Source organism: Geotrypetes seraphini, chromosome 2, assembly GCF_902459505.1.
Source record: "Geotrypetes seraphini chromosome 2, aGeoSer1.1, whole genome shotgun sequence".
In the NCBI taxonomy this organism is placed as follows: Eukaryota; Metazoa; Chordata; class Amphibia; order Gymnophiona; family Dermophiidae; genus Geotrypetes; species Geotrypetes seraphini.
The window spans coordinates 164,377,560-164,449,648 of record NC_047085.1 but is presented as its reverse complement, the minus strand read 5'-3'; the positions used below and the strand labels follow the sequence as shown (position 1 = coordinate 164,449,648).

The 72,089-nt window shown below is 42.9% G+C and overlaps 1 protein-coding gene across 3 annotated transcripts; it reads left to right on the top strand.

The window, feature by feature from the left end:
• The first annotated feature begins 21,959 nt into the window (after nt 1-21,959).
• DSEL (dermatan sulfate epimerase like) lies at nt 21,960-53,967 on the top strand. Of its 3 annotated transcripts, none has more exons than XM_033934229.1 (2): nt 21,960-22,083; nt 49,153-53,967. In XM_033934229.1, the coding sequence occupies exon 2, from the start codon at nt 50,119-50,121 to the stop codon at nt 53,767-53,769; it is 3,651 nt and encodes a 1,216-aa protein (XP_033790120.1). In that variant the 5' UTR covers nt 21,960-22,083; nt 49,153-50,118; the 3' UTR covers nt 53,770-53,967. The 3 variants fall into 3 exon arrangements, with proteins under 3 accessions (XP_033790120.1, XP_033790119.1, XP_033790121.1); XM_033934228.1 differs by having other exon boundaries at nt 21,972-22,286; XM_033934230.1 differs by lacking the exon at nt 21,960-22,083 and adding an exon at nt 25,156-25,563.
• The last annotated feature ends 18,122 nt before the right edge of the window (nt 53,968-72,089 follow it).

The following is a 72,089-nucleotide window of genomic DNA, read 5'->3' as shown; positions in this document are numbered from 1 at the left end:
TTAAGGCTATTGTTTAATTTGGACAATAAAATTATCTTAAAACACTGGAAGGATGTGTCGAGGGTTGAATATATAACCATGGCTCATAATTTACGACTACCTGGGGATTTTTACTTTATTGTACAGCTATATCCCAATTCACTGTGGGCTCCTTTTGCTAAGATGAGCTAGCGGTTTTAGCGCACGCTTAGCACGTGCTACAATGCCATGCACGCTAAACGCTAACACCTCCATAGAGCTTGCGTTAGCATTTTTCGTTTAGCGTGTGGTTTGCACACGCTAATCTTTTGCGTGTGCTAAAAAAGCTAGCGCACCTTAGTAAAGGAGCCTTGTATCACAGATTGTAGGTTTGGGAACATTTACCAGGGTTTCTTCCAGATCACTGAAACCAAATTTCTTCCTCACAAGGGCTTGAATTAAGGACCTTTAGTATAGTGGCACACAACACTTACACCTAAATCATCAAGTTGGACTTCTATAATAAACTATTCTGATAACATTGACATGTTATATGACTCTTGCTTCAAAACTTCGCCAATCCTTCTTTCCTCAGCCTGTTTTTCCATAAACCCTCAATTTCTGTCTTGTTTTTAATTATATTAGTATTATTTTAAATAGACTATGTCTTCTTTTTCTACTTTATGTTCACAGAGTCAGTGAATCAAAGACTCAAGCCTCTGCTTTATGTTCTCTATTTTATATTCACAAAGAGTCAGTGAATCAAAGACTCAAGCCTCTGCTCTTATTGGTCTACCAAAGTTAATTAACCCTAGTCTACCAAAATGAGGGGCAGAGTAGTGTGAGAGCATGGTTTAATTAGAGCTCTTTCTTCTAAACCCATCCATTTGGTGAGACAGCTCAATAAAATATCGCTTCAAAAAATAAGTGTCCTTTTCCCCAGGTTGAATAGGTCAGTTTCTCATAAATGGAAAGCAAGGGTTAACTAACAACAGATGAAACTCTTCCACTTATGACATCAGGGCTACTCCTGTGCCAATAGCTGGAAGATTGCAGGATGAGTTTCCCAGCTGTGCGCTGTTCATAAACAGCTAAATAAGTTACAATCTCTGGAATAGTTTAAAAGCAGACTTACTGTAAATATGACAACGTTTTCAAAACCGCCATGCCTACAGCTGGATGCAGTAAAAGATATGAATCAACATTTTTATTTTTCACTAACGTGCATTGCACTGTTCTATCAAGAGCATAAGAGGAGATATATGCGTATTGGAACTGCGAAGATATAAGTCCAAAACTCTGACACAATTCAAATACTGATGCTTGAACAACTGGAAAGCATTTTATCATTACATGATAGTACACTAATATGCACATGGAAGGGCATATCAAAAGAAATGTCTAAGTCCAATTTGGACATAGGGTGCTGGTTGCCTGAAGTCAGCAGTGGCAAAATGCCCATTCTCTAAAAGTATATCCAAAAAATATATATTTTTAAAAATCATCTATATGTACATCCAGGCATTTGATCGTCCAGACCTCCACTATATCTATCTCTATACCACATTCTCGACCAAAAATGTATCCAAGCCTGAAACGTCGGAACAAGACCTTTTGGACGTGGGAGGGGCCAGCATTATGATGGACTGGCCACCCAGACATGGCAACAGAGCATTGGGGCACCTTACAGGGCACTGCTGTGAACTTCACAAAAAGGGTGCCACATAAACATCTCACCAGAACTCCCTTAGAGGTCATGGTGAGCCCCCCAAAACCCACTATACCCACCTGTCTTCAACCCCAATAACCCTTATGACAACAGGTGCCACCTCTATGGCAGTACATTAGGGTTTTAGGATTTTTTGGGTGGACTCACATTTTCCACCAAGAATGTAGTGGTTAGAGTAGCCCACCCCCCTGGCTACTTAAGCCACCTCTGTGCAGCTCTACTAGGCTTTCCTATGCCAGGTGCTGATATTCTAGAGGCAGGTACTCGTATGTACATTTTTATTCTGAAACGTGTGGGGGTGTACTTTGTCAGTGAACATGGGTGGGGTGGGGGTGGGTTCTTTACTTTGTCACTGCAGTGGTTATCTGGTCACTTTGGATACCTTTTAGGCACTTAAACGTGTCTTTACATTGTCTAAGTCACATCGTATAAGTTCCGTCTAGGCAGTCTCATCAAACATATGATTATCCCTGCAGGATGCTAGCCCACATCCCGCCCTAACCACTCCTCCAAAAATGCCCCTTTCATCTCTGGGTGTACAGTCGGATTCAGAGGACTAAAAAAGTCCCTGGATATGTCTATAAAGCCGTTTTGATTATCGACACTTGGACACCCTGTCTTGGGCAGGTTTTTAGACATATTTAACTTTCAATTTTGAGCCCCATACTGTACAGCAGGGGTGTCCAACCTGTGGCCCGAGGGCCGCATGTAGCCCCGTAAAGTATTTTGTGCGGCCCCGGTCAAGGGCGAAACAGTGTTTTCCTCTACTCCCCCCGGGTATTTACCGTCTTGCCGGCTCCCTATTCTGTCTTGCTGCAGCGTTTGTGCAGCCCCAGAAACATTTTTTTTGGCCAATGCGGCCCAGGGAAGCCAATAGGTTGGACACCCCTGCTGTACAGTAATATGAAAGTTCCTCCCCACCCCACCCACCCATGATTTCCCCCTATTCTTGTATGTTACACTGACTATAGTGAACCTGAGTAAACATATAATACAGTTTTTAAATTACTTCTTCAATTAGTAAAGGAACAAAGTTATCCAACATCTATTTCATCCATGTGAAAAAGAAACTGGCCCCTCAGTTGAGCACAGCCAGGCTTGACTGCAGTCAACCCTGTTGTAAAGGAGAATGACTGCTCATCTGAAGCAGTGTAATTGGATTTTGCAGCAACACTGATCTAAAAACACACAAAAAAACAAATCTACAAAATTAAAGTTTTGGGTTAGCCTTGTCAAAGTTCTGACTTGAAACCACCAGAGATGCTGTAGCAGGGACTGAAATGAGCAATTTATGCGCAGAAACCTAGAAATCTGTCTGAATTAAAGTTCTGCAAAGAAGAGTGAAATAAGTCTCCTCAACAGTAGTGTGAAAGACTGATATAATTGCTGCCATTATTGCTTCTAAAGATGGTATAGTTAGTTATTAAGTTTAAGGGCCAGTTACTTTTTTTCACATGGGTGATATGTAGGGTTAACAAAAAAATAATAATACAGTGCTTCCCTGGTCATTTGCGGTCGGCGATTCGCAATCCCAGTCATTCGCGGCATTTTACGACCGCGAATGACCGGGCAGGAGAGGACAGCCGGAGAAGCAGGGGAGAGCAGCCGGAGCGCCGGCGAGTGCAGGAAATCACTCGCGGTATTCTCCAACCGCCTCTTCCTGCACTAAAGTCAGGCCTCACCAATCAGGAGCTGTGTATCAAGCAGCTCACTAAGCAGGAAGAGAGGCTCCGGCGCCTGTGTCAGCTGACTTATACCGTCGCGTTGTGCGTATCTGCCGGGAATCCTGCCTTCCTCGTCTCTGTGCCCCTGGACAAGCAGCAGCAGCTCTTTGTGCTTTTAACTTCGGCATACAGCTGCTGCTAACAGTAGTTTAGCCCAGTTTCATCAGGCAGCCTAGGGGCCTTTGCTAGGCTGGCCCACATTGCATTATCAAAGCGGGCCGGCCTAGCAAAGGCCCCCGAGGCTGCCTGATGAAACCGGGCTAAACTACTGCTAGTGGCAGCTGTGTGCCAAAGTTAAAAGCACACAGTGAGCTGCCGCTAGCAATGAAGGAGAGGTATTGCTGGACAGGGAAGGTAGAAGGGGTACTGCTGGACAGGGGGGGCGGTAAAAGGAAGGGAGAAGAGGTGCTGCTGGACCTGGGAGAAAAGAAGGGAAAGGAAAGGTGCTACACACTGGAGGGGAGGGTGAGATGGTGCAAAAGGAGAGAGCATGTTGGATGGGGGGGAAGGAGGGATGCCACTCGAGGGAAGAGGCAAGGACAGAGAGAGAAAGCATGCAGGAGGGAGAAAGTGTTGGACTCATGGAGAAAGTGAGATGGATGGGGAGGGCAGAAAGGAGAGAAGAAGAAATGTTACACTCTGAGGAAGGGGGAGAGAGCAGAGAGTGAAAAGTTGGACTCATGGAGGGAGAGAGAGAGAGAGAGAGAGATGTTGGTTGGGGGAAGGAAGGAGGACCAAAGGAGAAGCATGAGGACCATAGGAGAAGCATGAGAGAAAAAAATGTTGGACTGGTAGAAAGGAGGGATAAATGTTGGACTGAGATGGGGGCCAGAAAGGAGGAAGGGAAAGAGAAATGCTATACTGGGGGTGGGGGGGATATGACTAAAGGAAGTGAGAGTTATCAGATCAGGGAATAGAAGGGAAGGAGGGGAGCCTGGTAGCTATAGAAATAATAATAGTGGTAGTAAACAGAGATGCCAGACTGGGAAGGGGAGAAAGGAAGGACAGAGATGTCAGACCATGAAAATAGGGAGGGAAGGAGAGAGAGGGAGTAAATTTTGAGAAGAAAGCAGAAAAATTGAAAAACTGAATGTTAAGCTAATACCAAAGATGGATGCAAGGCAGAAAGTGAAGATGGAGAAAAAAACAGTCAATGGATAAAAAGGCCCTGGAAACATAGTTAAAAGCACAGAAAAATTAAGTCACCAGACAACAAAGGTAGGGAAAATGATTTTATATATAGTGACTGAAATGTGTCAGTTTTGAGAATTTATATCTGCTGTGTATATTGTGTGAATATGAAAAATGAATGGAAAAAAATTACATTACAATTAGTAAAAGAGGTGGGATCTGGGGAAGAGCTTAGGTGGGTCTAGGGTGGAATTTGGGAGGTCTGTGGTTGGGGGTACTCAGTTGCTATTTGCTAGACTTCCCTGCTGGCACGCCCTCCTGGCATTTCAGGGCATGTGGAGGGCCTCTGCGCATGCGTGGATGTCAATATGATGATTTCACAAATACGCATGATGTCATCACGGTGATGTCTGCGCACTTCTGGGTGCCTTGAGCCACTACCTTTAGTGTGCCCCAGCTCGAAAAAGTTTGAGAGACACTGCATTAGGGAAAGGATACATCCCTGCTGAGTCAGGGGGCTGAGACTCAAGCAGAGAGGAATACTTCTTCCCCCAGACTGGAATCATTCAGTAGAGGTCCCTAAGAAAAGTGGTCCAAAGAAAATGGACTCCCACTAGAGAACCCTTCCCTAGTTGTGGGTTGAGAAGAACCCTATAGGGATTCTTAGGAGACTTATAGAGAGAAAGAACTATGCCATCCTGTTTTTAGTGATCATTTTACTACTAGAGCTGGGAAGATAGAAGAAGGGTTAACAATAATCTATAGATCTTTCTTTGAAATCCAACTGTGTGACAAATTATATGATCCTAATCTTGAATATACTGTATGGCAGAGGCAATAAGAGATGAGTTAGAACATAACCCTTTAGGTATCTTGTTACTTTATCGTCCACCAGTTCCTCGACATAAATCTGTGATATTAATCACAGATCTTACAGCAAGCCTCACCGTGAAGTTTTCAAGATTGTTGGTAATAGGAGATGTGAGTCTGCATTTGGATGATAATAGAAATACAGATGTGATCAATTTAAAATAATTTATGAACTCATTAGAGCTAACATTTATTCTGTCTGATAATACACATGAAAAAGGGCACATATTGGACCTTATACGCTATCTGGATTCAAATAATCAACAATATTTAATTTCTAATAGGGAATGGCAGAGGGTACCATGGTCTGACCACTTCTTAGGGAGTTTCTATATACCCAGTTTAATGTCAAAATCAATAAAACTGTACAGGGAAGAACAATAAATGTAAGGAGAAAGCTAAATACAGAGGAGTTTTGGTCTCAATTGTTAACAACTCTCCCAAACTCTCCCAATGATTGTAACATGGATGAGATATTGAAAACATGGAGGGAGGAATCATCAAAAACATTTGACTTCATGGCGCCTCTAACCTCTAACAGTTTCCTACACCCGTAAAGCTCCCTGGTATTCCACCTACCACTGTGACTTTAAACGAGATTGTAGACGACTAAAACATAAATATGAAAAAAAGGAAACTAGAGGCTGATAAATTAATTTGGAGAAGAAAAATCACTGAGTATAATCAGGAACTAAACAGAGCCTGGAAAACAAATTAGGGAAATAAAATAAATAGTTTCAATGATCAGAATAAGGATTTATTTAAACTTTGGAAATCCCTTACTAGCACAATTAAGTCCACTCACAATAGTGGACCATCTGCAGATGAACTTGCAAAGTTCTTTGATGATAAAATAAAAAATCACTAGGGCATCTTTTACTACTGCAAGCCATGATGATTTAATATCCTGCAAAGAAACATTAGATGATGTACCGGTAGATAGATGTTGAAGTGATTTTGAACATGTCAATGAAGATCAGATTAGAAAGTTATGTAATAAAATGGGGCGTAGCAGATATTCTCTAGATCCATTTCCATCTTACATCTTTCAAAAAATCTCTTTCCAGGCTGTCTCTTGGTTAATGTTACTGATAAATTATCTCTTGGATAAAGGTTATTTTTCTGTGAGTATGGGACATATAGCTCTTGACGTAATGAGTGCTTCTTTCGATTAAGCATGTCCACATTTGAAGCGGCCTGATAGCAAACGGTCATATTTTAGTGCAGGTCTTAATGCAACTCCCGGCAGAGCACACTTCACAGATCCGTCACTGGCAGAGCCTGAGAGCATCAAAGAAATTAACATTTCTAAAACATATCCATTGAAATTGTTATCTATATATATAAAATCGGATGTATGTATGTATGTGCCGCGATCACGCAAAAACAGCTTGACCGATTTGAACGAAACTTGGTATGCAGATCCCTCACTACCCGGGATGATATGTTCTGGGGGTCTCGCGGCCCACCTGCACATGTGGGCGGAGCTACAAACAGATAATCGGATTTCACCCATTCATGTCAATGGAAAAAATGTAAAGAGCTGCCAACGCAAAAACGGCTTGCCCGATTTGAACGAAACTTGGTATGCCGATCCCTCACTACCTGGGGTGATATGTTCTGGGGGTCTCACGGCCCACCTGCACATGTGGGCGGAGCTACATACATAAAATCAGATTTCACCCATTCATGTCAATGGAAAAAATATAAAACAGCTGCCAACGCAAAAACGGCTTGCCCGATTTGAACGAAACTTGGTATGCAGATCCCTCACTACCTGGGGTGATATGTTCTGGGGTATCGCGGCCAACCTGCACACCTGGGCGGAGCTACAAACAGAAAATCAGATTTCACCCATTCATGTCAATGGAAAAAATGTAAAACAGCTGCCAACGCAAAAACGGCTTGCCCGATTTGAACGAAACTTGGTATGCAGATCCCTCACTACCTGGGGTGATATGTTCTGGGGGTATCGCGGCCAACCTGCACACCTGGGCGGAGCTACAAACAGAAAATCAGATTTCACCCATTCATGTCAATGGAAAAAATGTAAAAACTGCCTCCGCAAAACCGGCTTGCCCGATTTGAACGAAACTTGGTATGCGGATCCCTCACTACCCAGGATGATATGTTCTGGGGGTCTCGCGGCCCAACTGCACACATGGGCGGAGCTACAAACATAACTTCAGATTTCACCCATTCAAGTCAATGGGAAAAATGTAAAAAGCTGTGGGACCGATTTGAACTAAACTTGGTATGCTGATCCCTCACTACCTGGGGTGATAGGTTCTGGGGGTCTCGCGGCCCACCTGCACATGTGGGCGGAGCTACAAACAGATAATCGGATTTCACCCATTCATGTCAATGGAAAAAATGTAAAGAGCTGCCAACGCAAAAACGGCTTGCCCGATTTGAACGAAACTTGGTATGCCGATCCCTCACTACCTGGGGTGATATGTTCTGGGGGTCTCACGGCCCACCTGCACATGTGGGCGGAGCTACAAACATAAAATCAGATTTCACCCATTCATGTCAATGGAAAAAATGTAAAACAGCTGCCAACGCAAAAACGGCTTGCCCGATTTGAACGAAACTTGGTATGCCGATCCCTCACTACCTGGGGTGATATGTTCTGGGGGTCTCACGGCCCACCTGCACATGTGGGCGGAGCTACAAACATAAAATCAGATTTCACCCATTCATGTCAATGGAAAAAATGTAAAACAGCTGCCAACGCAAAAACGGCTTGCCCGATTTGAACGAAACTTGGTATGCCGATCCCTCACTACCTGGGGTGATATGTTCTGGGGGTCTCACGGCCCACCTGCACATGTGGGCGGAGCTACAAACATAAAATCAGATTTCACCCATTCATGTCAATGGAAAAAATATAAAACAGCTGCCAACGCAAAAACGGCTTGCCCGATTTGAACGAAACTTGGTATGCAGATCCCTCACTACCTGGGGTGATATGTTCTGGGGGTATCGCGGCCAACCTGCACACCTGGGCGGAGCTACAAACAGAAAATCAGATTTCACCCATTCATGTCAATGGAAAAAATGTAAAAACTGCCTCCGCAAAACCGGCTTGCCCGATTTGAACGAAACTTGGTATGCAGATCCCTCACTATCTGGGGTGATATGTTCTGGGGGTATCGCGGCCAACCTGAACAACTGCACACGTGGGCGGAGCTACAAACATAACTTCAGATTTCACCCATTCAAGTCAATGGGAAAAATGTAAAAAGCTGTGGGACCGATTTGAACTAAACTTGGTATGCTGATCCCTCACTACCTGGGGTGATATGTTCTGGGGGTCTCGTGGCCCACTTGCACACCTGGGCAGAGCTACAAACAGAAAATCAGATTTCACCCATTCATGTCAATGGAAAAAATGTAAAAAGATGCCATTCTCACAGTAATTCAAAAACGGCTTGACCGATTTGAACGAAACTTGGTATGCAGATCCCTCACTACCTGGGGTGATATGTTCTGGGGGTCTTGTGGCCCACCTGCCCACGTTGGCCGAGCTACAAGCAGAAAATCGGATTTCACCCATTCATGTCAATGGAAAAAATGTAAAAAGATGCCATTCTCACAGTAATTCAAAAACGGCTTGACCGATTTGAACGAAACTTGGTATGCAGATCCCTCACTATCTGGGGTGATATGTTCTTGGGGTCTCGCGGCCCACCTGCACACGTGGGCGGAGCTACAAACATAACTTCAGATTTCACCCATTCATGTCAATGAAAAAAATGTAAAAAGATGCCATTCTCACAGTAATTCAAAAACGGCTTGACCGATTTGAACGAAACTTGGTATGCAGATCCCTCACTACCTGGGGTGATATGTTCTGGGGGTCTTGCGGCCCACCTGCACACGTTTGCCGAGCTACAAGCAGAAAATTGGATTTCACCCATTCATGTCAATGGAAAATATGTAAAAAGATGCCATTCTCACAGTAATTCAAAAACGGCTTGACCGATTTGAACGAAACTTGGTATGCAGATCCCTCACTACCTGGGGTGATATGTTCTGGGGGGTCTTGCAGCCCACCTGCACACGTTGGCCGAGCTACAAACAGAAAATCGGATTTCACCCATTCATGTCAATGGAAAAAATGTAATAAGCTGTGGGACCGATTTGAACGAAACTTGGTATGCAGATCCCTCACTACCTGGGGTGATATGTTCTGGGGGTCTCGCGCCCACCTGCACACGTGGGAAGGGTGGGTTCACCCAATAATGTATATGTTCTTGCTCCTGGAGGTGAAACTAAAAATGTTGTTTATAATCAAGTTTTGTGTTAGTTGTATTGTATTCATTTTGTCAAATATTTCACATTATAATTTGAATATTGTACTTTTTATAAAGTAAAATAATATTTTCATTCACCACTATAAAGTATCTTTATTTGAATCCATTTACAGTGTTATTGCTATAATTAAATACCTGTGCAATGCCGGGCCATCAGCTAGTATGGAATAAATAAATCCAAATCAACACGAATCGGTACAAATGGTGGATTACATTCAGATACTTCAAGCATTTTTCCCTTATCTGTCCTGGTAGACTCATACTCTCTCTAGGGTAATGGGAGGATTAAGTGACTTGCCCAAGGTCACAAGGAGCAACATGGGATTTGAACCCACAACCTCAGGTTGTGGAGGTTATAGCTCTAACCACTGTGCCACACACTAGCCTCCGGTAAGATAATTTTATATAGATTGTTAGCCGCATAGGTGGTTACAACCGTATTGAGGGATATCAAATTTTACACCTCCCTTTTACAAACCACAGTGCAGTTGTAGCGGAATTCTATGTGTGTTGGAGCTGTTACCGCCCTGGCCGGTACTAAAAACCATGCTACAGGTTTGTAGAAAAGGGAGGGGGGAGGATTAATAAACTTGGGTAGCATATGCACATGGCAACATTACTTCAGGATGCCTCAGCGCAGCCTGAAGGACACCATTTTTACTGCTGTAAGCATGCAGTAGTTCTTAGTGCAGCTTTGTAAAAGGGCTCTTATATTACTAAATTGGTCAACCACTGTCAAAGCAAGAGGTGGGCATATTTAAATTTGGATTCACCCTTCCTGTTTCCCCATCATGGGGAAGCTAGAAAATTGGTAAGGTGAAAGGTATCAAGGCCTTTCTTCTATCCTGTACTAATATAATTTCTGAATCAGGAAGAGTTGTAGATCAAAAAAACAAACAACAATCTGTGCTGAGTCATCATAGTGTTTATGGAAAAATGTTCTTACCGCATTAGTAATGTATAAGTTTTTTGAAAAACTCAATAAATACTAAGAGAGAGGAAAAAAAAAAAAAAAAGCTGTGCTATGTGGGAAGTAAACTACTAATCTGTTGTTAGCCCAGCAGGCATGGTTATGCATGTTAATGATGGTTATGCATGTTAATGATTTGTGCAAAATCATTTCTGATACAGCAAAGTACAATAAATGTCCACCATGATTGTTTTAATTTCCGAGAGGTGAAGCAAAGTTGGTGATATTTAACTAGGCAAGAAAGGTTCCTGCCTGTTTAAAAAGTGCTACCTGATTTGGAAGCAGATATTAAATAATAACTGGATAGTGCTACTGAATATCTATTGTGAATGCTGCTACTGTACATCATCTTCCATTTAGTGATGGGGGCAGTTCAGGAACCCATGGCATAGCCACGGGTGGCCCCCAAGTGAGCCCAGACCCACTCAGTAGCAGCACACCTTTAATGTAGCTAGTGGGGATCTCCAAGCCCCATCAGCTAAAATCTCCCCAAACCTCTCCTTCCTGCATACTTTTAAATAATAATAATAATAATTTTATTTTTATATACCGCCTATATATAAGAGCAGATCCTCCCAGCAGTGAGAAGCGTGACTGTTGCACCCTGGTTGTGCTGGCCCCACGGCCCTCTTTCCGATGAGACTTTCTGTTTCTGAATAGGTTGAGCACATCTGAAGGAAAGCAGTGGGGCTGGCACAATCAGTGTACATCAGTCACACTGCTCGTGAAGATCTGCTCTATAAAAGATATGTAGAAAAGGACACGGGCTTGAAAGACTGGATCACCCAGGCAGGAGAGGGAGAGGTGGGGTCACCTGTGAGGAAGGGTTCTTTTGCAGACCCAACTTGGGTCCAGGCCCAGCCAAAATTGGGTGTCTGGCTATTCCCCTGCAAGGAACAGAGACGGTGCAGAGCAGGAAACTGTCTAGGCAAGTTACCAGGCAGAACTACCATGGCCTGGATATTTATCTGGGTACTGATACTGATTATTGCTGAACCCAGGTAATTTCCAGAAGCCACAAAAGTACTAGATATTCAGTGACAGATGCCAGAGATTAGAATACTACTACTATCCATTCAGTCATGTCCAACCCTTGGATACTCTATAGGCCAGTACTAGCCATGCTTCCCTGTTTTCCACGGCTTCTTTTAATTGTTTGATGTTCATTCCTGTGTCATTCTTGATGATCTACAGCCAATGGGGATTCATTCAGTCCGTGCTGGACAGTGTTTTCAAAAATGCTGACCACTGTTGCCAGTTGACTTTAATGGAAGGTCGATTGCCAACTAACATAGCCAGCAAGGAGCTGAAACCACCAAGCTGAGGACCCCTGGAAATAGGTCTGAATCTCAGGGTTTCAGATTCAAAGAAGCTTACATCCATGTGATTCATGTATGGGATCTCCATACTCCCTATCTACCCTATAATTTACCCAACTCACTAACTACTCTTTATTAACTCAATCTCACCTCTCCACCCACCCACTAACTCATTTTCTAAACCAGTGTTTTTCAACCGCTGTTTCGCGGCACACTAGTGTGCCGCGAGATGTTGCCTGGTGTGCCGTACGGTCAGGGCCGCCATCAGGGCAGTACCACCAGTCCTGCATTCAGGGGCCCGGAGCTGACAGGGGGCCCGGGCTCCCCCAGGGTCCTAGGCCACAGTCTAGGGAGAGGGGCGGTCCGCCCCACGTGGACAGGAGAGAGCTGGACGGGGGACCCGCGGAGTTCAATACATCTCGAGCCGCGAGGCTCGTCTTCTGTTCCTGCCTGCCCTGCAGCTAACATATAGCCGATCGCAAGCGTTCCCCGATGTCAGCGCTGACGTCGGAGGGAGGGCTTAAGCAAAGCCTGCCCTCCGACGTCAGCGCTGACGTCGGAGAATACTTCCGTTCGGCTATTTGTGCGCGGCAGGGCAGGCAGGCAGCAGAAGACAAGCCTCGCGGCTTGAGCTTCGTTTTGCTGAGAAAGTTGCAAAGATGGGCTGGGAGGCAAACACGGAACACAAAAGAGGGGAGGAAGTGCGTTTTGGACACAAGGCATGAACTTGGGAGAGAGGAAGGGAGGGAAAGAGATGCTGAGGTGGGGGAGGGAATGGGTTTTTGGACACAGAAGGCATGGACTTGGGAGAGAGGAAGGGAGGGAAAGAGATGCTGAGATGGGGGAGGAAATGCGTTTTTGGACACAGAAGAAATGGACTTGGGAGAGAGGAAGGGATGGAAAGAGATGCTGAGGTGGGGAGGGAATGAGTGTTTGGACACAGAAGGCATGGACTTTGGAGAGAGGAAGGGAGGGAAAGAGATGGTTGTGTACACGGGGAATAGAAGAAAGGAGAATTTTTGGTCATAGGGAGGGAGTGAGGTACAGATAGTGGCATACCAGGGTGGGGGGGGGGGGCGGTCTGCCCCACCCCGGGTTTACGTCCCAAGGGGGTGCACAGCTGGCCACCCTCCAGTGTTGTCCCTAGGCCGGCAAACTGCGGCTCTTTAGCCACTTGAGTGCCACTGCCGCCATCAGGAACAGGCCGGCGCCAAGTTCTCCCTGCTTTTCCCTGTGGGGCCGGCCAACTCTCGCCACTCGCGTCAATTCTGACGTCGGAGAGGATGTTCTGGGCCAGCCAATCGCTGCCTGGCTGGCCTAGAACGTCCTCTCCAACGTTAGAATTGACGACGGGTGGCGAGAGTTGGTCGGCCCCGCGGGGAAGTGAAGCAGGGAGAACTTGGCGCCGGCCTTTTCCCGATGGCGGCGGTGGCACTCAAGTGAATTACTTTATATATAGTCAATATAGGCACAGAGTTAAATTTTTTAACATTTTCTAATGGTGGTGTGCCTCGTGATTTTTTTAATGAAACAAGTGTGCCTTTGCCCAAAAAAGGTTGAAAAACACTGTTCTAAACTATGGGCTCCTTTTAGGAAGGCAAGTTAGAGCCTTAACGCGCAGAATAGCACGCGCTAAAATGCCGCGTGTGCTAGCCACTACTGCCTCCTCTTGAGCAGGTTGTAGTTTTTCAGCTAGCGCACGCTATAGCACGCGCTAATCCGGTGCATGCGCTAAAAACGCTAGCGCACCTTCGTAAAAGGAGCCCTATGTATCCAGTCCCCATACTTAACTACTCTGCCAATTATTCCACTCCCTAACTTCAACTGCCTATCTTTATCTATCTGCCTAATCTCTCAAACACCAATTTAACTATTATAGAAGCATTGGTGGATTGGTAAGAATGAGTAGGTTAAGGTTAGGAAGGTGAATAGTAGGAGACAGGTATGTAGAAAATATTATAGTGTGGGAAGGAATCTTAGTGGATTGAAATGTTTATATGGAAACAGTGGCGTACCAAGAGGGGAGGGCGGTCCGCCACGGGTGCACACCTTAGGGGGGTGCACAGCCGGCCAGATCCGGGTTGTCTTGTGCCAGTCCGCAGAAAATTCCTACCGGTCCGCGTAGGACTGGCAAGATCGGATTGGGGCCATCGGCAGCGTCTGGTGATGAGCGGCATTGGCGCCCCCCCCGTGACGCAATTTAAGATTGGCAACGGGCACCCCGGCACTCAAGATCGGCAACGGGCCTCCCCCTCCCGCAATGGCACTCAAGTTTGGCAACAAGCCTCCTTCTCACCCCGGAATCAACAACAATTCAGATCGGCAACCATGGTGCTCAGCCCAAAGCTTCCCTCTGACTCAGCTTCCTGTTTCCGCCCAGACAGTTTGTCTCAGAGGGAAGCTTTGGCCTGAGCACTGCGGTTGCCGATCTGAAGTACTGTAGATGCAGGGGGAGGGAGAAGGAGGCCCGTTGCCGAACTTGAGTGTCATCGAGGGGGAGGGGGCCCTGCCGATCTTGTTGCCAAAATCGGAAAGAAAGGTGAGAGGAAGGGAAAGTGATGGGCCTGTGGTGGATGGAGAAATTGAGAGAAGGGGGGCAGATGATGCAAGTGGGGGGGAAAGAGAGAGAAGTGGAAGATGATGCAAGTGGGGGGAAAGAGAGAGAAGGGGCAGATGATGCAAGTGGGGAGAAGGGGGAAAGAGAAGAGGGCAGATGATGGAAGTGGGGAGAAGGGGCGGATGATGGAAGTGGGGAGATAGAAGAGGGCAGATGATGGAAGTGGGGAGAAGGGAGAGCAAATGCTGAATGGAAGTGGAGAAAGAGAACACATACTGGATGGAAGGAGGGATAAAGAAAAAGGACATATGCTGGATGGGGGAAGAAGATAGAGTTAGTGAGATAGTGGAGGGGTGAAGGAAAGGAATGGCATGCTGTGGGTAGACACAGTGAAAAGAGGGAAACTGGGGACTGCATAGTAAGAAATAATTTAATTTAGAGGGAGGCAGAAAATAAAGAAGGAAGACCAGAGAAGGAAAGGGAAGAGAGAGAGGAGAGAGAGATGCCAGAGAACGGAGAAGGAGACAGAGATATCAGATCTGAGCGGAGGAAATGAGAAGAGAGAGATGTTACAAACCACAGGGGGGAGAGAAAGAGAGATGAAAGGAGAAAGATGGCAGACCATGAGGGAACAGAGTGAAGATGATGGATGCCAGACCAAAAGGGGGAGGGGGCAAGAGGAGAGATGGCAGGGGGAAACAGACAGTTTCTGGAAGGGGCAGACAGTGGATGGAACGGGCAGATGCTAGATTGAAGAGACAGGGCAGACGCTGGAAGGAAAAGAGTGAAAAGAAGATAAAAGCAGAAACCAGAGACAACAAAAGGTAGAAAAAATCATTGTATTTCTATTTTGTCATTAGAATATATCAGATTTGAAATATATACCCTGCTAGAGACATAACTGGGGACTGCAAAGCCCAGGCAGTGTTTCTTTAATTTCCAGCTGGCTTAGGGCTCTCTTGGATCAGGGGGTACTCCCCTTACACTATTCCTGTCATGTGTGACTGCAGTATTTCTGTGTAGCATTCTGTAATAATTTGATTTGTTCAGTTTTCTTGATAGTAGAGGGGATATATGTGAAGGGGAGGGGAGACAGGGGTTTTATTGGTCCTTGTTCTGTATATTTATAAAATGACAATTGTACAGAATATTGTTTCTTTTCATACATTAATAAAATATGTTCAATATAAATCATAACTGAGGCTTGTGCGGATGGGATCAGATGATTTGCGGGGACCAAGCTTGCGGAGATGGGGCGGAAATGTGTTTTTTTATATTTCAGTCTTAGTAGTTAGCCGGTCCACAAAATAATTATTTTATTTCTGCTGGTCCACGGGTGTAAAAAAGTTGAAAAACACTGGTCTAGAGCAGAGTCGGCAGCTGCGCTGAGGTGCAGGAAGGTCCCCCGATGACTCGTGTGTTGGCTTTGCTCCAGAAGAAGTAAGTTTCATCGGAGGGGGTGGATCCAGCAGAGGCAGTCATCTCAGGACCTTGCCACAACTCCTTGTGTCTCTGGGTCAACCCCCTCTGACGTAACTTACTTCTTCCGGAGCAAAGCCTGCAGACGAATCATCACGGGACCTTCCAACACGTGGCTGTCGACTCTGCTCCAGAGCTAGTATGTCGGAGTGGGGTGAACCGGCAGCCGGCAGCTACAGTCATTGCAGGAAAGGAGCAGGACTGCTGGAATGGTGCAGGGAGAGAAAGGGGGCAGGGTGGTATGGAAGGGTGGTGCTGATGGAATTGATGTACAGGGAAAGGGGAGAGAGACATAATAGGGTAAGGATACTGGATGGAATTGGATTGGAGGGAAAGAAAGGGGGCAGATGCTGATTGAAGAGGGGTGGATGGAGATAGAAAGGGCAGACATTGGATGGTAGTGTGGCGGGTAGAGGGGGAGCCTATGCTGGATGGAAGTGCAGCTGGGAGAGATAAGGGAGCAAATGCAGGAAGGAAATGGGAGGAGAGAAAGAGGGGAGCAGACGATGGAAGTGGACAGAGAGAGGAGAAGGTACTAGATGGAAGGGGTAGAGAAAGAGGGCACATGATGGAAGGAGGGGATAAATAAAAGGAGGGCACATGATGAGGGAAAAGGATTGAATTAGGGAAATACTGGAGGGGTGAGGGAAAGAGGTGGCGAGCTGCAGGTAGACAGTACAAAAGGAAATTGATGAGAGGTTAGTAAGAACGTAATCTAGATGGATGCAGAAAATAAATTGAAAAGGAAAATGAGGGAAGAAAGGGATTGCAGAAGAGAGATGTGGAAGAGGGAAGGAGAGGAGAGAGATGCCAGACCAATGGGGGTGAAAGGAGAGATGGAAAGGGGAAGCATACAGTTTCTGGAAGGGGCATAAAAGGAGAGAATATGCCTTATAGGGGCAGAGAGATGGCAGACATTGGATGGAAGGAAGAGAGTAACAAGAAGATGAGGAAAGCAGAAACCAGAGAAGACAAAGGTAGAACAAAAATTTTCTATTTATTTATTGCTTTAGGAGACATGTGTCACTGTTTCTGTGGTGTTGCATTGTATGCAGAGTCCAGCTTCTTGCTGGTTCAATTTAACCTTTGTCTATGTATTCCTATTTTATCCCCCCTTTTACATAACTGTGGAGTGTATTTTAGCGCCAGCCGTGGTGGTAGCAGCTCTGATGCTCAGAATTCCATGAGCGTCAGAGCTGTTACCACTGTGGCTAAAATCCACACTACAGTTTTGTAAAAGGGGAAGAGGTTAGTTTGTAATGACATATTCCATACTAGGCGAAGGTGTTTTCTGTGTTCTGTGTGTTCAAAAGACATGGTTTTCTGTTAGAATTGATGGTGTAGGATTGATCTGTACTAGTCTGGCTTGTTTAGTTTAAAATGGGTGTATTGATGTTGTACTGTTCACTGCAGTATGTAAGATGCTGCCTTTTCCTAGGTACTCATGTGATGTGTGGATTGTTACTAAAAATCATGTTTTTCGTACAGATGGGCTCCGGGTGTCACATATGTTAGGTACGCCATTGCATAAAAATCAAAGTTTCTATGCCTCTGGGGTCCCAAGATAGTCTGCCTGCCTAGATCCTCTGGAAATGGACCATAAGGCTTCCGATTCAGCAGTAGGAATTGTTAGTTAAACTTAGGTGGTCAGTTTTCAAAGATATAGAGAGGAGTAGCCTAATGGTTAGTGTAGTGGCCTGAGAGCCAGGAGAATGCCACGCTGAACGCTTGCACATCACCTCTACACTGTGGAGAATGATGGCATTTGTTTCTCAGGGCCAAATTCTCCAAATGGCGTTCAGAAGTTAGGCGGCTGGAGCCATTCTACCACCATCTAACGAACCAATCGAAGGCACATTTTCTAAAAAAATTGCATGCACCATTCTTAGGCACCTGTTTCGCACCTACGGAGATGTAAACAGATGCCTAAGGCTGGCATGGGTTTGGTTTGCACCGGAAGTGGCCTTAGGCATCTGTAGACATCCTTAAATGCCCCTGTAGGCATGAGACTGGCACCTCAAATGTAGGCCTTTAAAATGCTAGCTTACATTTAAGGCGCCTATGTAAAAAAAAAAAAAAAAGATTCTGGACATGGCACTGCTGGTGATTGAAACATGGCAGTTGCCCATTTTGCAAGCATCTGCTGCTTACAGAATCAGACCCTCAAAGTTCGCATACTACAGGTGCCTATCTTTTTAGACACCATTTACAGAATTTCCCCCAAGGGGGTGCATGCTAATCCCATGCTAATCAGCATGCAGCAGTGTGGGTGAGCTAACTGATTAGCTCGGAAACACTCACTCTCTACCCCCTAGACACATCTACTCTCAGAATTTCAGACCTTTCGGAAGTGTATGAAAACTCTTTTAGATATTTAAACAATGGTCTCAGGGTATGCAAATAACTTCCCATATTGTCGATAGTGAACTTTTATCAGATGGTGGGAATTCATGAATTAATTATATCTTTATGTTCAAGTCGATTACCACTAATCTTGTCAGATATTCATTTGTTAACCAAATTGAGCTTCTTTCAGAAGATGATGCAGTATACAAACTTAAATTTAGATTAGATTATAATTTTTATTTTTAGCATGTGGTTTGCGCTTGCACATTTGGAACTTATTGCATGATGCCTGAGCACAAGATTTTGAATGGCGTGGCAGTCACAAACACTTCTCCCCTGGACCCGCTCCCACCTGGTCTGATGCGCCTTCCTCTCTGAAGGAAATCTCTGCTGGCACCTCCAACGACGGGACCCCCTTGCCGTCATCATCAACTCCAACACAACCGCCATGTGACCATGTAGAAAGCTGCCTCCAAGGATCCAGATAAGCCTCAAGTCCTTTGAAGTCCTGGCTTTTGTACCTCACCCTGGCACACCTCACGGCCATGCACCCACCAGTCATTTTAAATTTCCTTGGTGGGAATAATCCACCGGCCAATCCTATCCCCTGGAGGACCCCCACCCCACCCTGCCACGCTATGTCCATTTTGCTTGCCTCGATGGGTGACAATGCGGGCCTCTCAGCCAGTGGCGTGCCTAGCATATGTGACACCTGGGGCCCATCATTTTTTGGCACCCCTCCTCATCTGTACGAAAAACATGATTTTTAGTAACAAGTCACACGTCACACATGAGTACCTAGGAAAAAGCAGCATCTTACATATGCAGTGAGCAGTACAACATCAATACACCCATTGTAAACTAAACAAGCCAGACTAGTACAGATCAATCCTACACCATCAATTCTAACAGAAAACCATGTCTTTTGAACACACAGAGCACAGAAAATACCTTCGCCTAGTATGGAATATGTCATCACAAACTAACCCCTCCCTCTTTTACAAAACTGTAGTGTGGATTTTAGCCACGGTGGTAACAGCTCTGACGCTCATAGAATTCTGAGCATCAGAGCTGCTACCACCACGGCTGGCGCTAAAAACGCTCCACAGTTTTGTAAAAGGGGAGATAAAATAGAAATACATAGACAAAGGTTAAATTGAACCAGCAAGAAGCTAGACTCTGCATACAATGCAACACCACAGAAACAGTGACACATGTCTCCTAAAGCAACAAATAAATAGAAAATTTTTGTTCTTCCTTTGTCTTCTCTGGTTTCTGCTTTCCTCATCTTCTTGTTACTCTCTTCCTTCCATCCACTGTCTGCCATCTCTCTGCCCCTATATGGCATCTTCTCTCCTTCTATGCCCCTTCCAGAAACTGTATGCCTCCCCCTTCCATCTCTCCTTTCACCCCCATTGGTCTGGCATCTCTCTCCTCTCCATCCCTCTCCCATACCTCTCTTCTGCAATCTCTTTCTTCCCTCATTTTCCTTTATAATTTATTTTCTGCATCCATCTAGATTACGTTCTTACTACCCTCTCATCAGTTTCCTTTTTTACTGTCTACCTACAACTCACCACCTCTTTACCTCACCCCCTCCAGTATTTCCCTAACTCAATCCTTTTCCCCCCATCCTGTGCCCTCCTTTTATTTATCCCCTCCATCCATCCTCTGCCCTCTTCTCTCTCTCCCTTCTCTCCACTTCCATCATCTGCACTCTTCTCTCTCCCCACTTCCATCATCTGCCCCTTCTCCTCACTTCCATCATCTGCCCCTTCTCTCTCTTTCTACCCACTTCCATCATCTGCCCCTTCTCCTCACTTCCATCATCTGCCCCTTCTCTCTCTTTCCCCCTCTTTCCATCATCTGCCCCCTTCTCTCCACTTCCATCATCTGCCCTTTCTCTCTTTTTCCCCCCACTTCCATCATCTGCCCTCTTCTCTCTCCCCCTTCTCTCCACTTCCATCTTCTCTCTGTCCCTTCTCTCTCTTTCCCCCACTTCCATCATCTGTCCCCTTCTCTTAATCTCTCCATCCACCACAGGCCCATGTTTCTCCCTCACCTTTCCGATTTTGGCAACAAGATCGGCAAGACCCCCCCCACCGCGATGGCACTGAGCGGCATTGGCACTCCCCCTGCCCCGCGACAGCACTCAAGTTCGGCCTCCTTCCCCCGGCATCAGCAGAACTTCAGATCGGCAACAAGTGCTCAGTCAAAAGCTTCTCCTGACTCAGCTTCCGGTTTCCGCCCAGGCAGTTCAGTCAGGGGAAACTTTTGACTGAGCACCTGTTGCCGATCTGAAGTTCTGCTGATGCCGGGAGAAGGAGGCCGAATTTGAGTGCTGTTGCGGGGCAAGGGGGACGCCGATGCTGCTTAGTGCCGTCGCAGCCCAGGAATTTTCCGGACCTGTACGGATATGCACCCCCCTAAGGCTGCACCCGGGGCAGATTTCCCCCCTCCCCTTGGTATGCCACTGCTCTCAGCCCCACTTTCTCTTTGCCCATCGAGACATGCTCTCGGGCTCTTCTTTCTTTCTTTCTTTCTTTAATATTCGGACTTTAATTTCCATTTGTAACTATTAAAATTAAACTTGAACTAATGCACTTTTTAACCTAGGTTACTTTGGATTTAATTCACAGTTTTAAAAACTATGATCAATGCAATTCTTGACTTGATTGCAACCAAATAAAAATAAATAGTAAATGTGAAATTTAATAGCTGCTTATGAAGCCATGTTAGGCTTTTTTTATTGCCGGCTGCAATGGTATTAAATTTGACACGTGTAGGAATTCTATGAGCATCGGACCTAATACCACCACAGCCGACGATAAAAAAGCTTAGCACAGCTTTAAAAAAAAGGGGAGGGGGTGGTGTTAATGTTGCTTTCAGTGCACACATTTCATGAGCCCCATATGGATATGGATTTATTATTCTGGTTAATCACATTAGATAAAATTGGTATGCAGCCCTTTTTTTTCTCCTTAAATTTTGTTGTTTGCATTTTCACTTATGTGGATTAAATTTAAGAATTATGTTTGTGTATTTTTATATAGGAGTTTGTATTCCTTTAAGGCAAGGGTATCAAAGTACAATCCCAGAGGGCTGCAGTCAGGTTTTCCAGATAACTTTAATTAATAGTTTTGACATGTATTTTAAATTATTGCTTCTGTTCTATACAACTATATCTAATGCATATTTGCTAAGAGTATCCTGAAATCTACTGGTTTGCTGCCCTCCAGAATTGCAGCTTGACACCCCTGACCACTATCTGAAGCCTAATTCTGAAATGAGATTTTATAAAGGACAATTTATTTCTCTTTGATAACTTCTTATCATGTTTAATGCAAAGAGGGCATGCTTTAAACATTGTGCTTAACTGATTTATGTATGAAATGCCTAAGTAAGCTGCCTTCAGAATAAACCTTTTTCTTAGCCATGCTGCCGTGGCGAGGGAGCATTGGGATTGGGATGGTGGGAGGGAGAAGGCAGTGAGGCACCTTCTGTGCTCCGCCCCCTTTCCCTTGTCAGCTCAGCCCTGCCTCTGTATCTCAGTTTCTCTGTCTTCTAAACCGAGATCGACTGTGCTGCGGAGTCAGGAGAGTAAATGCCTTCCAGAGACGGCGCATCTGCTTAGAAAAACAGCTATTAAGTGTGACAAGAGGGAGAAAATACATCGTGCTTGTAAGTTCCCACAGATAGGAAAGAGCCTCAAGGATTTCTACCTTGCTTTAAGCCTCTGGGGGACTGTTTCTCCAAAGTACTTTGCCTGTAGCTGGTTATCGTTTGGAGTACAGTGGCTTCTCCGCTCTAAAGGACAGTTGAATTGGCCATGGGGCGGATATAGACCAGACTGGACTTCGGGGAATGATCAGCCTCGTAACAAAGTAAGCATTTGGGGTTCCCTCCCCTACCAACCCCCTAACTCCCCCATTTTGAACAGATGTAAAAAAAACAAGAACAAATAGGGCACAGGGTGTCAGGGATGGTCTTTGGGGGTGCTTTCCATCTGCAGCTGGCTGGCTTTTAACTACTTGTTTACATAAGAAGTGCCCTGCCATTAACAGTGATATTTGCCTGGAATATAAGACAAGCACATTACTCTCTGTTAAGGTAACAACTATTTTTTTTTAACAGTACTTTAAGAGCAACCACAATTGAGAGGATAATGTATTTAACAAACAGATCTAAAATGTAACTGATTTTTGAATACACTCTTAAATCGAAAGTTGTTAAGTTGTTGAAAATTGACAGACTGTAAAAAAAAAAAAAAATGTACTAACTAGTTTACAGCACCCTCTCGTGGTCTAAGCGAAATAAAGTAGATACAGTATAAAGATTAGTATAGCCTCACCCTGGAGTCACTGTGTTCCCACTAGCAAAATCAGTATCTGAAAATCAGCTGTGCTGGGAGAAGGTGGTTGTCATTGTTAATCTCAGTCACAAATTATGTGCTTATTGCATGATAGGGCACTAGTTTCCTGGGGTGTGTTTGTGTGTGTGTGTGTGTGTGTGTGTGTGTGTGTGTGTGTGTGTATGTGTGTGAAATAGTTTCTGATTAATCCAAATGTTACTGAAATAATAAAATGAGTAGGAAAACCTAAGGAACATGCAAACAAGATACAAGTATGGGATAATGAAAAATATGCCAACCACATCCAACTGCTTAGCTTTAAGATAAATCATTGTTGATTTGCTTTGGCCTCTTGGGATTGGCTCCCCTGATCATACCTACAAGTACATCATAACAGAAGTGTTGTTCCACTTTTACAACCCATTCTGAGATCACTGCCATACTTTCCAAAATAAACCAGATGCCAACTTCTTGGAACCCAAAACTTACACGGGTCCTTTGGTTCTTGTCTATTTCCCTTTAGATTTTTGTGTTGTCGTTTTTTTGTATGTACTGTATACACACTCTACAAATTTTTAAAGCACAAAAATTGAACAAATGCACATATCTATTATCGGTTCTTCTGTTTGTTTGCTTAGGGACCTTTTTATCAAGCTGCACTAAAGGTTTTTAGCGCAAGTCGGCAGGGTAAATACTTTGACGCTCATAGAATTCCTATAAGTGTTGAAGCACTTATTTCTCCGGCCCTTGCTGAACACCTCTAGCACAGCTTGATAAAAGGAGGGGGGAGGGGGGTATCTCTTTAGACTGGTGTTTGATTTCTAAGGAGAACATTATAAAGACAGGCAGAGATAAATCATCACCCTGTTGCACTGATCTTTCCCTAAAGGATCATCTCCCTTTCTCATACAGGAAACAGTCTTACTGAAGAAAAATTATCCTAAATGCAATATGTTACTTTAATGGACATTTCAGCTTAATCCAAGTTATTTCATCTCTTAAACAGCCACATATTAAAATGTCTTAATGCATGCTACTTATTTTATTATCGCCAAATATTGGAAATAAAATGCTTGAATGGTTTGCCGGTGCACGTCTTTTGCAGACAGCTAGACAGCAAAGCTATATCAGTGTTTGAATAATGTATCTAAATTCTGATCTGGTGTTTTAACTTGAATCACCGAGATGCAAGATCTCTAACTAAAGCTGAAATTTCACTCTGCCGTTTCCCATTGTGCATTTCATTCCACAGTACTCCTACTGAACATAAGCAAAAAAAAAAAAAAAAAGAAACTACTTACAGTTCATGCAAGCAGTCCTCTAGGAAAAGAAAGAGAGAATCTGTTTCCATTATTGGGAAGCACTGAATGAGGATCACAGGCAATTCTTTAAACTCACTATTTTCATTCCGTGCTTGTTTTTAAAGTTTCAGGAAAAGTAAAATAAATTTGATATAAAACTGAGCTCAGGATAATGAAGTACTTTGGTGGAAAGGGGTGGAAGAAATAAATAGAGGTTATTTATTATTATGCTGCCATTATGAATAATAGACCTTATCACAATAGAATCAATTCAGCTGAATGTGTGAGTTTGAAATGTTTTTTTTAAAGAGATACAAGCAATGACTTCAGCTGAGAAAAATTATTATACACTGTTGGGACAATTCTATAACCTAGGTGCTCACCTTTATATTCTCGTTACATGTGTAAAATTTTAAATATTAGCATTTGCATGTATATACTCATATGCACACACATGCATGCACGTGTTAACATGAGACCTAAATACTATTCTGCAAATACTGGCTTAATTTACATAGCATGTATTTGCAAGGGGGCATAGAGAGGGGTGGAGTATGGGTGAGACAAAAGTGGGGTTCCAAAATATACACACACAACTTACAAAATATTGCAAGTTTATGAGTGAGAGAGATTTGCCCATGACAGAGGCAGTGCATGCAAATTTCTCTCATGTATATTCATTGCGGACATCTTGAAACCAGACTGGCTTGGCATATCCCAAGGACTGTGTTTAGAGCCCCTGCTGTAAAAGAAAGCAGGCATCTACTTTCTTTATAGAACAGGCTCTTATCACATATCCTCTGGATGTTTAATTGGCAACACCCAGTGATAGAATTCTTTTAGGAGGCAACCAGTTTTAGGCAGCAAGAAATGCTGGTATTCTAGCCATTTGGGAGTATAGGCAGTGCCTGGGTTACGAACGTCTGACTTACGTTGGACTCGTACTTACAAACGGGGCAGCAGAGCAGCTGATGTTGGCTTTCCATCCCATGGGCGGCAGAGCAGCTGATATTGGCTTTCCATCCCAGCAGGGTCTTTTCTTCCCCACAGCGACTCTCCATCCCCCACGGCAGCAGAGCAGCTGATGTTGGCTTCCATCCTGGTGGGAGTTTTCCATCCCTGTGGTGGCAGAGCAGCTGACGTTAGCTGTCAGCAGATCAGCTTTAAAGAAACCCGATGTTGGTCACATCTGGTGCTCTCCGGAAGTGAAGACAATGCATCCATGGTCAGTGCATGCTAGTGTTGGGTCTGGACCCATGCAGTGTGGGTGCACAGGGGAGCAGTGGAAGAGGAGAGAAAAAGCCTGGTGCTGGTGTCCAGACATAGGGGAGCAGTGGAGAAGAAGAAAGGCCTGGTCCTGGTGTGGAGACACAGGGGAGCAGTGGAGGTAGGAGAGAAAAGGTTTGGTCCTGGTGTAGAGGCATAGGAGAGCAGTGGAGAAGAAGAAAGACCTGGTCTGGAGGCACATGGCTATGAAGGCGGAGAAAGAAGGCTAAGCTTGTGACTGCGGTAAGTGAAATGGTGATGGCTTTCTTCATTCTAAATTCTGACTCTTCAGAAATAAATCCTGATTCTCCAGAATCAGGCCCATCCTCTCCAGCACAAGAGCCATTTTTCAATAGTAGCCATCTCTCCATCATCATCCAACTAATGTTACATCATGCACTACCCTTCCAGTATGCACTACGGTGAAGAACGAAAGTAAGTGTAAACCTGCTATCTTTTCTTTCTATTTAATCTACAGTACTTTATTTTGAGGACTTTTTCTTTAATATTTTATGTTTTTACAGTTACATACAAATTCAACTTTAGAAGAGTTTTAAAAATGGAACTCGTTCTTAACCCGAGGACTGCTTGTTTATAAACACATTCTCCCTCCATATTCGCTATGATAGGGAATTAACAGACCGACAAATAACTTTTTCATATGTTATTTGCTGTTTTCTATTAAAAACCATTGTGAATATGGTGAAACCGCGAATAACATGGTGGGAGAACTGGCCGGTTCCTGAAGAAGAGGCAAAACACGGTGAAGAAAGTGCTAGGAATCAGTGATTTCTCTATGCAAGCTGATGTAATTTTGGGGATAGGAGCCAGCAAGCTAAAAACCACGAATAATCAAAAACGCGATTGCTGAAACTGCAAATACGGAGGGAGAAGTGTATATGTATAAATTCTGTAAGTACGTGCCTAGAAGTGATGGCACATAATTTGTAAATCTGCATATATTGTATAGAGAGTTTGGGCAGAACATGTGTTGGATGAATAATTATGCACACAAATTATAAAAACTTATAATCGACTTCAGAGCTTGACAAACCCCAGGTATCATGTCGCCATGGTGACTAAGACCTAGGTTTTGCAGTCTTTAATTCATATGGAGATGTGGGAATCAAAAGGAAAAATAAGTGACATCTCTTTTCTTCCCTCATTCTGCCCCCAGACACTGTATTTTGGACACAGGTGTGCATATACTCACTCACCCACACAGGCAGCCCTCTAGTCTCACAGGGTCAGGGATCAGTGAGGGTATATGAAGTAAGTGTGTATACTATGGCATTGAGAATATTGGGGTGGGGGTGGGGAGAAGCAGAACAGTGTCTGTATGGTGGGGCAGGAGAAAGGAAGCAGGAGGTGGTTGTCTGTGCTGAGGGGGGGAGTAGTAGGTGGATCTTTGTACATATGCTGGGGAGAAGGGGAGCAGGTGGAAGCAAGAGATGAGTGTCTCTATGCTGTGGAGGGAGCGGGATAGAGCCCCCAGGAAAGGGACTTGGGAGTACTTGTAGACCAGTCAATGAAGCCGTCCGTGCACCATCTGGTCTCCTTCATTGTTGCTTTCATGCCCCTCACTGTTATGAAGGCAGTTTCTCCTGTTTGTCTTTTGTACTGGATAGGCCAGGGGTAGGCAATTCCAGTTCTCGAGAGCCGGAGCCAGGTCAGGTTTTCAGGATATCCACAATGACTATGTATGAGATGGATTTGCATGCACTGCCTCTTGAGATGCAAATCTATCTCATGAATATTTATTGTGGATATCCTGAAAATCTGACCTGGCTTCTGCTCTCGAGGACTGGAATTGCCTACCCCTGGGATAGGCCAAGCATTTCTCAATCCCTCTCCTCCTGGCCACTATTGATGCTCTCCTGGGAAGTTTTGCCACCTGATTCCTCCACATGCTGCCTGAGAAGCAGGCAAGCTCTCCCCCTCCCCCAAAATTTTGGCAGTTTTATATATATATATATATATATATATATATATATATATAGGGGCCTGAGCCCCTGAGACCTCTAATAGTTATGCCATTAGTTAAAACTGCAAGTGCTAAGGGTAGAGGAGAAAGGTTAAAGCTGTGCATTTGGCCAGGAAGAATCTCTGCCTCTCTGGGAGTAGGTGGAAGGGTGCTACATCTCACCCACCCTTAGCAGATTCAGCGTCAGCTTTAGCTTCTCTCCCATTGCTCCAGCAACCACAGCCTAAAGCCTCTGCCCATTGCCAAGTACTCTGTAGGTGAGTGGGCGATGGGGTGTTCAGTAGCCTCTTATCCATGTATTCCGTCCATACTACTTAAAAAAAACAAAAAAACAACAACTTATGGTGCATCACTTTGAGCACATTATGAATGTGTGATTTATACAGTAAATTTATTTATTTTGATTTCTATCCTGTTCTCCCAGAAGCTCAGAAGGGGTTACAAGTAGACATTCACAATCGTAGATCTGCATAAATAAAAATTCCAGTTCTTCCAAGCCTGGCTTCTGAATCCTAAGAAACTTTGTCAAACTCTGATCTCCATGCAGTCTTTTCCAAACTAGGTGCAAACATTTAACATACCTCTATGGCTGGTGCAAGTGTATGCTTCATACAGATGCATCTTTTGGCCACTTATGCGAGCATTCTATAAAGAAAAAACAACAACACCTTTTGCTTTACATAATAGGCTTTAAAAATGTATTTCCCTATCACTTAAATCTAAGCACTCCCTCATAGAAATACCCTCTGTGTGAAAAGAAAAAAAAAAAGAAAATAACCGATGAGTCCCAAGTATCTCAGGAAATGCAAAATAACTTTCTTTAGTGTATGTCAGCATAATGCATTTTCAGCTTCATACATGATCCACATTATCATTTTATGAAAATGGGCATAAGATTGTCATGCTACCTTAGAACAGTGATTTATCCAGTCAGTTTAAGCCTCTTCGAAAGTACATGGCTGATTGGCTCCTAAGGAAAAAAACCCCAGAAATCCACACCATATTACCAACTCCCTCAAATAAGATAAGAAACAGAGATGAGGCTGCCTGTATCATTTATAGGGCTAGATTCCACTAAGAACCACCTTACCTTTCCAGTCCGTGTCTGATCCATGTCTGGGCACCCGATTCACAACGCATCCTCATGCTAACTCTGAAATCAACCTTACACAAAGCAACCAACCGCTACGTCAAATCAGTAAGTAAACGGCGAAGAAACAATAGACCACAGTTGTTCTCTGCGGAGATCTCAGACCTCATAAAAAAGAAGAAAAGAGTGTTCATCCTCTACAAACAATCAGGGAAGCGAGAATCCAAGGAAGACTATCTGGCAAAGTCAAAAGCGGTCAAAATGGCAGTCAGGGAGGCCAAACTCCGAATGGAGGAGAACCTTGCGAAGAACATCAAAAAGGGCGATAAATCCTTCTTCCGGTATATTAGTGACAGAAAAAGAAACACAGATGGGATAGTACGCCTTAGGAAACCTGATGGGAACTATATAGAATCGGACTCCGACAAAGCCAAACTTTTAAATGAATACTTCTGCTCGGTCTTCACTTGCAAGGCGCCGGGATCCGGCCCTCAGCTACCGACGAGGGAAAACTCGGAAGACCTGTTTTGAAATTTTGAGTTTACGCCCAGCAGTGTCTACGAGGAGCTATCAAGACTCAAGGTGAACAAAGCTATGGGACTGGACAAACTACACCCCAGGGTGCTCAGGGAGTTGAGTGACGTCCTGGCGGAACCGTTATCCACACTCTTCAATCTTTCCCTAAGTACAGGAAGAGTCCCGTTGGATTGGAAAATGGCTAATGACATTCCACTCCACAAAAAGGGACGGAGGCTGAGAATTATAGACCGGTGAGTCTCACATCGATAGTAAGTAAACTTATGGAAACACTAATCAAATGGCAATTGGATACGATCCTGAACGAGGAGAATCTACCAGATCCCCATCAACATGGTTTTATGAAGGGAAGGTCCTGCCAATCAAATCTGATCAGCTTCTTTGACTGGGTAACAAGAAAGCTGGATATAGGGGTGTCCCTGGATGTCGTGTACTTGGACTTTAGCAAAGCGTTTGATAGCGTCCCACACCGCAGGTTATTGAGCAAGATGGGTTCGATGGGACTGGGTGAAACATTAACCGCATGGGTTAGGGACTGGCTTAGAGGTAGACTTCAGAGGGTAATGGTAAACGGTACCCTCTCTGATACAACGGAGGTGATCAGAGGAGTGCCACAAGGTCTTGGGCCCGATCCTATTTAACATCTTCGTAAGAAACTTGGCTGAGGGGCTTCAAGGTAAAATTACATTATTCGCCGATGACGCCAAACTATGCAACATAGTAGGCAACTGCACAACAGATGAAAGCACAGTGCCCGACAAAAGCTCAATGCCCGACAGTATGACGCAGGACCTACTCCTGCTGGAGCATTGGTCAAAGACTTGGCAACTAAGTTTCAATGCCAAAAAATGCAAGGTCATGCACCTTGGTGGCAAAAATCCATGCAGGACTTACATCCTAAATGGTGAGATCCTAGCAAGGACTGTAGCAGAACGTGACTTGGGGTGATCATTAGCAAAGACATGAAGACTGCCAATCAAGTGGAGAAAGCTTCATCCAGGGCTAGACAAATCATGGGCTGTATCCGTAGAAGTTTCGTCAGCCGTAAGCCCAAGGTCATAATGCCGTTGTACAGATCCATTGTGAGACCCCATCTGGAATACTGTGTACAATTCTGGAGGCCGCATTATCAAAAAGATGTGCGGAGAGTTGAGTCGGTTCAGCGAATGGCCACCAGGATGGTCTCAGGTCTCAAGGATCTCCTGTATGAGGAACGACTGGGTAAGTTGCAGCTGTACTCACTTGAGAAACGCAGAGAGAGGGGAGACATGATCGAGACGTTCAAATATGTCACAGGCCGTATCGAGGTGGAAGAGGATCTTTTTTCATTAAAGGATCCACGGCAACAAGAGGGCATCCATTGAAAATCAGGGGTGAGAAATTTCATGGCGACACCAGAAAATATTTCTTCACCGAAAGGGTGGTTGATCGCTGGAATAATCTTCCACAACAGGTAATTGAGGCCAGCAGTGTGCCAGATTTTAAGAAAAGATGGGATTGGCATGTGGGATCTCTTCATGGAGGTAGTTAGGAGGTGGGCCATTAGTGTGGGCAGACTAGATGGGCTGTGGCCCTTTTCTGCCGTCATATTCTATGTTTCTATGTTCTAATTAGGCCGATCAGAGACACACCCCCAACCGACCATGTGGATCACAGAAGAGTGATGCTGATGCATGCGCACACATCTTCTTTGCTTGTAGATGGTCTGTGCATGCGCTTGCCTCCGTAGTAACTTTGCTTTTTAAACTGAAACTCTCCTTGCCGCCCCGACTTTAGTGCGAGCCCGGTTTTAACTTGCGGGTTTAAAGAGGGGCTGCACTGCTTTAAACCCGCGAGTTAAAACCCTCTACTGAACAACCGCTAACATTTTCTGGGCTAGATCTCATGCTTTCCAGGCTGGCCAGAGCTGATGCAGAGTGCTGTTTCCCCCCCCCCCCCTACCTTTCCCGGCTTCTATTTCTGCTGCTGCTGTTTCCAGCCGCGCTCGTCACCCGGCGATGTTACTCCCTATGCACAGGAGCAGGCGGCATCCCATGGATAGCGGTGTCCACTGTGCTTGGCGGTTGCTTGGGAGGAAGTAGATTTCACAGCTACATAGCAGAGAGGCAGCGAGCAGGGCAGTATGTGAAGTGATTGCAGGGCTGTAGAGCAGTCGGCAAGGTCTTGAACGACTGAGCCTCACCAGTTGCTTCTTTTGTGATTGGCCAGCCCAGTTGGAGTTCCTTACTTTTTCTGTGAATCGCAGCCTTCCCTACTTTTGGATGTCCTCCCCTTCATTTGCATGCACGGATCGAAATCGGGTCCAGGTCGCAAAGGGGTCACTAAGTGGTTGGGACTTGATCGGTGGACTTAGTGAATCTAGCCCATAGTCTTCCAGAAACTTGTACTAACTTCCTGGCAACAAATTCCATAGCTGAAGACTATGTTGACTGAAAAAAAAAAAAAAAATTATTACATTTGTTTTAAAGCTATTAGCATTGTTTATCTGCTGTTCTTGGCACCATTTGACAAAGTAGATAACGCTTCCTTATTAACCTGTCCCCCACCCCTCCCTTTTTTTTTTTACAAAGCCGCTCTAGTGGCTGTCGCTGCGGTAAGTACCACGAAACCCAAAGGGATTTAAAGGGCTTTGGGGCTTTTGCCACACGGCTTTGTAAAAGAGGGAGTTTCATTTTAAACACATCTCTTCTCCAAGCTTAAAATCCATAACTTGTTAAGTCATTTTTTCTGTAGGAACAGTTCTGCCTCCTTTATTTATTTATTTATTTTTTGGGGGCTGTCCTTTGCACTTTTTCTGTTTCTGCTATATCCTTTTTGAAAAGTCATGGCCATAACTGTAAGCAGTACTCAAGGCATGGTCGCCCATAAATCACTAGAGAGGCTTTATTGTATTTAGTTCTATTTGCTGTTCCTTTCGGAATCATAATTCATGCATTCTTCTTGTCTTTTGTCTACTGAGTTGACTGTTTCAATGTACTGTCTACAGTGACAATAAAAGAAACAGATTAGATAAAAAAAAGCCCTTTCAACAGATATTTATTAAGAAATGACATATTTATAAAATGGAAAGAACATTAGCTCTTCAGAAAGGAAATTTTAATAAATTTCAAGATGTTTGGGGCCATTAACAAATTATTACAATGAAAAAATATCATTTCCCTGGTTAGTACAAATGAAATAATGGGGAGGGGGTAATTTTTTGAATTTTCACTAGGTGCTTTGAATGAAAGGAAAGTCATTATTATATGATATATGTGTTGTGATATATTGAAGAGTTGGGAGGAAATGGGATAAAATATGAGTATGATTAATTATAGAATTTCAAGTGATATATTTAAGTTAAAATGATGTTACTTTTTGTTACACTTGATGTAAGTTATAAAAATGAATAAAGAAAAAAAAAAAGAAATGACATTTAAAAGGGAAAGTAGCCCAACACGGGCTCAAACATGGCTATGTACGTAGTGGTTAGAGCTACAGCCTCAGCACCCTGAGATTGTGGGTTCAAACCCCGTGCTTCTCTTTGTGACCCTTGGCAAGTCACTTAATCCCCCACTGCCCCAGGTACATTAGATAGATTGTGAGTCTACCAGGACAGAGAGGGGAAACACTTGAAGTACCTGTATGTAAACCACTTTGAGTGTGGTTGTAAAATTACAAAATGGTGGTATACAAGTCCCAATCCCTTTCCCCTATTGTCTATTTTAAGTGTAGTTTCTTAATAAATATATTTTTAAAGGACTTTTCCATCTGATCTGCTGATTCTTTTTTTTTACCACAATAGATCGGCTGCTATTTTTGACCTGTCTACAGTGACTCCGAAATACTTTTTCTGGGTTGTGACATCTAATGTGGACCCAGTATTATTTATTTATAGTTAGGATTTTATTTTCTTTGTGTAGGGGACATTTTTACCCTAGGGTATTAAATCCTTAACGTGTGGTTAGCATGCAAGAACAGACTACCACATAAACATGTTAAAGCGTTTTGCAGTATTTGAGCTGTTTCCATGCACAAGACTGCATATTAATGAATTTTCAATAATACTTTTGGCAACGGAAATGGTATGAGCAGAGAGTGGGTGTAGGCTCATTAGCCAGGTGGTACATTATTTTTAACATACAGTAATAAACTAAGACAAAGTAAACAAGGGAGCATTCACCGCCTGCTAAAAATGAGACAGTAAGGGGCTGATTCTATAAAAGGCGCCTAACCTAGGCCCTCTTTTACTAAGCTGAGGTATTCTATAAGTGTTGGAGCAGTGTTGGAGCATTTTAGTGCTGTAGAAACCTCTACCGCGGCTAGTAAAAGGGGGGAGGGGAAGTTAATTAAAAAAAAAAATTGGGTGACGCGCCTATCCGATTCTATAACGATTAAAAACTTATTTATTTGTGAAAGTTTTGTATTAGTTTTTGGTGTTAAGGCTATTTTTTAGTTTGTATTGTGCAAACATTTTATTCGCTGTATGCTATTTTTAGCAGATGTGCTGCATAAGAACATAATCATTGCCTCTGCCAGGTCAGACCAGGGGTCCATCGTGCCTGGCAGTCCGCTCCCGCGGCGGCCCTCCAGGTCCATGACCTGAAAGTGTTCCCTACCTAACCTAAAATGTCCATACCCTATTCGCTCAATGTCCTGTAAGGTAAACCTCTATCTGTACCCTGTTATACCCTTCGCTTCCAGGAAGTCATCCAGTCCCTTTTTGAACCCCATAATTGTACTCTGTCTTATCACCTCTCCGGGAAGCGCGTTCCAGGTGTCTGAAGAAGAACTTCATTGCATTCGTTATGAATCTGTCTCCTCTCAGTTTTTCTGAATGACCTCTTGTTTTAGTTGTCCCTGCTAGTCTAAAGAATCTGTCCCTCTCCACCTTCTCTATGCCTTTCATGATTTTATAAGTCTCTATCATGTCCCCTCTCAGCCTCCGCTTTTCCAGGGTAAAGAGCCCCAGCCTGTCTAACCGTTCGGCATATGAAAGGTTCTCCATACCCTTTATCATCCTCGTTGCTCTCCTCTGGACCCTCTCGAGTATTGCCATGTCCTTCTTGAGGTATGGCGACCAGTATTGGATGCAGTATTCCAGATGTGGGTGCACCATTGCTCGATACAGTGACAGGATAACTTCCTTCGTTCTGGTAGTGATACCTTTTTTGATAATGCCCAACATTCTGCTCGCTTTTTTAGAGGCCGCTGCACATTGCGCCGCTGGCTTCATTGTGTTATCCACCAATACCCCCAGATATTTTTCTTGGCTGCCTTCCCCGAGTACCCTCCCTCCCATCATATAGCTGTACATGGAGTTCCCCTTCCCTATGTGCAAGACCTTACATTTCTCCACATTGAAGCTCATCTGGCATTTTTGTGCCCACTCACTCAGTTTGTTCAGGTCTCTCTGCAGTTCTCTGACCCTGCTGGAGAGTTTTGTGTCATCCGCGAACTTGATAACTTCGCACTTCGTCCCTGTTTCTAGATCATTAATAAATATATTGAACAGCAGTGGTCCCAGCACTGACCCTTGCGGAACACCACTTGTGACCCCTATCCAGTCAGAGTAGTTGGAGGAAATTGGAAGAGATAATGTTTGTTGCTATAATATGTCTAAGGGCCTCTTCTACTAAACCGCGCTAGCAGATTTAGCACCAGGAACCGTGCTGAATGACCCGTGCTGCTCCCAACGCTCATAAAAACTCTATGAGCGTTGAGAGCAGCGTGGGCCATTCAGTGCGGCTCCCCATGCTAAAACCGCTAGCGCGGTTTAGTAGAAGAGGGGGTAAGTGTATTTGATTCTGTGTGGTTTTTTTTTTAATTGTAATCCGCTTAGGCACTAAGCAGAGAAGAAATTTTTTAAATAAATAAATAAATAAGTGGGCATTTCTATGGGTGGAGCATGATTTAGGTGCCTCATAAGCATGATTCTCTAAAAGGCAGCTGATATGTAGGCCTTTAAAACCCTGCCCTACATTTCAGGCACTTAAGTTTTACATAGGCACTGCTAGCCATGATTCTGTAAATGGCACCTAAGTGGTCTAGATAGTTTGTGGTTTTGATAACAACCTGGGTTTTTATTCCAGACAAGTTTTTTTTTAAATTAAATACTTGGCAATCGTCACTTTGAGATGAAAGTTTTTTTATGCCAGTGATGTGGGTGGTGATGGTAGAGCTTATATGAGTTCACAATAGACCTCAGGCTTTTTCTTTCATCAAAAAGTGTTCTCTTCGCTATATAGTGGAGTGTTATTGTTTACATTATTTCAAATCTAAGTGTGAGTGTGAAAAACTAATATATCAGGGTACATATATATACAGGGTATAAATCATATATATCAGGGTACAAATCATTAATACATATACAATAAAACAATACACAAGGCAAGACATACTTGTACAAAAAAATCTAAAAATTATATACTGTTGATATTTTTCTAGGCACTGTCCGATTTAGGTGCCATTTATAAAATCAGTCTCTGAGTGTTCTTGCAATAATTTTTTGCAGGTTAACATGCACTAGTAAGGGCATTATTGCATAACCTGCATTAAAAAAAAGTACCCTGGGCTTAGCATGTAAGAAAGTTTCCATTAGAGTACCCTAAGCCCAGAAAGCTAGTGAAGCAGTGTACATTCAGGTACAGAGGGTAGTTTTCTGTCCCTGGAGGGTTCACAGTCTGAGGTCCCCTGTTACAAAGTCACAGTAGCAATGCTGCTGTAGTAAATGCACCGAAGACCACTGGAATTAAATGGGCTTTGGTGCATTTATCACAGCATCAGCAACAAAGAAGAGCCCAAACAGTTCTACAGTGAAATGGAAAGACCAAAAATGAAAAAAAAAAACCCATGGAAAGGATGTTCTTGATGCAGGTGTCTATTCAATCATTGAGATAATGCAGTCTAAAATGGACCCATCGTGGTCCGTGTTTCAACAGACACACCTTCCTCAGGGGTCCTGCAAATATGAATATTTGTGTGAGTGTGAGAAACTAATAATAATAATGTGTGAGTGAAATAGGTGTGAAATGAATGGTGTTAGAACAAGTTGTGAAAGAGACCGACACTTAAAAGGTGATCAATAAAGTTACATAATAAACCAAGTGAAAGTGTAACAGTGCTAAGTGGATCCTGAATGGTATCATTTAATGTCCATAGATATCATTAGAATTGCAAAAATAGAGGTAATAAAGAACATAATCCAACAAGTGGAAATATAGCAGAGCTAAGAGAATCCTGAGTGGTATCATTTAATGATACAAAGTGCTACTTGAATCATGGATGATACAGAGGATGAAGAGGGAACATATACTTGATACTTTAATTCATACCTACCGGTAGGTTGAATTAGGAAAAACAAATGATCCACATTTGTTTTTCCTAATTCAACCTACCGGTAGGTATGAATTAAAGTATCAAGTATATGTTCCCTCTTCATCCTCTGTATCATCCATGATTCAAGTAGCACTTTGTATCATTAAATGAGAGATTGGGAGATTGACAAAGATCTTTAAAAGAGAAAATAAAACAGTGAAGTTTAAAAAATAGTCTCATTTAAAAAAAAACTAATAAAAACAAAAATGTTTAGAAATATAAGGCAGATAGCCAATGGCTATCATAACCAGGGTAACCAAGTAAACCATAAAACTGAAATACCATTAAAACTGAAAATACAAAATACAAGGTTAACCTCCCCCCTCCTGAATACTCTGCGCTGCTGCCAACACTCAGGGTTCCTAAAAGCATTGGGAGCAGCGGAGAGCATCCAGCGTACCTGTCTGTGCTAAAAAAAACCCACTTTTGCGGTTTTGTAAAAAGGGGCTAAGGTATTCAAGGTACATCTATAATAATAATACCTTAGTTAACACATGCGCACTATGATTGAAACTCCATGATTCCGTGCTTCCATGCCATATTAAAACGCATGTGCAGTACAATAGAACCACCGAGCAGGGAAGCATCTCAGCGCACAATATGCTGTCAGTATTCCAGAGCGAATGGGAACTGATTTCATTGGACCAGGGTCCAAGCCACACTTCAGAGGCAAAAGGAGAAAATAGGAGAAGGGAACTAGGGGCTGAAAAAAGGGTAGGTGGGAGAAGGGGGCTGGAGCTGAGGTCGGTATTGTAAAAAGAGAACATGTTAGAGAAAGGAGCTGGGAGCTCTCAGCGCACAATATGCTGTTGGTATTCCAGAGCGGATGGAAACTGATTTCATTGGACCAGGGTCCAAGCCACACTTCAGAGGCAAAAGGAGAAAAGGTTGGGGGCTATAAAAAGGGAATGTGTGAGAGAAGAGAGCTGGGGATGAAAAAAGGGGGAGGTGGGAGAAGGAGGCTACAAAAGGGGACATGTGAGAGAAAAGGACTGAAACTGAAGCTGGGAGAAAGGGGCTGAAGATAGGAGCTGGAAGAATAAGTGAAAATGCAGAAGCAAAGGTTGATGGGGACTGGAGAGGGAGTTCTATGGAGGTGAAGGTCAGAGAAAAAGGGACAGATTTTTAAGTTGGTGAAAAAAGGTGGAAATAGGGAAGGTAAAAGAGGAAATGGGAGCCTAAATATGGGGGGTAAGACATAAGAAGAATAGCCATACTGGATCAGTACCCGTTAATGTAACGGGCTTAAACACTAGTACAATTATAAAATCATAACGTAATACAATACTGAAATAGAATACATTAGTTACCGTATTTTCACATAGATAACGTGCACCCGTGTAAAACGCGCACACGGGTATAGCGCGCGAAAAACACAACTTTATGTACAGAAATTTTTATATACCGCGCACACACATATACCGCGCATGCCGCCCCGACTCCCCCGTCGCCCGATTCATCACCCGGAAGGAGCGCTCGCACTCCCACCCCGAAGGACCGCTCGTATCCCCACCCGAAGGACCACTCGCACCCCCACAGCCTCCCCCCCTCCCCCAGGGAGAAGCTGTCTACCTTGTTTCCGGATGCCAGCAAGCCCAGCTGTTTCCTCTGCCGGCGGTCCCGCCCCTTCTCTGAGCCCTGCTGCGCTGCTTCCTCATCCGGCAGTCCCGCCCTTCCGGGTGATGAATCAGGCGTCGGGGGGGGGGGAAACTATGTAAAAAAAATTTTGTACAACGCGCTCACGCATATAACGCGCAAGGCTATGCGCGGTACGTAAAAACCACGTATAACGCGCACGTTATATGCGAGAAAATACGGTAATCCCCCCCGGAGTGCAGTTTTTAGTACTAGCCACAACAGTAACAGCTCCAACACTCATAGAATTCCTATGAGCGTAGGAACTGTTACCGCCGTGACCGGTGCTAAAAACTGAACTATGCTTTTGTAAAATTGTGTGGGGGGGGAGGGGGGTGTTAGTAAATAAAAAAATAGAAACTATTAAAAAAATACTTTAAAAAATTAAAACATAAACTAAAACGCGTTGAAGCATACAATATATCCATTTGAATCCAGACCAAACCCAGGACAGCTAAATCTAAACATAACCAGATATCTAGAACAATACAAAAAAGAATGAAAATGCATATAAGTCGAGTCAAAGCCCAGAGATGTTGATCTAGCCTCAGCCAAACATTTTGAGCCATACCAAGATGGAATTTAATAACGGGCACAAATATAAAAATAAGGCTGGCCAAATATACAGATGGTACTGGAGAAACTACACATTGGCTTAATGACAAAAAAAAAAAAAAGAACACCGCGTGAAAACCAGATTCTATAAGTGCGTCATGATAAATCTGACTACGCTTAGGCCTTCTACAAACTTTTTTTACTCTTACTGACTTTCTATAAATACAGCTAAAAAATAATTTTTTACTGTTTAGCTTCAAAACTGAATATTACTGGCATTATTTATACATGGTTTGTTCTTAGTCTAAAGCGCACAAGGACAAAGGCGCACCGACAACCGAGCACCGAAGAAAAACCGTATTTTAAAGGGCTCTGACGGGGGGTGTTGGTGGGGAACCCCCCCACTTTACTTAATAGAGATCGCGCTGACGTTGTGGGGGGTTGGGGGGGGTTGTAACCCCATTCACTATACTGGAAACAACTTTTTCCCTGTTTTTTAGGAAAAAAGTTAATTTTTCAATATAATGAGGGGGGTTACACCCCCATACCCCCCCCCAACATGGCAACGTGAGGCAGCACGATCCCTATTAAATAGAGGGGGGTTCCCCCCCACACCCCCTGTCAAAGCCCTTTAAAATACGGGTTTTCTTCAGCGTGATTAAGCCCTGCGCTCAGTTGTCCGCGCTCGGTTGTCCGCGCTTTTGACCCATCACCTGGTTTCAGTCTTACCATACTGAGAGATCTTTTCCGGTGTACTGTCATAGTTCAGCTCCTACTTCTTATTCTGTCCCCTGCGGTATACTTCATGGCTCTATCCCTGTCTCTCTCCTTTGTTTATATTTACCTTGCATTGCTTATGCAATCCCTTGACAAATGATGGGGTGTATCCGTAGAGGTTTCGTCAGCAGGAGACCTGAGGTTATGATGCCGTTGTACAGAGCCATGGTGAGGCCTCACTTGGAGTACTGTGTTCAGTTTTGGAGACCACACTACCGAAAGGACGTGCTGAGGATCGAATCGGTTCAGAGAACGGCCACCAGGATGGTCATGGGGCTCAAGGATCTCACGTATGAAGAAAGACTAAAGAAGTTGCGGCTGTACTCACTTGAGGAAAGAAGAGAACGGGGAGATATGATTGAAACGTATAAGTACATCACGGGACGCATCGAGTCAGAAGATGACATCTTCTGGCTCATGGGACCCTCAACCACCAGAGGGCATCCGCTGAAAATCAGGGGAGGGAATTTTCATGGCGATCCCAGGAAGTACTTCTTCACCGAAAGAGTGGTGGATCATTGGAACAGACTCCCACCCCAGGTGATAAAGGCCAGTAGCGTAACGGATTTTAAGAAAAAATGGGATACTCACGTGGGATCTTTAAGGGAGTAAATTCAGGGGGAGGATACTTGGAATGGGCAGACTTGGTGGGCTATAGCCCTTTTCTGCCGCTTTTTTCTATGTTTCTATGACATAAAATGTCTTTATTTATGCTGATGATATCTCTGTTGTCTCTCTTTCATACCTGACAGTCTGTGCAGAGCCTGCAAGCAAAATCTTCTATTATTTGTTTAGGAATGTACCTGCTACTTGATGCAGGTTACACTCCTCTGTCATTCGTTTTCCTTTGACCCCATCCTCTTGCTAGATAGGATAGATGCAGAGAGTCCCTACACCTCTTTGGATTCTGCCACTCCACTGGAATGAGTCAACATGGATTCAGCAAACACAAGTTTTCATAAGACAGTTGACAGATTCTGTAGGAAACTAAAGAGTCCAATTTAGCTAAAAGACTAGAAGCAGAGATTAGGACAAAATGATCAGTTATCCACAGGGAAAACAATCATAAGTAGTATGCCCCAAGGGCCTGTACTCTGTGGTGCATGTTCTTTTCTTGTGGGTATAGTCTATGGTATAGTCTCTTATGGTATGAGATTCTCAGATGATTCTAGGAAAGTAGGTATTGTCTGCTATTGAACCTGCTGGGAAGAAAGATGTCTGCTGAAAGAAGACGAAATCAGGACACTCATGCCCCTTGATTTTCTTGATAGAAGCTTGGTGGGATAGCATCATGGCATACGTTGTCTTGCTGCTTAGGGAGGAGAAGAGAGGCACTGAAGCTCTTTGATTTTGATGCCAGGTGTGATAGGGATTTTGAAGGGAGTTCATCAGGACATAACTTCTCTCCAATATAAGTCTTGTGGCAGGTGTCATATTTTGGGCTCTAGCAGGTAGACAGGGTATGGCATGTTGATGAGATCATACCACTCTCTTTCGGTATTCCTGTTAAACACTAATTAGTGTATGTAATGCCTTCAGGTTTTGGTTATTTTTTGGGGGGGAGGGGCTAAATGCTAGATTTTTGCATACTCGCTAAGGTCATTGGGTACTGTTTAATGTGTACATTAAGGGCCAGATTCTGTATAGGATGCTCGGTCTCAGCAGCTGTCTAAGCAGCTTTTGAGAATCGCACGTGGGCTTGCTATCTATAATCACGTCCATCCTAATGAACAGATGCCTAACCCAGCCTATCCACCCCAATTCACTAACTGGCATCCATGTCACAGACACCATTTAGAGAATCAAGTTGCCACTGAGCTGATTGCGGCAAGGGAATCTCCCTGCTGCGATCAGATGAGTGGCAGTGGCAGATGAGTGGCAGTGGCCACTGTCCATGGCAGGAGGGATACCCAATCCCTCCTGCTGTGAACCCCCAAAAACTTGCTGGCAGGAGGTAAGCCCACTCCCTCCTGCCGGCACCCCCCCCATACCTTTAAGAGGAAGGTGGGCCAGAGGGATGCCTACTGTCTCTGGTCAACAGGCCCGCCTCTTCAGAATGGTGGACCTTCCCCTTCCCAGTGCATCCTATGGGGATCATTAGCCAGGTCTTGAGACAGTAGCTTCCATCAGCTATAAGGAAGAGGGAAGAGAGTAGCTGAATATTAGTGTTATTGAGGTTGGCACATCACAGCATTAATTATCCTAGAAGATTGCAGGGGTGGATGTTACACATAGAATCATCTGTGGAGAAAGAGCAGGTTAGTGAGTGTAAGGGTGTAGTGAACTCACCTAGCATCCACCCCCAGTGATCTTACAACTCTCAAAGCACTCATGGATGTCAAATTGTGACAGAGTATAGATATCATGACAGGAGCCTAGGTAGCAGTCGCAGGCATCAGTTATTTTGTTGGAGGTATTGCATACCATCTGAATATAAATGGAATGGTATGACTTTTGGTTCCTATTAATAGCCTCCTTGCCAGCATGTGGTCTAATGGCAATATGTCTGCAGTTAATGGTCCCTGGCACTGAGAGGAAATGCACCATCTCAAAGGATATTTCATAGTTGCTACTCCATTTGCTCATGAAAGACAATGTATTGCATGTATTTCCTGAGAAAGACCTGTAGAAACTGAGCAATGTAATATGAAGTGCCTAACTGGCTGGCTGATGCTTGCCCTTAGGGGTGGCTGCAAGATACTAGGGATATGGTGACCTTCAGATACACAGACAAGGCTTGTCCAATTCTATGCATTGGAATCTAGCTGATTTGCACAGCTATACAATAGTGTCCTTATCAAACCTGAGCCTGTACATACACTACTTCTCTGTCATGTCCATGAGCTATGTTCAGGGCTATGTCCGATGCACAGGGTTCTCTCTCTCTCTCTCCTGTAAGCAAATGTTTACAGGAGCAACACTTTGTTTCCACTCATCCTTAAACCCATCACCAGCAGTACCTAGTAACTACCACCAATAATAATGAATACCTACCATATGTCTAGCAACACCAACTATCCATCACCAGCATTGGTACCCAGTACCTATGAACAGCAATGCTCAGTACCCACCATCAGCAATTGCATCATGATACACATAAGCCCCGAACACACATACTGCGAGAGAACCAGAGGGAAAAAGATAGACACTATCAGAGGCACACACAGTCAATCAGGTCACAAGGACACACTCCAAGGCATCCATATAGACACAGACAATGGCAAAGACACACACACATACAGATATCCTCACAAGACTGCCATGAGAACTCATGGCAGCCATTTGTGATCATGGCTCTTCATGGGGCAGGAGTGTAGGAAGATCATTCCTGCCCTTTCACTGCTAGACTACCAGGGCTTTAAAGGTAAGGTCTAGAGGAGTCAGGTCGGTGAGAAGGAGGTGGGATTAAAGTCAACCAGGACAGGATGTGGGAAGGATCGCTCCTGTCTCGACTCACAGCTGGACCACCAAGAAAGGAGGGCTGGGTGCAAGACAAGGCACTTGAATATAAACCCCCTGGTTTATATTAGAGGCAATCTTTTTTTCCCCTTTTTTGGGAGAAAAAAGATTACTTCAGTTTGGGTAGGTATATATTTGAGTATATATGGTAGTCACTATTTGTAGCAATTGTATATTTGGGTATGCCCTTTGAATGCCATCCATATGTGTGAGGTTAATGGAATACATCATGCACACATGGTTTCTGGTCCTTTCCATTTCATATCTTTTTTTCTGCCCCAAACACGTCTAATGATCCAATTCCTTCTTTCCTTATAAAAAATATTTCTGGACTGTCTTTCAGATCCTCTGATGGTTATACTCTCCAAAAGTATTAATAATGTATTACTTCCTCAAGCCTGGAAACATGCCATAGTTACTCCAGTGCTTAAAGCCCCCAAATCGGATCGAGCTGAAGCTAATAATTAGGCCAATTTCTAACTTACCTTTCCTTTTAAAAATTACTGAAAAATTGGTTGCTACATAACTGTCAGACTTTCTGGATCAAACAAATGCATTACATATGCATCAGACTGGTTTTCGCCCTTTGCACTCCACTGAACATTCTCTCTTAGGTCTAACTAACTTTGTAAGAACCATTCTGGATAGTAACTACGATGTTGTTCTTTTGGTCAATCATTCGATCCTATTAGATCGTTTAAAGGACTTACATATTACAGACAAGGCATTCCAATGGTTTAACTCATATCTGGTCTTACTCTGTAAAATACTCCAGTTCTTTATCGAGTCCGCAGCAGCTCCAGTCAGGCATCCCTCAGGGTTCTGTTCTTGGGCCCTTACTTTTAAATATTTTTCTTGCACCCTTAAAGCTTCCACTCCAGTCTCTTGGGTTCACATTCTTCATTTACACAGATGATATCCAGCTGCTTTATCCTTTTAACTCTCAGTGTTCTACTGACTTTTGTTTAATTTCCAATAAATTAGATCAAGTAGCTGATTCGCTAACAGATATTAGACTAAAAATCAATTCTCAAAAAACTTCTACAATAATATTTTTCTACTGCTAAATGTTTATTGACATTTCTATGTTTTACCTTGAAAGGTATCTCTTTGTCATACTCATCATCTGTTACGATTCTTGGAGTAACATTCGATAACAGGTTGTTGTTTCATCCACATATTTCAAGTGTTGTCTCTTCTTTGTTTCTGAAGCTTCATCAGCTTTGTTCGATCCGATCTTTTCTAAACTGTAACTCTCTCCAGATTCTCTTACATTCCATGGTTTTTTTCTAAGCTGGAACTAGTGTCTACCACTATATTTAAGGCAGGAAACATTTATTAAGAATTTTAAGTCACAGCTAAAGGCCTACTATTTTAAAAAGGCATTTGATGCACCTATTTTGTAGACCTTATTTTTCCCCAAATGATATCGTTATTTTATACTTTTATCCTTTACCCTTCATTGTTTCGCTTTATGGGTTTTTTTTTCTAACACACATTGTAAACTTTTCCTTATGTAATCAATCAAATTGTGTCATGTGTGTTCTCCTAGTTACGGCATACTTGTTATGCCAGTTTTTAGTGGGTTTTATTTTGTCTTTCCCTTTTCCCCTGGTTTTTTTTTTCTTTTTTAATTGTAAACTGTTTTGGCTTAACTTGTTTTGTTAATTGTGGTATAGTAAATCCACACAAATTTGCAGTTCACAAATTGCGGAATCAGTAATTTGTAGTATTTTCTGACCGCCACTTCCTTGTACTAAAGTCATGGTTACACCAATCAGAAGATGCTTTGACATGCTATCTGGCGTGTCAAAGCAGCTCCTGATTGGTGTAACCATGACTTCAGTAACAGGAAGAGGCAGTCGGAGTATACTGCGAGTGATTTTCTGCATCCTGCCTCTCCTGCCTTTTAACAGGCAAAAAAAAACATATTTGCGGCTTTTCAAAGTTTGTAGGGGTTCCTAGAATGGAACCACCTGTGAATTTGGGGGGAGTACTGTATATCAAATAAACATAACTGTATTTTGGATATACACTGCTGTATATGTGCAAGCCTGTTTTGCTTTTATAGAATACTAGCTGATAACCCGGCGTTGCCCGGATATTTATTTATCCCAAAATGTCCAACCCCCTACATGTCCCACCCCCCTATGTCCCACCCCCCACGTTACCCCCCCCCACATGTCCCATATGCCCCACTCCCATGTCCAAACCCCCTACCCTCCACATGTCCCAAAGGAATGTCCCTCTCTATGGGGCTGAACTTAGACTTAAACGGCATCGGGAGTGTCGGTATTCATCTCTGCGAGCCCGAAAACTATGGGTTGGACATTAATATCTGTCGCTTTTGATAATTTTAACATATCACCCCCTTCCCACCCCCACAGTATTTTACCCCGTCCCACCTGCACAATATTTTTCCCCAGATAGTAAGTCATATGTGTACCAATTTTGGTTGAAATCTCTCCATGCGTTTCAGAGTTATGCTGAGTATTCATGTGTGAGCCCGAAAACACTATGGGGTAGATACTAAAATCTGTCATTTTCAATTATTTTTACATATCCCCCCCTTCCCAACCCCACAGTGTTTGTCCTCAGATAGTAAGTAATGTGTATGTCAAGTTTGGTTGAAATCTGTCCATGCATTGAAGAGTTATGCTGGAACATACATACATACACACACACACACACATATATTCAAATTATAATGTGAAATATTTGACAAAATGAATACAATACAACTAACGCAAAACTTGATTATAAACAACAATTTTAGTTTCACCTCCAGGAGCAAGAACATATAAATTCTTGGGTGAACCCACCCTTGAGCAAGCAACATAGAGTTGTGGGCCGCGAGACCCCCAGAACATATCACCCCAGGTAGTGAGGGATCTGCATACCAAGTTTCGTTCAAATCGGTCAAGCCGTTTGTGAATTACTGTGAGAATGGCAGCTTTTTACATTTTTTCCATTGACATGAATGGGTGAAATCTGATTTTCAGTTTGTAGCTCCGCCCACATGTGCAGGTGGGCCGCGAGACCCCCAGAACATATCACCCCAGGTAGTGAGGGATCTGCATACCAAGTTTCGTCCAAATTGGTCACAGTGAGAATGGCAACTTTTTACATTTTTTTCCATTGACATGGATGGGTGAAATCTGATTTTCTGTTTGTAGCTCCGCCCACATGTGCAGGAGGGCCGCGAGACCCCCAGAACATATCACCCCAGGTAGTGAGGGATCTGCATACCAAGTTTCGTCCAAATTGGTCACAGTGAGAATGGCAACTTTTTACATTTTTTCCATTGACATGGATGGGTGAAATCTGATTTTCTGTTTGTAGCTCCGCCCACATGTGCAGGAGGGCCGCGAGACCCCCAGAACATATCACCCCAGGTAGTGAGGGATCTGCATACCAAGTTTCGTTCAAATCGGTCAAGCCGTTTGTGAATTACTGTGAGAATGGCAGCTTTTTACATTTTTTCCATTGACATGAATGGGTGAAATCTGATTTTCTGTTTGTAGCTCCGCCCACATGTGCAGGTGGGCCGCGAGACCCCCAGAACATATCATCCCAGGTAGTGAGGGATCTGCATACCAAGTTTCGTTCAAATCGGTCAAGCCGTTTGTGAATTACTGTGAGAATGGCAGCTTTTTACATTTTTTCCATTGACATGAATGGGTGAAATCCGATTTTCTGTTTGTAGCTCCGCCCACGTGTGCAGAGGGGTCGCGAGACCCCAAGAACATATCACCCCAGGTAGTGAGGGATCTGCATACCAAGTTTCGTTCAAATTGGTCAAGACGTTTTTGATTTACTGTGAGAATGGCAGCTTTTTACATTTTTTCCATTGACATGAATGGGTGAAATCTGATGTTCTGTTTGTAGCTCCGCCCATGTGTGCAGGTGGGCCGCGAGACCCCCAGAACATATCACCCCAGGTAGTTGGAATTACTGTGAGAATGGCAGTTTTTTACATTTTTTCCATTGACATGAATGGGTGAAATCTGATTTTCTGTTTGTAGCTCCGCCCATGTGTGCAGGTGGGCCGTGAGACCCCCAGAACATATCACCCCAGGTAGTGAGGGATCAGCATACCAAGTTTAGTTCAAATCGGTCCCACAGCTTTTTACATTTTTCCCATTGACTTGAATGGGTGAAATCTGAAGTTCTGTTTGTAGCTCCGCCCATGTGTGCAGTTGGGCCGCGAGACCCCCAGAACATATCATCCCGGGTAGTGAGGGATCCGCATACCAAGTTTCGTTCAAATCGGGCAAGCCGGTTTTGCGGAGGCAGTTTTTACATTTTTTCCATTGACATGAATGGGTGAAATCTGATTTTCTGTTTGTAGCTCCGCCCAGGTGTGCAGGTTGGCCACGATACCCCCAGAACATATCACCCCAGGTAGTGAGGGATCTGCATACCAAGTTTCGTTCAAATCGTGCAAGCCGTTTTTGCGTTGGCAGCTGTTTTACATTTTTTCCATTGACATGAATGGGTGAAATCCGATTATCTGTTTGTAGCTCCGCTCATGTGTGCAGGTGGGCCGTGAGACCCCCAGAACATATCACCCCAGGTAGTGAGGGATTGGCATACCAAGTTTCGTTCAAATCGGGCAAGCCGTTTTTGCGTTGGCAGCTCTTTACATTTTTACCATTGACATGAATGGATGAAATCCGATTATCTGTTTGTAGCTCCGCCCATGTGTGCAGGTGGGCCGCGAGACCCCCAGAACATATCATCCCGGGTAGTGAGGGATCTGCATACCAAGTTTCGTTCAAATCGGTCAAGCCGTTTTTGCGTGATCGCGGCACATACATACATACATCCGATTTTATATATATAGATTGATGAGTATTTTCCATGTTTTTAGACATCCAGATAGTGTTTTTGGCACACTATGGGTGCCTAACTTTTATTAAATTGCCACCTTAGTACATAACACACTTTTTGGTGTACTATAAATTTTAGTGCATTGGCTAAACGTGTCTAAATGTGTTTGGAAAGTACTAGCTACTAAATAATATTTGAAACTTCTCCTCAAAGTGCTGTTTTTATGTATTCTAAGTCACATTTTAGAATACCTGTGACATCCAAATTAATTGTTTATTAGACAACCCAGTGGCATTATCATATGATACTGTGTTATTTGGTATGGTAATGAGAGCAAAAAGTCAGATTTCTACAAATAACAAATTATTACTTATAATGACTGGGGTTGCCATTCAACAAATTAAATATAATTGGAAAAATTGGAGTAGATTAAATTGTAATTTCTAGTGGAATTCCTTATGTTATGTTTATAAAATGGAAAGATTTATTGCAATACAGCGTGGTGTTTTCAGGAAATTTCAGGATGTGTGGGAGCCATTTACAAAGTATTGTACAGATTAGATGACATTTTATTTTATTTTTTTCCCTTAAATTTACAAGTTTGATTGTGAAGGGGGGAGGGGAGAGTAAATTTATTGTTACATATTGTATAAGGTATTGATTATATGATAAGAAAGGGTGGGAAATAAGAGCATATTATTTGTACCATTGATGATTATTAAGTGTTACTAGTGTTTAAGCCCGTTACATTAACGGGTGCTAGAATATATGTCTGTCTGGCTTTCTTTCTGTCTCTCTCCCTGCCCGCTGTCTTTTTGGGTGTGTTTCATTCTAGTGCGCTGCCTACCTGCCTATCTTTCTGTCTCTCTCCAAGGCCCTCTACTGTCTCCCCCACCCCAAAGCAAACCATGATTGCTCCATGGCCCCCTTTCCCTCTCCCCCCTCCACTTCCCTGTACAGCAGCAGCATTCCCCTCTTCCCTGGGCAGCAGCAGCATTTCCACCCCTTCCATGGGCAGCACCAGTATTCTTGCCTGTGCACCCACCCCTTGCCTGCTCCCCCTGTCCTGCAGTAGCCCTTCTCCCTTCCTTTTACCTCCCCCCTGTCCAGCAGCACCCATTCCGTTCTTCCTGTCCTGCAGTAGCCCTTTTCCCTTCCTTTTTCTTCCCCCCCCACCTGTCCAGCAGCACCCCTTCCTTGCTCCCCCTGTCCTGTAGTAGGCCAGCCATCAGTAGCATTTCTCATCCCCCCTCCCCTCTCCTCCCGGGTCTCACACAGCCGTTAGCAGGAAGCGATGTCAGCAATGAGTAAAATTGGCACTGCAGGCTCCTCTTATGTGCCGCAAATCAAACCGCCATAGACTTCACTGCCGCACACGCGCTGTACTTAGAACATGGCCTCATAAGCACATATCACAGCGGCAGGGATCACCCTGTTTCAATTATGCATGCGCGGTTAAGGGTTTTATTATATTAGATATTTATTGTTAATTTGTTTGGATATATTGTTACACTTATTGTAAATTTGAAAATGAATAAAGAATTTAAAAAAAAGAATACCTGTGACATTATAAACAATATCTCTATGTTTTGTTTTTTTTCCATAGAAAGAGCCAAGAGTTGCAAGCTGATATGACAACATAAAAAGGCAAAATGGAAAGTTGTCGGCCCTTTGACCATTCTGGCTTCACTTTAAAACACGATGAGCAGACATGCCAGAAAAAACAAGGCAACCAAGAATTTGCTGTGCCAGCTGCTTAAATTCAAACAGAGGAAGACAAGAAGTTTCATTTTTAAAATATGTTTGATCCAGCAATTTTTCAGACTTTGGTGGGCACCGCTTACATATAATCCAATCTGTTATGTGCCTGCCTAACATGTACAGTTTTCAGAAGAAAGCATGTCTCCTTTCTTTTGATTACTAAGAACAAATTTGAAGAATGTTTGCAGCATAAAGCACAAGAGAGAGAAAGAGGGGAAAAAAAGAAAGAGAACAGAACAGGAAGCAAATGAATCATACATTCCACATCTGGTTGCACTTCTGAAAATCCAAACATTACTTAATTCTGAAAAAAAAAAATGCAACTTTCTTAATATCCTTTATGACCTCATCCTTAGTGAGATTTAGTCTATGTTTGGGAAGGCATTTTAAACAGTATACTGGCTCAGAGTTTGATTCTACAAATTCAGCTTTTATTTTAAAATCAAGGCATTGTTATTTCTCTTTTCTGTCTCCAAAAACATGCATCGAGTCAAATGCCAAACCTGCAATGAATGCTTTACTAATCTTGGCCAGTATTGCTATCCTGCTCTACCCATGCTAGGTAAGACCCTCTCTGTGATTTATTTTCCATGTGTTTTATCATCAGTGTGCACACTGACAAGATGCTTTGCAACAATCATAAGCTCTGTCATGTCCAATGCTGCAAATTAAATGGAAAATAAGTGGACTGTTGGCAAGACTTCATTGCATGACAGACATAATTATTTACATTTCCAGAGTCTCAAATGGAATAGATTCTGTGTTTTTTAAGGAGAGGTTTTCCTGACAAGAACATTTTGCCTAATGGATCATGGCTCTGACGTTTACAGAACATTCTTTGTTACTGACCTTTCTTATTTTTACTTTCTCCACTTTCAAAGAATCTACAAGCAATTATCCTGACTGGGTATCCTTCACTGATGATATAGATCAATTTCACAATCAAAAATTTCATGATCCCAGTGTCAGCTTTCATCGGACTAAAAAGATACTTCATCCAAGTTTATATTTTGGTGCCGAAGATATACAGGCACTGAGGCAGAAGTCCCATAGTAGCCATTTACATTTATTTAAAGCTATTAGGAGTGCAGTAACAATTATGGTGTCCAACCCTTCTTATTACTTACCTCCACCCAAGCATGCTGACTTTTCTGCAAAATGGAATGAGATTTATGGTAATAATCTGCCTCCACTGGCATTTTATTGTCTGCTGTGCCCAGAAGATAAGTCCGCCTTTGCATTTGCACTTGAATATATGGACAGAATGGCTGGCTACAAAGACTGGCTAGTCGAGATTGCACCGGGCGATGAGGTGCCCCTTGGTCATTCTTTAACAGGTTTTTCCACTGCTTTTGACTTTCTGTATGGCTCCCTTGATAATCACAGGCGAGAAAAATACTTAGAAAAGATAGAGACTGTCAGTGAGGAAATGTACGAGTATTCAAAAGTTCGAGCATGGGGTAAACAACTTCTCCATAATCATCAAGCCACTAACATGTTAGCACTTCTCACGGGAGCTCTTGTTACTGGATTGTATAATGAATCTAATGCAAATATTTGGAAACAAGTTGTAGTTGATGTGATGGAAAAAACAATGTTTTTGCTAAATCATATAGTAGATGGTTCTTTAGATGAGGGAGTTGCCTATGGAAGCTACACAGCTAAGTCAATAACTCAGTATGTGTTCCTGGCACATCGCCATTTTGGTATAAATAACCTTGAAAACAACTGGCTGAAAATGCACTTTTGGTTCTATTATGCTACATTGTTGCCCGGTTTTCAAAGGACTGTGGGCATTGCAGACTCCAATTATAATTGGTTTTATGGACCTGAAAGCCAATTAGTATTTTTGGACAAGTTTGTGTTACATAATGGAACTGGCAATTGGCTAGCTCAACAAATTAGAAAGCATAGACCAAAGGATGGCCCTATGATTCAGTCTACTGCACAGAGGTGGAGTACACTACATACTGAATATTTGTGGTACGATGCATCACTGACACCACATCCTCCCTCTTACTATGGTACTGCTAAGATGCATGTGTTCCCTAATTGGGGGGTTGTTACTTATGGAGCCGGACTGCCAAGTACACAGTCTAACACCTTCTTTTCATTTAAATCTGGAAAGCTTGGGGGCCGTGCTGTCTATGACATAGTTCACTTCAAGCCATATTCTTGGATTGATGGATGGAGGAATTTCAATCCAGGCCATGAACATCCCGATCAGAACTCATTCACCTTTGCCCCCAATGGGCAGGTGTTTGTATCTGATGCTCTCTATGGGCCAAAATTAAGTTACTTAAATAATGTATTGGTATTTGCTCCATCACCCACAAGCCAGTGTAATATGCCTTGGGAGGGACAACTTGGGGAGTGTGGGCAGTGGCTTAAATGGACAGCTGTTGAAGCTGGAGATTCATCAGGAGAAATTATCACTGCAACCCAGCATGGGGAAATGATGTTTGTGAGTGGTGAGGCAGTCTCTTCTTATTCATCTGCAATGAAACTGAAACATGTTTATCGTGCTTCGCTGCTTTTAAATCCTCAGACATTGCTAGTCTTAGATCATATTGAGAAACAAGAAGACTCACCGCTCAGTCTGGTCAGTGCCTTCTTTCATAATCTTGACATTGATTTTAAATATGTGCCCTTTAAATTTATGAAAAAATACAATGGAGCATTGATGGATGTGTGGGATGCTCATTATAAAATGTTTTGGTTGGACCAGCATGGGAATAGCCCTGTTGCTATGATACAGGAGGCAGAACAAGCTGCTGAGTTCAAGAAGCGTTGGACTCAGTTTGTAAATGTGACCTTTCCCTTGGGGAGTTCTATTACAAGAATTGCATATTTGTTCTATGGGCCTTACATCAATGTGTCCAACCTCCGATTTATTGACGATAGCAAATATGGAGTAAAACTGTCCCTACATGTCAATAATACAGAAACAATTATATCAATAATAACTGAATACAGTGACCTCAGGATGAGATTCAGTTTCCTAGGATTTGGTGGTTATGCAAAAGTGGAAGATCACATGAAAGTTACCAGATTTGGTTTTGGAACTGAAGCTGTGGAAAAACTGAAAAATAGTAATGTAAATATATTTCAGTTTGGATTTAAAATAAATTTAATAGCAGGACTGGTTCTCTGTGTGAGTTTGGGCCTTCTAGCTTTTCAATGGAGATTCTACATCTCTTTCAGTAAACTGATGCGTTGGATCCTCATACTGGTAGTTACACTTTGGCTTGTTGAACTGGTAGATGTTTGGAGTTCTTGCACACAGCCCATCTGTTCAAAATGGAACCATGATGTGACTGGCATAGAAGGTGGGACAAGCAAAAGGTCTAAGCTAGTAGAAGGTCACCCTATGGAACTGCCAAATGTTGTGATTACTTCTCTTCCAGGTTCAGGAGCAGACATTTTGAAACAGCTCTTTTTCAACAGCACTGATTTTGTATATATCAGGGTTCCTACTGCATTCCTTGATATTCCAGAAATAGAATTTGAAATTGACTCATTTGTGGATGCTTGTGAGTGGAGCTATTTGGATGTACAGAGTGGACGTTTTCGTATAATCCAGGGATGGCTTCAGTCATTAATCCAAAACACAAAACTTCATTTACAAAATATTCATTTACATGAGGCCACCAAAAACAGGCTAATTCAACATTCAGTTATAAGCAAAGACAGGAAAAGGAGATCCAGGAGGAAAGACTCTCTCTCAGACCAGTGGAATAGAGTAAAAGGTAGCTTTGATAAGGATGCTGAATATATTAAAGAACTGAGGAGACAGCTTGCGTATTACCCAAATATACGGCCTGTACTTGGTTTAAGCAGTGGGAGCTGGACACTGAAACTACCTTTCATTCAAGCAATTATAGGGTCCTCATTAAAAGCTTTGTACGTAGTGAGAGACCCTCGTGCATGGATCCACTCAATGTTGCACAACAGCAAGCCCAGTCTCTACACCCTGAAGAATGTTCCCCAGCACATAGCTATGCTGTTTAAAATGAAAGATGGCAAAAGGAGGTGTAGTTCAGATGCTGGCTATGCCTCTGAATATGACTCGCTGAAGGAGCAACTTGCAAAATCTAAATCAAACCCGGTGTCCTTGCTAGCTCATTTGTGGCTAGCAAACACAGAAGCAGCTCTGAGGATTAACAAGAACCTCCTGCCAACAAACTATCAGCTGATCAGATTTGAAGATATTGTCAACTCTCCCCAGAAGACCTCGGAAGCGATCTTTGCTTTCCTAGGTATTCCTTTATCTCCTGCTAGCTTAAACCAAATATTGTTTGCCAGCTCCACAAACTTATTCTATCTTCCACATGAAGGAGAGATATCACCAACTAAAATTAACATCTGGAAACTGAATATGCCTAGGGAGGAGATTAGATTAATCGAGAACATCTGCTGGACTTTAATGGATCACCTAGGATATACAAAGTTTACAGACTAAATGCTGCAGGTCAGCTGTAATTTGCACTAATGATCTCCAAGTCATTTTATGACAAAAAAATCTGTTTATTCTTGTAAAATGTGTGTCTAGTCTGTCCCATGCAGAGAGATTATTTTGAAAATTGTTGTTTTTTTTAATGATAACTGCAGTACTTTTTTTTGCCTTTTAAATAAATATGTGTAAACACAGTTACAACTAGTTAACTAGTACTGTACATTTTAAAATGATCTCCTTTATGCTTTCAGGATGTTTTTTGTCATGCAATTCCTTGCCTCCATTTCCAGTTACAATGGTACTAGGTTTCCTCTGTGATCACTTCTTTGCCCAGTACCTTTTCTGCACTACTGATGTTAGAACTAGTTTCTCTAGAGCGCTGGCTCCCAAACTTGCCCTGACCGATCTCTATCGAACAAAAATCTCAAATGCTACACAAAGATACTTAAAAGTCACTGGTAGAGGCAGCTAAGCCCATAGACTGACCCAGCACGACCACGCTAGTCACAAAATTGCCCCATTAATCAAAATAAATAAGTAAAGTGAAATATACCCTCAGTGTGAGGAAGTAAGTTTAAGGAGACAGAGGGTACATTTCACTTTACTTATTTATTTTGATTAATGGGGCAGTTTTGTGACTAGTGTGGTCGTGTTGGGTCGATCTATTGGCTTAGCTGCCTCTGAAGGATCTCTAGCCATTTGGGTTGTCTGGATTTCTACAAGAATAATCATTCTACAAGGCAGGTTTGAGAACCACTGCTCTAGCTCTCCCAAGTGACTCCATTTCCAGAGGACAACTGAGCATATGTGGGATTTGACCGTACTCCGTGCATTATTGCATTTGTCATGGATGTGCATTCATTTATGCTATTTTCCCTCAGCTATGTGCACACATTTTTTACATACATTAATTTATATTGTGTACATAAAAACAGCATGTACTGTATGTGTAAAAACAAACATGCATACAACTAAAGAAAACTAAAAAGAGAAAATAATGGAAAAAAAACCCAAAAAGATTCTTAAGGAACATACCCCCTAGTCTTTATACAACTGATTTTTCTATCATAAATCAACACTACAAATACCAAATGCATTATGATGGATATCAAAAAGGCAGTGTTAGCCTCTGGCTTCCTTGTATCTCTCCTTCCCTAAACCGAAAGGTTTGCAGAATCAGTGTAGGCCTCTCTTTTATTTGTAGATGAATTCATCTTATATATGCCTTTAGTTGGATTCAGGAAGTCTTTTGGGGACTGATCAAGCTTGGCTAAGTGGTGAGGATTACAAAGGAGCCTGCAAAGCTGCAGGCCTAGAGCAGGGACATTTCTGACCAGTAGAAATCAATGATAAAGATATTCCACTTTTTAATGCAAAACCATATTTACTAAACTGTTAATGCAGCAATTAACACGCTCTAAAATTTAATGTGGCAATTATGAGGCATTTCTAGGTGCAGTTAACCTGCATGTTATTTATACATATGTTTATAACAGCAGCATATATATACATACTGTATGTGCACACTTTCATACTCATATGCATATAGGTGCTATTATACTACCTATACTACCTAAATGCTATTCTGTACCAATATGCACAACTTACATAGTGAGTAAGTTCAAGAGGGGTGAATATAAGGGCAGAGAATGGGAAGGGCAGAGGCAGGGCTCTTACTTACATAAAGTACAGTAGACTCTCAGTTAACTGGCACCCATGGGGATTGCTAGATGCCTGATAAATGTAGTTTCTGGTTGCTTGAGAGTTACTATTAAAAATAGGCCTAACTAATGCTATAACCCGTACTATGCCATACCATAAACTGTTCCAGACAAACTACCGGACATGTGGTAGGCAAAGTGTGGGCGTACTCAGGTGTGGCATGCCAAGTTTACACTTAAATTTTATTTATTTAAAGTATTACAGTATTTCTTTGTGCTGGAGTTCCGGTTAACAGAGAGCCTACTGTGTATGCATATTTGCTGCACTTAGGTATTCACACTTACACTAGTTCTATGGCTGGCATAAGTGCACGCACCTGCATGTTAGGTACATGTATACTGGGTTACACTAGTATTCTCAGACCCTGGGCAAATCACTTAATCCTCCACTGCTGCAGGTGCATTAGATAGACAGTGAGCCCGCTGGGACAGATAGGGAAAATGCTTGAGTACCTGATTGTAAACCGCTTAGTACACCTTGTCCAAGTGGTATATCAAACTCCAGTTCTTTTCCCTTTCTCTAAAGCTGGGATTATCACTGTTTTCCTAGCAAGGGGTAATGTTTGCAAAAAGACATTGGGGAAGTCACTGCTTGCCTTGGATTGGTAGCATGGAGTATTGCTCCTCTTTAGGGGGTTTTGCCAGGTACTAGTGATGTGGATTGGTTACTGAGCTTGACGGACCATTGGTCTGACCCTGTAAAGCTATTCTTATGTTCTTAAACAATCTTCATTGTGAGAGCAAAGATCATTGCTGGACAAAGCAGATGGCACACTGGGCCCGAGGGCTATGTGGGTGTGTTTGGGAGCGTGGGTGGGTGTGTGGGTCACAGAGTCCTCTTCCATTGATTTAGCTGTCCTAAGGGGGTTCCTCATTTGATATGATTAGCCTGGCTGCTCAGACACATTGTAAATAATAAGTGTAATAAACTAGTCTCTCTCTCCACACCTGTTCTCCTTCCCTAAACCTGTCTCCTCCCATTCATTCTCTAGCCCTGTTCTGCAGCTCATCTCCTGAGTGCACACTCCTCAAACTCTAGCCCAGCTAGTCGCAATCCCCATCCCCCATCCAATTCCCACCAGTCAGCCTTCACTATGTGATCTGAACTTCTAACCCTTCCCAACCATTAACTCCATCTTCCCCGCAATTTATAATCCTCTTATATTTGGTTCCTGAGTTTTTTGGGAGTGCCACTTGTGGATCAGCTGTTCTATTTTCTACTGGCACCACATGACTCCCAGAAATTTTGAGCTGTTCAGAGCCCAATCTCCTGCACTGCTTTAAATCTTATGAAAACACTGGCAGTCTGGGCAACATGCATCCCAAACTTAAGGCCCCTTTTACAAAGCCATAGTGGTAAGTCTAGGCTATGTTGCATTACCTGTGTAAGAACTGTGGCTTTGTAAAGGGGACCCTTAGAGAGCTGAATGCTTGAAGTAGAAAACAGAACAAACTTTTAGAGCTAATGATCAATGTTTATTAAATTTCATAAGGTCAAAGGTGTTCTCTATAAGAAATATAGCTTTCTTTTTTTTTTCAGTCTGCTATTATTTGGAACAATCTCCCTCTTGAAGTTAAGCAAGAATCTTCTCAGTTCTCTTTTCAAAGAAAATTAAAGATATTTTTTAAAATAAGATTTTTTTTTCTAAGTATTTTTTCCCTTTTACAAAACTGCAAAAGTGATTTTTAGCAGCATAGAGCATTCAGCACTGGCCTGCACTAAAAATCACTTCTGTGGTTTTGTAAAAGTGGAGGTATGTGTTTTGCGCTCGGTACATTCATTTATCATATGGATTAATTTTAGATATTGTTAACTTTTCAAAATCACTTTCATTTTTTTATTAGCAATTTTCAAATTTGAATTATAAATAACTCAATCCAAAAGAAATACAATAAAAGTAACTTTCCTGACTTTTGTATCCCACTTAGGACCTTTTGGCATGGGCGGTCAACAAAAGCCTAGATTAGATTAGAACTGTCATAGATGAGTGCAAATAGCAAAAATTTAGGTGAGGAGGGAATGGTCGGATAATCAATGATGGCCACCTGAGCCTTTCTTTAAAGAACACCACTATAAAAGAAAGGAGGTACCTACATTCCTTTATAGAACAGACACCCATATACCCTACTAACTGGTCTATGGCTGATGTAACTTTATATGCCTAGATCAGGGGTCAGCAGTCTATGGCTCATGTGACTGCAGCTCTCTAGGCCCTGACCCTTTAATCTCCCTCACAACCCCATGATTTCCAACCCCCCAGGCCTACCAAGGGGGTCTTTATAGCAGGAGTATGGCTGTCTTGCTCCTGCCTTCTTGCAGCTGCTTTCTAAAATGGCTTCCTTGACCTATTGCAGCATCTCAAGGTACTGTCATAGATGAGGAAATGTGAGTTACCCCAAAAGTTCATGACACCCTTTTTGGATGGCAGCCACGTGGAGGCAAGCGCATGGGGGCCTCATTCCTGCTACGAAGACCCCGCTGGACCACTAGGTATCTTAGTAGGTCCAGGGGGGATCTACCCAGGGAGATTAAAGGTTTGAAGCCTGGAGAGGGGAGAGAACCTTGGCTATGGGTTGGGGGAGGGAGATGGGCAAGGGAAGGGAAGGAGGGAAGAGAGGTGCAGAGACCTGCGAGGGGTTAGAGGGAAGAAAGAGAGAAGAAAAGGTAGACCTTGGTGAGGGAAGAGAGAGTGAGAGATCTAGAATATCTCAAACTCCCTTCTCTACCCATTGCGGCTCTTTATAAATCTTGGGTCAAATTTGTAGGATAAATTGGTTCTTTGCTTCAAAAAGGTTGCTGATCCCTGGCCTAGATGTGAGGTGCTCTGATGTTGGGTGTACAGATACTCTTATAGAATAGGCCCTCACTGGTGGAGGTGCCCACTTATAGAACCACCTCTTTAATGTGCAGCAATGTTTATGTTTACAAAGATGGAATGGGGTAAAGGATTTGATATACTGCCTTTCTGTGATTCCAATCAATGTGGCACTCGCACAGCGCCCATGCACTTCTTACACTAACCAACCAAAATAATCAGAGAACAAAATTGCTGGGAGTAAATTGGCCACAGCTTCTTTTATTTTAACAATTTTTAAACAACTTGCATCAATGTTAACATCACAACCCCTTTCTGCCAGATAGTCTCCACCCTATCTTAACCCTTAATTTGAAGGCTAGTTGGAGATGTCACAACCTCCATAACTCCCAACAAATGATCCCTTAGCACATCATAATACTGGCATCAGCTTAATTGAATTCAATTAAAGCAAGTTTTGCGGTGATGCCAAGACCTCAACTCAACTCAATGTGGTATCACATCCGAGCTTCTGTCCTTTAAACAAAATGCCCTTTAAATTTGTATTCTCCATTTTCAAACTAAATGGCCACCTGGCTTTAAGCCCTTAGTTCCCCTGCACAGCTGTGACCCACAAGAAATCGCAGTCCCCATCCCACCCCCATCTCAATAACAACAAACCCCCTGACCCATCTTCCCAATCAGTGCCCCCGGGGAGTGGGGGGGTGTGTGTGTGCTGAGAAACCCCACAAACCTCCCCTAAATCCCTCACACCACCTCACACACCTCCCAATCCTCAAAACCTGTCACCCACTCTAAGACCACCTGCCCCCTTTCAATCACCTGACTCTTCCTTCCTTTCCCCACAACCACTTGCTTTGTCCGGAAAGAACCTTTTCTGTCTCATGTTTCACTTTAACCCTTTTTAGTATAATAATTTTCTTTGCCTAATCACTCTCCTTCTCTCTCCCTTTTCCTCCTCCCCCTACCCATCTCCGTTATCCTCCCCCACCCCTCCAATACCTTAACAGCCCCTTGTTAAATCAAGGGTCTTCAGTTATATTTTATATGCAGGTACTTTTCTTCGGACCTTAGCAAAATCACAATCTAAGTCATTTTCTTTAACCTGGAGTTAATTGACTTGCTTATGATAACAAGGAGATGTAGTAGAAATTGATCCTGATTCTCTTGGGTCTCAAAGTATTGCATTTGCCATTAGGTTACTCCTACACTCTATGGAAAATGGATGGGTCCTATGCCTTTAAGGTTAATATGGATATAGTTACCATGAGTTAACTGTTGCTGTGACAAATAATGCCACCTCAGAAAGTGTCACTTACTGTACAGTGCCTATGTTAAAATGTGGTAACCATCTTAGTGTAAATGAACTAAGGGCTAGATTCACAAAGCCCACCGATCAAGTCCTGACCACTTAGCGACTCCTTTGCGACCCGATTTCCCTCGGACCCGATTTAATAACCTCGTGTCCAATCATTCTCTGATCATATCCGATCCACGCATGAAAATGAGGGGAAACAGCATGCAAAGTAGGAAGGACGCAATTCACTAAACAAATGCAGGCACACCGACTGGGCTGGCCGATCCAAAAGCAAGCGATTGCTAAGGACCAGTCGCTTGTGTAAAAACCCTGCTCTCTGCCCCGATTCTTCTGCTCTGACCGCCCTGCTCTCTGCCGCAATTCTCCTGCTCTGGCCGCACTGCTCTCTGCCCCAATCTCCTGCTTCTCTGCTCTCAGCCCTGATCTCCCGCTCTCAGCCCCAATCTCCTGCTCTCTGCCCTGATTCTCCTTCCCTTCCCCATAGTTCAAGCCCATGGTTTTAACCCGCAAGTTTAAAGTGGGTCAAAACCACGGGTTTGCGAAGTTAAAAGTAAAAAGGGCTTGCAAAAAGTAAAGTAAAAAAAAGTTTTTTTCCAGCTCGGCCGGGCACGGAGAGCAATCCATGCAGTCGGTTAGGGTGTGTGATTCCGATCATCCTCATTTGCATGAGGACGTGTCGTGAATCATCTCCCCGTACCTGGATCAGGACCTGGATCGGTAGGCAGTTTTGTGAATCTGGCTCTAAAAGTCTATTGAGAACACCCTCAATAGTTTATTCTGAAATGTTGCACTTATCACTCATTAAATCCATTACACTTTGGCAATTTAGGCACATATCCTATTGCACTTTATTTAATAAGTAGGATGTTTGTATTGCATGATATGTACTGAATTTGTCACATTTGTTTTTAGCAAGAGATTCCCATGATTTAGGAAGATAGTCTCTTGCTGAATGTTATAATTAAGTTTTTACTGATTTAATTTCTTTGGACAACATTCCTTTTAATCTATTTGAAATCTGTTTCAAAACAGCCTAATTAACTTTCAAGTTCCTATGTTATATATGTATCTGTAAACCTCCACATAAGTGAAAATCATAGATGAAGGCAGAGTCACTTGTTTCCTTTAAAATTCTGTACTTTTCTGAAAGCACACCCTAGTTGTCAAAGAAACACGCCCTTTAGCGCTAAGAATAGGATTTTTCTTTAGTGTTTAGATTTATATGGCAGAAGCATACAAAAACATAGCGGTAACAGTTCCAACGCTCATAGAATTCCTATGAGTGTTGGAGCCATTATCACCATGGCCAGTGCTAAAAATGGCGCTACGCTTTTGTGAAAGGAAGTACTAGACAGAGCCAGGATTTCATGGGAGCTTTCTAGTGCATTTTCTTCTTAGGGCTGCTAAGATCAGTAGTTTGCACTCATTCTGCAACATGTGTAAGTTTGTCAGTCTGACCCAGAAAAGTGTCTTTTTCTCAGTCATTCATGAACATGTCAAAATGTCCTTCTTGCATGACAAAACAACAACAACAAAAAGTTTTGTTATAGTCCCACTAAACATATCCTGGTTGTCATTTATTTTGGATTATAATGGAGCAGAGTCACTGTTCTGCTGTTTTTTTAGAATTACTTCTGGTTAGGTAAACTGTCACATTAAAAGATGCATTCTGTGAATGTAAACTTGCTCGCAATCAAAAGCCTTGGATCAGAATTCTGAAAACAGTAACTCATTCAAGGATGTTCTGCAAAATTGCTGTCGTGATTCACACTCACAGACTAGTTTCAGCAGTTTCCAAAATGGATGCAATCTCCCTTGATTTCCATTCTGATACTGAACCCAAAAAAGTTAACACACTGTACATGTGGTATTAATGCTATGCGGATTCAATTAAAAACATATCTCTGAAAAATCGCTGGCTCCTCTACAGAGTACCAAATATGATGAAATGGAAATAGAGCAGAATTATAATATATCATTATCTTATTTTTAATGTTCTAAACAGTTTAAAGAACTAGAGCCCACTGTGTAGATTATTAATGTCTTATTTTTGAATGAATTTTCCGATATTGTGATGGTGTTCAAGCTGTTTCTTGAAATGAAAGTCCATGACAAATGAGTAACATTATGGGTCATATTTTTTAAATGTCATAGATAATATATTTCAGCAGCCTAATTTCAGTGAAATCATGACAGACATTTCACAGGTAGCCACAAGGGTCAGGAGTTACGGTGCTGTGCTCCTTCACCAAAAAGCACACTAGGACCACCAGGAATAGAGGTAGGCCTGGGAGTTCTACCTAGACCCTGGGAGGAGGCTTGTTCCAGGATGGACTTTACTTCCCAAGAGCTATGGGGAGGGGAGAAGGAGGTCAATTTTGGAGGACAGAGGAGGGATCAGGGGGTAATTTTAGGTTCAAAATAGTTATTTAGGACCCATTCAATATTCAGCTGGGATCCGCTGTCTTATGCAAGCCCCGTTTGAATATCATTTAGGACCAAAATAAGCTCTGGCAGCCAGGCTACATAAAATTAGTAACAGATATTTAGTGCCAGTGCCTGCCCATGTCCTGGCACTAAACATTTGGGTAGGGTTGCCAGATTTTACATTCAGAAAATCTGGGTCCCTAAACCTGCTCTGTTATGCCCCAATCCTGCCCTAATCCCACCCTAGCCCTGCCCTAGCCCCACTGCCACTGCTTGCTCTGGTCAGGCAGGAGGACATCTGTGCATGCACGGATGCCCTTTTGCCCAACACAATTTTGGGGGAAGTTTTTCAAAACCTGGACAAAGTGTAGGGTTTTGAAAATCTGTCCAGACCCCTGAATATGTCTTCAAAAGGAGGACACGTCCAGCGGACGTCTGGTAACCCTACATTTGGGGCTAATCTAACCAAGAACAATGTTTTTTTAAAAAAGCTTAATGCCATTGGCTAAATACACTGCACAACAAAGTTTTTGCTTCCTGAACACTGCTGGGTGTTTCTTATAGAATTTTGGGTGCTGATCATGAATATTACATCAAAAATTACCCATCACGTACCATTTCAGAGAAATCTTCAATTTTGTCGTGATTTTTTCTTATATTTGGATGCAAACAATTTTTTCTCCCATAAGTGTCTTATCAACAACGGTTTGTGCCGCCTGGGTATGTCCATGCATAAAATCTAGCCAGGTTGGAAGCTGTTTTATGGAAGATGACATCCTGGGCATGTCTGGGCAGGTCTGAACGAGCTTGCGCTGTCTCACCATGCTATAATGGTGGCTTCCATACACCGATCCTGCTCATTTGGTTAATATAGATAGTCCGTGTGTGTATATAGTATCAGTATAGTAAAGTATAGTAGTATAGTAGCTGTAGCAATATAACAGTAAGTAAGCTTGATGCTATAGACGTTTTGGTGTCGGGCAATATGTCTCGTCGGTGTCGTAACAGCCGCGACACATTCTGCTATATCTGTGGGGAATATACACTTACGCCTCAGAGACGTTCGATGACTGCCCTTGTAAAGAAAGCCTATCATCTGTATTTTGGCTGCAAAATAGGTGATCAAGACAAGCAATGGGCGCCTCACATTTGCTGTGCGACATGTGCTGTTAGTCTGAGAGCCTGGCTCAGAGGTACTCGAAAGACGATGCCATTTGCTGTTCCGATGATATGGCGAGAACAGAAAGACCATGTGACGGACTGTTATTTCTGTTTGACTAATGTGTCTGGTTTCTCTGCCAAAAACAAGAAGTCAATTGAATATCCTAATCTGCCTTCAGCAATGAGACCCATGCCACATGATGACAGTCTTCCAGTTCCGAAACCACCAGAGGATTGGACCTTAGACGAACCAGATGAAGAAACTGCAGTGCAGGGTTCTAACAGTGACATTGACCCGGATTTTGAACCATCCTCATCAGGCGATCCACATCTGATAACACAGTCCGAATTGAACGATTTGGTCAGAGATTTGGGTCTGTCAAAAGCAAAAGCTGAGCTGCTAGGTTCGAGACTGCAGGAATGGTGTTTGCTATCACCAGGTACGAAAATTTCTGTGTTTCGAGACCGGCATCATGATATAACCAAATTTTTTGCACAAGTCGACAGTCTCTGTTTCTGTTGTGACATTGAAGGATTGTTCTCGGTCTTTGGTTGTGATCACAACCCGGAAGAGTGGCGTCTTTTCATTGATTCGTCAATGTTAAGCCTGAAAGCTGTTCTGTTGCACAATGGCAACGTTTATCCTTCAGTACCTGTTGGCTATGCAGCACATATGAAAGAAACATATGAGAATATGGAAATGTTACTAAAGTATGTCCAGTATACCAGGTATAACTGGAATATCTGTGGAGACCTCAAAGTCGTTGCTCTGTTACTAGGACTGCAGCTTGGCTATACAAAGTACTGCTGTTTCATCTGCGAATGGGACAGCCGAGACAGAGAGTCGCACTATTCTAGAAAGAACTGGCCACTCCGTAAAAAGTTAGTTCCAGGACAGAAAAATGTAGCACATGAATCGCTTGTTGACCCGACAAAGATATTTTTGCCTCCTCTTCACATTAAACTGGGACTCATGAAGAATTTTGTGAAAGCAATGAACAAGGAAGGGGAAGGTTTTCGTTATTTAAGACAGATGTTCCCAAGAATAACTGATGCCAAGATCAAAGAGGGTATTTTTGTTGGCCCCCAGATCAGACATGTTATGAGTGACAAGCGATTTGAAGATCTGTTAGTTGGGCCGGAAAAAATTGGCTGGAAAGCCTTGAAAGACGTTGTTGACAATTTTCTGGGCAATTACAGAGCCCCAAACTACATTCAGCTGGTAGACAAACTTCTCAAAGCATACAAGAGAATGAAGTGCAATATGTCACTCAAGATTCATTTCCTCCATTCACACTTGGACTTCTTCCCCGCAAATCTCGGTGCTGTGAGTGACGAGCACGGTGAAAGGTTTCATCAAGACATAGCTACGATGGAGAAACGATACCAGGGCAATTGGAATCCGTCAATGCTTGCCGACTATTGTTGGATGCTACAACGTGATGCACCAGACACTGAATATAAAAGAAACTCGGGAGCAAAACACTTTTAATTCTGTTTCATTTAGTCGCTTGTGCGAAACGTAAACTTGACTATATATTTTATTGTCAGTAAACATAAAAATGTCTATTTCTCATAGTTCTTACGTGATGCAGTAAAACCAAAACCATATTTGAGCATACCAAGTTGGTACCTGTCATAAACACCAAAAACTTTTCAGGAATCAAGACTTAACCAAAAAATTGTTGTGCAGTGATATCAGGGGGATGCCACTTTTAGTGTCACTCTTACTAAAATGTGCTAAAGTATGGGCTTAATGCATTTTAACTCATAACTTTTATGCACTTACTCCCATAATTTATGCACAATACATGTATATCAAGGAGTGGTGGCATGCAGTCAAGGCCTTTAGGGGATTTGACAACCCCTTAAAGGCCCTGAAGGCTCTGTTCTGAATTTTATTGGTTGAGAAGACAACAGACAGCTGCTGCTCAGCCAATCAAATTCCAGATCAGTACTGCCAGGGCCTTTAGGGGGATTCAGAGAATCCTAAAACTAATAAATTATGCTCTATTGGAAACCATAGGAGGGACCTACCTAGACACTACCAGGTCTGCCCACTGCACTCATACAAAGACCCACTCATTCACTTAACACAAAAAAACAAGAAAAAATGGAGAAAAAGCCTCAGTTCATCTTCATATGGCAAAAAACTCCACTTATAAACCACCATTAAGCAAGGTCCAAAATGTATCAGTTCACTCAGCAGTGAGAAACACTATAGTAGCCCTCGTAGGAACCACCTCAAAAAAACTCTAGCACGCCAAATTACAAAACTTCAAAAAATGTGAGTAAAGCAAGCAGAATATATATGAGTTTCAAACACAGTCAATGGTAAGCAGAAAAAAAACAAACACTTAGCTGCAGACTGTGTCCAGGCTGTCTTCTATGCATCCAAAAAGTGCAAGCCTGCCTGGCCCTGCAGCCACTCTTTCCTGATGGGGAAACCTCCGTTTCGCTGAGCTGCGTCAGGGGAATGATTCCAGCCTACTCCACCAGCAACTGTAGAGGCTCTCCAAATTCTCCAGCAACCAGTGTCTTCAAAATGGAGTACAGACTCCTCCCCCTTCCAGTCAGACCAATCCCCAGCCAGCTTCAACCATTCTGAACACCCTCCTTCTCCACTGCAGGTAACATATTAGGGCTCAAGATGTCACATAAATTCCTGTTCCTTCCATAAGTAAAAAGGATCCTAGTATCCTGAAAACAGGGGTGAACCCACAGGAGCCCAACATGTGTTTGTATGACCCATTTCACCTGAGGGGACATCTGATTAAACTTAGAAACAAAAGGGATCACATTCCCTTGAGGTTGTTCCCTCCGATACTCCAATAGGGCCTCCCTGTGATTGTAAAGAGCCCGTCTAGCTGCTCTAGACACAATAGTTTCTGGATATCCTCTTTGATAAAACTTCTCCATCAATGTTACTGACTGGTGCCTATATTCGGCATTGGAGCTACAAATCCGAGATAGCAGAGAAACTGGGCAAAAGGTATACTTGTCTTAGACGGGTACGGGTGCATGCTGCTATATTCTAGAAGGGAATTGCGATCCGTATCCTTCACAAAGATAGTGGTGTTAAAATGTCCATCCAGGATCTCCAATCTCACATCTAGGAATGAGATTTTTGTCCGATGATATGCCATCTCAAAACACAAAGCATTATGACATGAATTCACATATTCTCTAAATTTGAACAATTCCTTCAGGGATCCCTTCCACAGACAAAAAATGTCATCTATGAACCGGGACCACCCCAAAATCTCTCTGAAAAAAACAAGAGGGATATATGAATTGTTCTTGCACTTTTTGGATGCATGGAAGCAGTGGAGTACCTAGCATATGTGACACCCGGGACCCATCATTTTTTAACACCTCCCCATTTGTATGAAAAACATGATTTTTAGTAACAAGCCACATGTCACACCTAGGAAAAGGCAGCATCTTACATACTGCAGTGAGCAGTACAACATCAATACACCCATTGTAAAACTAAACAAGCCAGACTAGTACAGATCAATCCTACACCGTCAATCCTAACAGAAAACCATGTCTTTCAAACACACAGAACACAGAAAATACCTTTGCCTAGTATGGAATATGTCATCACAAACTAACCCCTCCCCCTTTTACAAAACTGTAGTGTGGATTTTAGCCACGGTGGTAACAGCTCTGACGCTCATAGAATTCTAAGCATCATAGCTGCTACCACTACGGCTGGTGCTAAAAAACGCTCCACAGTTTTGTAAAAGGGGGAATAAAATAGAAATACATAGACAAAGGTTAAATTGAACCAGCAAGAAGCTGGACTCTGCATACAATGCAACACCACAGAAACAGTGACACATGTCTCCTAAAGCAATAAATAAATAGAACATTTTTATTCTACCTTTGTCTTCTCTGGTTTCTGCTTTCCTCATCTTCTTGTTACTCTCTTCCTTCCGTCCACTGTCTGCCCTCTCTCTGCCCCTATATGGCATCATCTCTACTTCTATGCCCCTTCCAGAAACTGTATGCCCCCCTTCCATCTCTCCTTTCACCCCCATTGGTCTGGCATCTCTCTCCTCTCCTTCCCTCTCCCACACCTCTCTTCTGCAATCCCTTTCTTCCCTCATTTTCCTTTTCAATTTATTTTCTGCATCCATCTAGATTACATTCTTACTACCCTCTCATCAATTTCCTTTTTTACTGTCTACCTACAGCTCGCCATCTCTTTCCCTCACACCCTCCAGTATTTTCTTGACTAAATCCTTTTCCCCTCATCATGTGCCCTCCTTTTATTTATCCCCTCCTTCCATCATGTGCCCTCTTTCTCTACCCCTTCCATCTAGCTAAAGAAGCACTGCCTGGGCTTTGCAGTCCCCAGTTATGTCTCTAGCAGGATATATATTTCAAATCTTATATATTCTAATGACAAAATAGAAATAAAATGATTTTTTTCTACCTTTTGTTGTCTCTGGTTTCTGCTTTTATCTTCTTTTCACTCTTTTCCTTCCAGTGTCTGCCCTGTCTCTTCAATCCAGCATCTGCCCGTTCCATCTACTCTCTGCCCCTTCCAGAAACTGTCTGTCTCACCCTGCCATCTCTCCTCTAGAGCCCCCCCCCCTCCCCGTTGATCTGGCATCCATCATCTTCCCTCTGTTCCCTCATGGTCTGGTATCTTTCTCCTTTCATCTCTCTTTCCCTCCCCCCTGTGGATTTTTAGCATCTCTCTCTTCTCATTTCCTCCACTCAGATCTGATATTTCTGTCTCCTTCCCTGTTCTCTGGCATCTCTCTCTCCTCTCTCTCTTCCCTTTCCTTCTCTGGTCTTCAAGTTTCAAGTTTAATAATTTTTATGATTAATCGCTTAATCATACTTCTAAGCGATGTACAGTTTAAAATTACATTTATTGGGTGTCAATACAATAAATAAGAATACTTAAAAAAAAATACAGAATTACAATCAATTTTAACATACTCATAACATTAGGTAAGGAGGAATGAAATACAAATCTATAAAGTAAAGAGAAAACATTAAGGGAAAAATACAGAAGGTTAACAAAATAACAAAATATAATAAGATAAAATTTAATAGGGTTATCGGATATTAAAATTAGTTTTCAAAGGCATCCTTGAAAAGAAATTACTTTTAAATTTTCCGAATTCCTGTTCTTCCCTTAAAAATATTGGAAGGGCATTCCAAGTCTGTGGTGCAGTAACCGAAAAAATAAATTGCCGTCTTGTATTAATAACTTTCAACGAAGGAATAGTCAATAGGTTTTGTTCATTAGATCTCAAAACTCTATTTGAGGAATATGGAATTAATAATTTAAATAAGAAAGCAGGAGTCTTATTACAAAGGGTTTTGAAGGTCATTATACAAAGCTTATACGAAATTCTATGAATAAATGGGAGCCAGTGTGCATTTTTAAGAAGTGGTGTTACATGGTCAAACTTTCTAGATTTGGTTATAAGCTTAATTGAGGCATTTTGTATGATTTGAAGGCGTTTTATTTCGTTTAACGCAATTCCTTTGAAGAGAGAATTGCAATAGTCGATTTTGGAAATCACCAAAGAGTGAATAAGGATATTAAGTGATTTGGAACATAGAAATTTAGAAATAGATCGAATTTTACGTAATCTGTAAAAGGTAGTTTTCATAATATTACTAATATGATCATGAAAATTTAGTTTATTATCAAAAATCACCCCTAAAATCTTTAAATTATTAACTAACTAGCTGATGCCCCGGCGTTGCACGGGTATTTAATTATAGCAATAACACTGTAAATGGATTCAAAAAAAGATACTTTATAGTGGTGAAATAAAGCTTTATAAAAAGTACAATATTCAAATAATAATGTGAAATATTACTAACACAAACTTGATTATAAACAACATTTTTAGTTTCACCTCCAGGAGCAAGAACATATACATTCTTGGGTGAACCCACCCTTGAGCAAGCAACATAGAGTTGTCCATGGGAAAAACAGGGGGATCTTAAATCCACTCCACAGTATGTAATAGTCTGTCCTTGTGATTTGTTGATTGTGATAGAGAATGCAAGTCTCACTGGAATTTGCAATCTCTTAAACTGAAAAGGAAGATCTGTTGGAATAAGTGGTATCCGCGGGATAAATACAGTTTCACCTTGTCCCTTTCCGGTTAAGATAGTCGCTTCAATTACATTGGACAGTAACCTCTTTACACAAAGCCTTGTGCCATTGCAAAGTTTTGGTGGGTCAAGGTTGCTAAGTAAAATAACTGGAGATCCCACAGCTTTTTACATTTTTTCCATTGACATGAATGGGTGAAATATGATTTTATGTTTGTAGCTCCGCCCACGTGTGCAGGTGGGCCTCGAGACACCCAGAACATATCACCCCAGGTAGTGAGGGATCTGCATATCAAGTTTCGTTCAAATTGGTCCCACAGCTTTTTACATTTTTCCCATTGACTTGAATGGGTGAAATATGATTTTCTGTTTGTAGCTCCGCCCATGTGTGCAGGTGGGCCGCGAGATCCCCAGAACATATCACCCCAGGTAGTGAGGGATCTGCATACCAAGTTTCGTTCAAATCGGTCCCACAGCTTTTTACATTTTTTCCATTGACTTGAATGGGTGAAATCAGATTTTCTGTTTGTAGCTCCGCCCATGTGTGCAGGTGGGCCGCGAGACCCCCAGAACATATCACCCCAGGTAGTGAGGGATCTGCATACCAAGTTTCTTTCAAATCGATCCCACAGCTTTTTACATTTTTTCCATTGACTTGAATGGGTGAAATCTGATTTTCTGTTTGTAGCTCCGCCCACGTGTGCAGGTGGGCCGCGAGACCCCCAGAACATATCACCCCAGGTAGTGAGGGATCTGCATATCAAGTTTCGTTCAAATCGGTCCCACAGCTTTTTACATTTTTCCCATTGACTTGAATGGGTGAAATATGATTTTCTGTTTGTAGCTCCGCCCATGTGTGCAGGTGGGCCGCGAGACCCCCAGAACATATCACCCCAGGTAGTGAGGGATCTGCATACCAAGTTTCGTTCAAATCGGTCCCACAGCTTTTTACATTTTTTCCATTGACTTGAATGGGTGAAATCAGATTTTCTGTTTGTAGCTCCGCCCATGTGTGCAGGTGGGCCGCGAGACCCCCAGAACATATCACCCCAGGTAGTGAGTTATCTGCATACCAAGTTTCTTTCAAATCGATCCCACAGCTTTTTACATTTTTTCCATTGACTTGAATGGGTGAAATCTGATTTTCTGTTTGTAGCTCCGCCCACGTGTGCAGGTGGGCTGCGAGACCCCCAGAACATATCACCCCAGGTAGTGAGGGATCTGCATATCAAGTTTCGTTCAAATCGGTCCCACAGCTTTTTACATTTTTCCCATTGACTTGAATGGGTGAAATATGATTTTCTGTTTGTAGCTCCGCCCATGTGTGCAGGTGGGCCGCGAGACCCCCAGAACATATCACCCCAGGTAGTGAGGGATCTGCATACCAAGTTTCGTTCAAATCGGTCCCACAGCTTTTTACATTTTTTCCATTGACTTGAATGGGTGAAATCAGATTTTCTGTTTGTAGCTCCGCCCACGTGTGCAGGTGGGCCGTGAGACCCCCAGAACATATCACCCCAGGTAGTGAGGGATCTGCATACCAAGTTTCTTTCAAATCGGTCCCACAGCTTTTTACATTTTTTCCATTGACTTGAATGGGTGAAATCTGATTTTCTGTTTGTAGCTCCGCCCACATGTGCAGGTGGGCCGCGAGACCCCCAGAACATATCACCCCAGGTAGTGAGGGATCTGCATACCAATTTGCGGTCAAATCGGTCCCACAGCTTTTTACATTTTTTGCATTGACTTGAATGGGTGAAATATGATTTTCTGTTTGTAGCTCCGCCCACGTATGCAGGTGGGCTGCGAGACCCCCAGAACATATCACCCCAGGTAGTGAGGGATCTGCATACCAAGTTTCGTTCAAATCGTTCCCACAGCTTTTTACATTTTTTCCATTGACTTGAATGGGTGAAATCAGATTTTCTGTTTGTAGCTCCGCCCACGTGTGCAGGTGGGCCGCAAGACCCACAGAACATATCACCCCAGGTAGTGAGGGATCAGCATACCAAGTTTCGTTCAAATCGGGCAAGCCGTTTTTGCGTTGGCAGCTTTTTACATTTTTTCCATTGACATGAATGGGTGAAATCTGATTTTCTGTTTGTAGCTCCGCCCACGTGTGCAGGTGGGCCGCGAGACTCCCAGAACATATCATCCCAGGTAGTGAGGGATCTGCATACCAAGTTTCGTTCAAATCGGTCCCACAGCTTTTTACATTTTTTCCATTGACTTGAATGGGTGAAATCAGATTTTCTGTTTGTAGCTCCGCCCACGTGTGCAGGTGGGCCGCGAGACCCCCAGAACATATCACCCCAGGTAGTGAGGGATCTGCATACCAAGTTTCTTTCAAATCGGTCCCACAGCTTTTTACATTTTTTCCATTGACTTGAATGGGTGAAATCTGATTTTCTGTTTGTAGCTCCGCCCACATGTGCAGGTGGGCTGCGAGACCCCCAGAACATATCACCCCAGGTAGTGAGGGATCTGCATACCAAGTTTCGTTCAAATCGTTCCCACAGCTTTTTACATTTTTTCCATTGACTTGAATGGGTGAAATCAGATTTTCTGTTTGTAGCTCCGCCCACGTGTGCAGGTGGGCCGCAAGACCCACAGAACATATCACCCCAGGTAGTGAGGGATCAGCATACCAAGTTTCGTTCAAATCGGGCAAGCCGTTTTTGCGTTGGCAGCTTTTTACATTTTTTCCATTGACATGAATGGGTGAAATCTGATTTTCTGTTTGTAGCTCCGCCCACGTGTGCAGGTGGGACGCGAGACCCCCAGAAC

Excerpts from the sequence above, each read along its gene's own strand:
- DSEL (XM_033934229.1), top strand. The coding sequence starts at position 50,119 with ATGGCTCTGACGTTTACAGAACATTCTTTGTTACTGACCTTTCTTATT.